Here is a 72089-nt window from a genome sequence, read left to right as displayed (position 1 = left end):
TGTGGGGCTGAAACAGCAGTGATAGATAAGTCAGAGCGACAAAGGGATTAAACCAATGTGAGACCGGGGGAGATGACTTATGTGCATCAATTATAAAGAATAGCAGTGCTACGCCCTGCGCTAAAGGTTGTCTAGAGCTTTCAAATCCTTTACGCTTTTTCATGTGTTCCTTCTTTGCTGCAACATGTGAACTGCCTTCTGCTAACACAAAATCTAAAAGTGGTACGCATTAGTACAGCTGTGTACGGTTAATAATGCCGTAAAATTATAGGAATATACATCTTTCGCTTGCTGATAAGGGGGCACACCGGTTAAAACAGGTGGCACCAGCATGGCGCAGCGCAAGTATCTTCCTCTTTTCAAGAAGAATATCGGTTATATTTTCTGCGTACGTTCTCAAGATGGCACGTTGCATGAAAGTAATGTTCTTATTACCACAGTTGCCGCCAAGTTTCCTAATTGTTATCATATCTTTTTATCACAGCGTGGCTTGACAGTGTAATCGAGTGGTTACATAGACATAATAGTGTTAAGGGCCTCCGCCTCAGAAAAGCCAGAGCCGTCGTCAGCGTAGTTGGATGTGAGTGAAAAATATATATAAAACAATCTCTAAGCAACCTAGGTGGGCACAAAGGAGGCAGATAGGCAACCTAGGTCATGTGACCTTGCGAAATCGTCGCAATGAGCTGACAGGTTTGTGTGAAAACCGCCTATTGTGACCGGTTGGAGTAAATTACTGACGAAGAGGAGGCGTTGCTCGGAAGAAGCAACCTGGGTCTCACAAGCCACATCGATGGCTGTACTTGAAGAAAAAGGAGGCACCTGCCGGGACGTATGGCTTCACCGCTTTCATCATCATCATCATCATAATCATCAGCCTTACTACACCCACTGCAGGGCAAAGGCCTCTCCCATGACTCTCCAATTAACCCTATTTCACCGCTTTACCAATGCGCTTTGATAGGTATGAGGACTCGGCGATCTGTGAATAGATAGTGATACATTCTGCACATATAGTGATTACCCCAAAAGGGGTATAGCATGACGCTGTTGGGGTGGAAAATATCCCCTGCGGCTTTTCACGAAAAGTAGCCAGCGGTCGTTCTTCCGCGGTAACGTTTGGTTCCTCACACTTAACTTTGTGTCAGCAGGTTCACTGTGATGTCATTCAATAAGTTAATACAATCTTGTTGATAGCGCGCAGATAATCCAAAAACTGCTTTAAACCTTAAGCAAGCAGTATAAATGGCAACAATGGTTGGTTTAATTTTCCGAGGCAAAATATGGGCTGGGAGGGACGCCGTATATAGGGCTCTGGACTCATACCTGAGGCTTTGGCGCCCCTAAATAACAATCTGGGCCATGTGCTGGCATCTCGCAGTGCACGCATGTTTCTCTTCTGGCAGGTGCAGCGGGTAGAGCTACGCATGTCTCTGGTCAGCACTCTGGAGGAGCTTATACGTAAGATGGTAATGAGCTGGCACAGAGAAATTTTCGATATTCAAAATTGAGGTCAGTGTGGTAATTATCTAGCTAGACATAGACTCTATTGTCGATGCTACATAGCGAGACAGGATGAATCAGTTGCATTTGTGGACTGCTAACTGAATTAGAACAACGATAAAACTTCGAAGAAAGTGACGCTGTTTGATAGACTCATAGCTATTGAATCTGCCTCCTCATGATTCATTTTGTTGGAGCCGCTTTGAAAGTATAGTTCGTAGAAATAGCATAAGCTGCTAATGAATGCAAAGCAAGTTACATAGACAACCCTGACGGTTAGAATCAAGCGCAAAAAAACCCCCTTTTTTTAGAATTGTATGGCAATTGTTTCCGCCCTCTAGCTTTGCTTATCAAGTTTGGGGAACATTAGTGAGCCTACTCAATGATCAGAAGGCTGACTATGCCATTTGATATCATAAATGCTCATCTCGCAAGCACATAATCAGAGAAATGGAAAAAAATGTCAGGTCCCCCCAAAACGGCGCCCCTCGCAGCGCATATGCCTATTTATGACTTACACGTGTATAATATGCTTGTGCCTTTTTTACGATACTCGGCACCTGTGGTAAGCGGAGAAGTTATTCTCACTGCTGTATATAGTTCATACCCATTCCTGATGACGTAATTCGTTAAGGGCAACCTGGAGGACAAACGTGAACCAGGATCGTATGCTGCATACTAAGGCAAGTCTGAGCGTTCGAAAGCATTCCCGTTTCCGCTCGTATCACGCAGCATTGGTTGAAGTGAGACTGCTTTGATCCCGCGGGTGGATACATCCTGCATAACAAGCCTGTATACAATGGAGCCAAAGATATCAACCTCTCGTAACGTATGTCCGTGGCCAGTAAGAGTTCAGTGGGCGTGGCCGCAATTTTGTGCACCAGGAGCAGCAAAAATGCATCCCTTTTCCGCGCTTGCTCTGCTTGTGCACAGAGTATTGCGTACCTACCCCCAAGCATTCACTGATCTCCGCTAAGAAAATTTGGAGTCTGGCCTCCGCCCGCAGCACCACTGCGTTTGCTGCCACGCTTGTGGCATTCTTAGGAGCTTCCATTTATTTTCGCCTAATAATAAACGAAAATTTTTCTTAAATGGTGCGTGTTTAAGTGAATTTGAAACGAGGCCTTATACTAATAACTTCCTTTCTTGCAGGCCAGACGTCCGGTAGCAGCGCGCGGCCGACTATGGCCGGTACGTCAAAACTTATTTCCCTGCCTTGTCAATTCACTGATGTCGCGCTAAAATACACTTCTCTTAATGGTGCAAAAGGGGACTGACCTGCAAAATTAGCTGAGGTACAGGCGGGAAATTTAGAGTGCATGTGGTCTGTCAGCTGTGGTGTTTAATTTTTTTGTGTTCACGGTTGCGGGGAGTGTTGCATTAGCTAACTCTAGAAAGATGCTAGCGCTAATGGGGAAAAAATTTCGTTTAAAACTCTGAGACAAAGGTTGTCCTAACGTACCCCGCTCAGAATATTTTTTTTTCTTTCTCCAAAGGTTATTTTACGAGCCTGTTTCAGGCATTTTTTAAAGTTTTTGCCTTTTGGCTTTGAATTATTGATGTGTTCGAAACCTACACATTAGGAACTGAAACCGTTCCCAAGCCTGCGATAGGTTGATCTGTTGTGTTTTCTAGATGCTAACAAGTGGCGTTCTCAAAGCTACCTGATTAGCACCAAAATTATTAAAGGCGTACTTTTTGCAGTATTTGCTCCTACCCTCGGATGCAGTCTTAAAGGAAAGCGGCGGGGTCGATAATTATTGACTGGTCCACAAACAAAAGTAACCTTGCGACTCGTGTCAAATAAGCATGAGCATATTGGATGGAGGTGTGAGACTTTCTTCGCCTAAACGATGGGCGCCTGTGTTTGATGCTCGCAGTCCGGGAAATATGTGTACTGCGTTTTCTGTGCTTTTTCACCAATTTATAGGAAACTCCAAGTTAAACGTATTTATTGAAGTAACGGTGGCATTGCTTTGTAAAGCAGTGGGGCAAGAATTTCTCTTTTCTGAGCATATGCAGCTTTCTTCGCTACATCCTGGGCTTATCATTGCTTCGCTAAATTATTAGGTTCTGTGGAAAATAGGATTACGTGTTTATGCTGGCTTCTACAAATCAGTATGCATAAGTACAAAACTATTTCACTAAAGGAACCGGACTGACGTCACTGGCCTATAACACACTGAAATACTAACGACGGCATTCATGTAGCCAGAATGCTTGGCAATCTCCACAGAAGACTACGGCAGAGGTCGAAAGCTTTTAGGGGTGATTTATCATCTGGTTTGCAGAATATCTTTTCTATTATTAACTACAGGCCTCAAGAACGCCAGTCAGGTTAGAAATTTCAATATTCAATACTGGTATTCTCTAAATTACCATGCTAGGAGCCATCAAATTTTTTTTAGAAGAAAATCTGCCTCTACAATTTCGAAGAAGGTGAGATTAGTACCAGGGACAAACTTCGTCAACAAAATGATGGAGCATGTGCTGCAATGATGTTTTGAAAAATATCTGCTGCGTTTGCTAGTCGCCAAAAAAACTACCAATTTCCAAAACATCGTTGTTAGCTTAGATGGGGCACACCCGAGAGAAAGCCACCTATTAGTAATGTATGCTTGTGTACCAAGGTCCTGAAAGGATCGATGTGCATGTTGGCTCCAAGCCATGTGAGCATTTCAGTGGCTTCTTATACTGCCCTATAATGACTAAAGTAATCTTGGCAGTCTTTTAAAGCTTTACCTGTTTGAGCCGTGTAGTCATTACTCACTGCTTGCTCTTCACAGCAAGTTTGACCGATGAGTGCAACCATAGGGGTCATGCAGGTTACACAAATTTGCGTTAGGACAAGAAGTCGTGACAACGCAGTTAGATGCTGTGGTGAATGTAAATAAAAAAACCTTCCTCTAGCTCTGTTTCCATCACATTCGGCTGCTTAGGGCAGGGGTGTTTCAGAATATTTGCTGTAACTTTTTCGAGTTATGATCGGGCAAAAAGAGTACCGTACTCCGCTTAATGGCGTGGTTTTGGATCTTATTTTCAAAATAGGCTCGCATTTTCTAAATTCCGACTTTGAAATTGATTAATAAGAACAAATCGATTAATAAAAACAAATCGTTATAAGACTGCTTAACTTAACTTTGCAGGCCCAACAACTGGGCTTGTGCGAACATCTAATCTCATCCTCCCATTAAACTTTATGCCACCCCTGCTACGCTCGCCTTCTCATGATATAATTTTCTACTCTATAGAGCAACCGGTTGTTTTCCTATGCTGAGAGTTTATTGTAGTTACTACTCGTGTGGTAATTGGATGCTAAACAAAACTTTATTTGAAATCTTACGTGTTGTGTTAAAAGGAAACACGTCGAATTTCGAATCAAGAGTTGTGTAGAAACGTTCATAAAGGGTGCATGTTGACTCCTAGAAAATGGGCGATTTGATTACCTGATTGAGTTGTGTATAATGATGAAATAAACTAGGGGAACGTTTACACCTCTTTATTGCCAGCTGCGTATTTTACTGTCACTGGCTGCTAGGTAGAACAAGTTCAAACGATGTCTGCAGGCGAGGGGACATCAAATAAAGCTCAAATCTATCGCCGTCTGATACTCTGGGCAGAGGGCAAAATGGATGGAATGGAATCCTCCTAGTGAACTGAGGCGTCATGGCGAAAGGATGACAATGCACAACTGAAACGTGGCTCCACGGGAAGAAGTTAGTGGCTGGCTACTGTGGCAGGAGGGCGTTACGACGGACCAGTGCACAACCTAGGTGTGGTCCTAGGACAGAATTGAAAAGTACCTGGCGAAACCAAAGCTACTGGAGCTTTAGCAGTTATACGTAACATTCTCTAGACATGAATTTCCATTAAATGCCATTGATGAACACCACGCAAAAAATAGATACCTTTTAAATGCCCCGTATGTTTCCTTACCCTGCTCTGCTCAGTGGCCTTCTCGTAATATGATAATAAAGGGTTTACCCTTTTAGGGTTTAAGTATGAAACCAATAAGATGCTTCTTGACATCGGTGATACTGAATGGAAATCATAGAAGCTATAAGGAACGAATACCAATATGAAAGAGGTATAAATAGCAAAGCGATTTTCATATAGTCGATCATATGATTTGAATATTCGTATTACTGTATACGAGCGGGTCATATAACCGGCTTCTGTGGAGACATCCCAGTTTTTGGCACATAATACACGTCGTTAATTCCTATGAAATAGAACGATTTCTCATCAGGAACAGTAAATGGCAGAATGCGGTGAATACAAAAGAAAATAGCCTTTTTGGTTACCTTTTGACTTCAGATGAGGAGGAGACGTAGGTAAAATATGTACAGTAAGTTATTTCTTGCATTAACCCCGGCATCAAAGCAACCTTGTAACTAAGCATCGCTTTACTGGCGCTGTTCACAGTGCTGTTACGTATGGTGCGATTCAAAACTTGTTATTGTAGGGCGCAAATGGCTTTGATTTTAAGAGGAGGTACTGAAAGCTGTGGTTCAGTGCTACCACATATAATCCCAGCCACCTATTTAGTATTGTGGCCCTCCGAGGCAACACGAGTGAACAATCTCAAGCATGGCTGCTGTGGATACATATGGCAGGTAGTTTTGTCGTAGGAGGAAAGGTTCTGAAAATTCTGTACAATGTGTACACCGCAACGTTTGAGATTTACATTGTAAACAGCTTGATAACTTCTCGTAATAACTTTAGTGTGTATCTCCAGCATTTCTGCTGTTTTGGTATAATTTTTACCCATTGTTTCACTCATTTGGGAATTAGCAATGAGAACGTGCGAATATGAAGAAATTTTTAAATTAGACGTCGAAACTGGTACTAGATATCGAAACTCATAAGTACATACACTGCATTTAGTGACCTCAGCTTGTATGTGAGACTTAGTCCCTTAGGTTAGCTGCCGAAGTAAGGGTAGTATTCTGCAAAAAAATTTTTGGTGTTTCGTTAGAGACAGAACGCTGGACGAAAAAGAATTTTTGTTGAGTACCTTATGGATGCTATAAGCTGAGAAAAGTAAAACGGCGATAAATCAAACTAGTGCGTAGATAAATTAGAAAGTCTTCTGGTAAAGGCTGGCCGAAGCTGGCATAGGACTGTGCTAGAAGTGGCCTAACAGTTGAGATGTGGCGCGCCCATGTCCAACATTCTTAGAGAAAAATGTTGAAGAAAATTGTAAGACACCATTAAGCAAATATTGAAGATAATGATCCATTTGTCGTCAAGACAGAAAACTCTTTTAAAGTGTTTCCATCGATAGGATCGAACAGTTGACTTCCTTCGGGTGATCTGCAAATATATTGATTGTTAGAATGAAATCTTCCAAAAGTTGCGTTCATAAACGGTTTTACGTTCAGGAATGATTTTATGCAGATTTGCTGGTTATGTTTAACTCTCAAAACAACTCATTAGTAAGTGCACATGCAATTGTGTTGTGGTGAGCATTGCGAGGCCGAGGTTATTGCCTGACTGGTCGGGGGCACTGACTGGGCTTTCAAATGTCTGGTGCCAGTCGGTGCTTATGCATATTTTTGCGCGCGCAGGAAAAACACCTTGCAAAGCGATTACAGCAGTGCCTGTTTGATCGGTTGCAATGCAGGGAAAAGAAGACGCTGAAGTGGCTTCTTCGATTTATTTGCATCCTCCTCCTTCTCCTCCTTATCTGCGTTATCCTGATATTCTGTCGTAAGCAGCTGCAAATATTCTTTAAAGTGTTATGTGTAAGAACACAGATTGGAAAGAGCTGCAGTCGGAGTGATCATTTTGAAGCGACAGCTTTACTACGAGACCTCGTGCTTTGATCGCCACGTGCTTTGATCTTGCATTGTAAGGTCGTCACGTGAGGTGTCAGTATCCCCGGTGGTTATCATGACATCGCTGAATTACTAGTGGCTCTGTTTTTAGCGTGATTGAGATTTTTAAAGTGGATTATACAAGTTTGTGTGCGTATATTCAAAATTGACAATTTCACAATAGGGAGACGACTGACATCGCTTGACTATGCACGACACCAAAATGCTAACAAATGATATTCATCGAGCTGTTGTGCTTTCCAATCCTCAAAGAAGAGACTACAAGGAAGTTTGAATGCTTACCGGTACCACTTACTTAATGCTTACTGGTACCACTGAGGCAGATTAGAAGCTTAGAAGTTGTCGTGTGAATTTGAAGGTGCACACGCCACTCGCAATTCGAAAAATTTGTACCTTGTAGATTTTTGTGCCTGAAATTGCGGTGGGCGTACATCAATGCTGTTTTAAATAATATTTGATGCATTCGCTAGCTGGCAAAAAAATTTGCCTATTTCCAAAATAATGGGTGTTATGCTACAAGGGGTGCACTCAAGAAAATGCTGCTCTTTTGGAATATACACTTGTGTATAAATGGCCTTAGAAGTTCAATGTGCATGTTGGCTCGGAGTGGTATGTGCACTTTAGTAGTTTCATAGAATGCTTTGTATTGAAGAAAAGTACCGACGGGAATGTTTGCATCTTTCTATTTTGAGCTGTATACATGACACTCACTGGTTGCGCTTCAGAACAATTGCGACCAATGTGTGCAGGCGCGGCGGTGGTGGTACACATAACTGAACTTGAACAGTTAGGCCAACGCAATTAAATGTTATGGTAAATCTATAAAGACTGTACTATAGCTCTGTTTCCAGCACGTTGGGCCGCTTAGGGCAGTGATGTTTTTAAAAAAATATTTGCTCGGACCTTTACGAGTTGTTTCGTGGGAGTGGTTTATGTGGCTTTGGTTGGAGCATCCTTCTTCGTATTTTCAACAACTAACAAGCGCATAATTTTTCTTAAACTTTCGTTTTACCCTCATTATTAACCATCATTATAAACATTATAACCATTATAACATTATAACCATCATTATCATTGTTATTATAAACCAACATTATTAACAAAAAACCTTTACTAAATTGGTTAACTTATTTCCTTGAAGGCTGTAACGCCGCTCTGGTGGACCTTTCTGAAGTTCAGCTTGCTATGTCATGTGGGTAAAAGTATGGCCCTGTCTGGCGAGTGATTTGCAGCAACTCTTTCTAGTTACCGCCGCAGTTAATGCTACTGAAAAGCAAGACGAGCTCCGGCATAGGCGGCTTATAGTGCAATGTGGTCGCTTTGGCAGGTAGTGTTGCATTAGTTGTCTGTGCATGAATATCAAGTTGTAAAAATAGTCCAAATAATTTTCGCAATAAAAATTTTTTGCTCAAAATATCTGTCCTTTAAGCCATAGGTTAGCCATTGTTTTTTACTCGTTGCATGTGTTTCAGGCAATCTTTTAAGTTACCGCTGTTTTTGGTAATGAAATTCAATGAGGGTTCTTTGCAAAACTTCACTGCGCACGGAAGCTGCTTGCATGCCTTTCACAGCGCGATTTCTGTCTGCGTGCGTACAATGCGTGCGGCAGGAAATACCTGTTTTTAAAACATTAATATGCGGAAATGTAAAGACGGTAGTTCGTGCCAAGAGAAAAAGGTTAGCACTAAGACATCATCAGTGTAAACGTCCTCGTCCGTTCTTAACACTTAGGCACCTCCTTTGCACTCCCATGTCCTCCGAGAACAGGCATCTTGTGTTGGAAAGGTTTATAAAATGGTAGCTATAACTGCGTCTTAAGCGCAGTTCGTCCTTTATTCAGAGCTGGTGCATTTGTCATCCAATGCATACGCATTTAATTGCGCATTACGTACGCATTTTATTACACATTTGACTGCATTTCATGCAGTGTTCGCACCTGCAGTGAGCCCGGTTATGTGACCGAGTCTGTGATAGCTTACGTGCACCTGAAGTGAGCAAAGGCATTCCTTCCCATCAAGCAAGAAGGTACGGTTTTAAAGTGACTCGCTCACAATGCTTGTTGAGAGAGCGAATAAAATGTGTTGAATTTTCAGCCTCTGTCTGGGGCTTCTCTGTACTGTGGCCATCTAGTAGGCCTTGCCAAAAACCTTACGGACGTGTTGGACGAACACCTGAAGAGTAGGAATGCAGGGTTTGGTTTGGGCAGCGAGCCAGTTATTGAGGGAGGTAGGATGAATGGTTGGGTGTATTGTGCAGGCTTATTTGTGTGGGATTCATTGAATATGGGGCATTCTGTCTGAATATGCGTGAAAGATGGGATGGCCTCGTAGTATGGAAAATTTAAGAAAAACTCGAGGGTGCAAAAAAGCGATATTAATGTTTAGTGCCCGTGAACTTTTAATCGTGCAATTAAATTGACGCCCACTGCAATTTTACTGGATGCATCGCATCCCAAAATCGAAGCGAGCTTTGGGGAATGCTTACCCAGAAATTCTGTATAAGCGCACTTTTCAATGTGAGGTGGATTATGAACGCAATTTTTCGACTAACGATCAATATATCTGCACATGTTTCCCATTGGCTTTTAATAAGTTTTAACTACTCGATACAATTGATGGACAAGGATTAAAATAGATTTTGCTAGCATCCGAAGTATGTACCATTAACTTAAAAATTTGCGCAATAAAAACGAGGACACTTTTTCACTCTAGCCTATCAAATAAAAATGTCTAAGGATCCCGGACTTCAGAAAATGGCGCGGAATCCTGCACGTCATATTTTCAGTACTGCGAAGCTCAAGTAACCTTACCTCCTGGATAAGGCGTAATTGATCAGGTGTTGCAATTAGTCATTAACATTTTACCTTTCAGAATAATTTAAGTCTGCCATTGTGAACAACGTGTTTTAGCAGCGGTCCACAGGTGTGCCAACACAATAGGCTACGACTTTTGGCATGGACGCACGCAAAATTTATTCCTTGCTCTAAAGCTTTATTCTTATTATCCAGGTATAGTATATGATGGACAGAAAATACCAAAGAAAATAGGTAGGAAACTATAGAGATGCGAACAGCGCTGTTGTGATAAAACATTCTGGGGCTCTTGTAGGAAACCGCAACAATTAATGGTGACCAGGTATGAAATGGGACTAGATATGGAATGCAAAGCCTTCATAATAATTCCTGCGAACCTCGGCACCACAGTCATCCGATGGTCATGAACAACGCCTTGTACATCATTGTTATAATGAGCCGTAATAGTTTGATTTAGGAATGGCACGTTATTATGAGCTGTACGGTCTCGTTTTGGCCAGTGTGTAGAGGCAAAACGTGAGATTTTAAACATTAAGATTTGCTATGTGCTTGTCTTCTCGTATTTGTGAGCATTATACTAGCATTCTGGGAAACAATTTAGCCTTTTTGGTAGTTGTGAATAATGAAATGGTGTCAATATGTAAACTTGTGCCACTTTTTGCCCCACCCCAATGTTTCCTTCATACTGCAATTGGAGTGGTGCAGCTTTTGTCCCTTCTTAAAAAAAACAAACCTGTACCCTGCGAGTAGCAGGGCTATTTTTATGGTGGGTGGCTTAAAAATTACTCCACATTGAGAAGCAAAGGGTATGAGTGGGAACGGGTGCGTCATTTTTATTTTGAAGCGTATGGCTTACATAAGATGCATATATAATCCACAATGCAGTGCTTTCAAATGTCTTCACGAACATGAATAACCGAACATGAATAATCCAATCTATGTTGCTCTTCGTGGCATTGCACAAGACCTGCACTTTACTGTCGTCCACTCTGCTACCCTCTGCCATCGTTACAATTTTTAATTTTTCCGGAAAGCTTGTCGTATGAGTTTTATCAGGAATAATTGCTCTTAAATTTCATCGTCAGGGAGCAATTGTTAGTATGAGCTCTTGTCAAGCTAATAATAGCTGGTGTGGCGAGCAGAGTGTTGTATGTGCATGTTGGTCCTGCTTCGAAGGTAAATGCAATGAACAATTTGTCTGTCCCTTTTCTATCTGTCTACCATCATTTCCCTGCCATGCTATATTGAGTCTTAGTGAACCTTGCAAGAACGCTCGCGGTGAACCTGTACAGTAGTCTCTCACGGTCCCCCCCCTGCAAACTGGCATTGGCAGAGCTACAGCGGAGATATCTGCCGCGCGGCACTGTGCGCCCACTGAATGCATCGTTGAACCGCACAAGCAAGAACCGGAGAATGTGTTTAGCTGGTGGCTCTCTGAGGGCAACACGCGTGCTATATTTTTCGGCAATCTCCTCTAGTAGTGCGCATGGAATCGAATAATACATGTCTTCAATAGTAAGGAAACACATTCGCACAGGGAGCTCTTCGCTCTAACAGGTACAGTGACAGTTAACATGCATCGCCGCTGTTTTCTGGCACGATGACACACGAGCAACAATGGAGTCCAGGATAGTTCTACGAAGCTTGGTTGATTCCTTCCTGTGCGCTGTTTAGCGGTCTAAAACGTCAGCTTGCGGGATCCGTGCATGAGCGAAGGCGCAAGTTGATGGGCTGAAATTTTATGCCGACGGGAGCCATATGTGACACCAGCCGGCTGGAAAACACATACTCCCAGTTTTTTAAGAAGCCTGACACTATGCGTATTCAGCAGGGTCGTATGATCATGTGTTCAGTTCTTTGGTTTACAGATTTGTCTTGTAAGAAGCGTCGACATTCCATTCCCGTGCAGTTCAAACATGTAGGCGTATACGTAGGAGGAAAATTGTAGCCTTTCTTTGTCGATAACAATAGCTCTCGCTTTCATGCGCGATCTTTGACGCAATGTCAAGTCCTTGCTACGTACGCTTGCTCAACGGTTGTATCTCGTAGAATCCGGCAGCCCATTCCACAAAGGGTCCGGCGAGCTTTTTCTTACGACCGCTTCTCTTGTGTTTTTCTTGCACGATACGGGGGCACAGTTCATCCCGTTTGAACAGCTCTCGAGACACCGTAAACTTTGTAATTGCCCGTGAACCTGTTGGGTTGTGCGAAACCTTTTATGTTATGGATAAAGCATCACCGCCAGTTTTTCGTTAGTTTCAGCCCTTTGTCGTGCTTCGCAGCAGTGTTTCGACCACTGCCTCCATGATCTCACAGGAGAAGCCGACATATATGAGACTGCACTGAGTAGTATTGCATCACTATTCAGTGCACTCGAAAATAGTTAAACGTGGTATTAGCACTCTGAGCCTTCGGTGTGCTGTCCTGATTTGTCTTCAAGATTACAGACATTTGGGATCGTGATGGCGGAGGCTGAAACAGCAACGATAAGTAAAAAGAGCGACAAAGAAATTAAACGAAAATGAAACTGGTTGTATTTGCCCTATGTGCATAAATTGTCACATAACTGGAAGAATGGTAAATACATAGAGGAATTCCTCAAAGATGACTAGATCTGTAAAAAAGGTGTGGGCCCGCCTATTTTTTACGAAGAAAGAAGCTGAGTGCTGCATTAGCAATGCTTGTTTTTGTGGTTTGCATGCGTGAGGGAGGAATCAATGCCATGTGTGCAAAATGGAACCTGTTTTGTTTGCCGCACGTGCTCTTTAATTTTTCCTCAAATTTTCATAATGAATTTACCTGAAATCAAATTGTCCTGTATCGTGTCTTTTGTACTTCTGCTGTCCTCAAATAGGGCCCAAACTGACTTCAAAACTTCGAAAGCAATCGCCACCATAAAAAAAACCAGACAGTTAGAATACTGATTGGTACCACTTACTTAATGCTTACTTCAGAATGCTTACTGGTACCACTGAGACAAGTTAGAAAGTGCAGTGTTCAGATACTAATATGTCTCAAATTAACACGGAAGTGGTCGTCAAATTTTTTTCGAAGGTGCACAGGCTAGTAGCAATTCGAAAAATTGTACCTTCTACATCTTTGTCCACGATTTTGCGGATGAGGTACTTCAATGCTGTCTTGAAGACTATTTGGTGCGTTTGCTAGCTCGAAAAAAATTGCTTATTTCCACAATCACGGTTGTTATGCTACATGGGGTGCACTTGAGAAAAAGCTGCTCTTTCGGAAAATACACTTGAGTACAAATAAGGATATTGACTCTGAGCAGTATGTGCACTTTAGTGGCTTCATAGAATGCTTTGTATTGAAGAAAAGAAGCTGAGGGCCCATTTTTACCTTTGTTTTTTGCTCGGGTTTTTTCGAGTTTGGTGAAAAAATGGTGTGTGTGGCCTTGGTTGGAGCAACCCTTCTTCATATTTTCAGCAACTAACAAATGCACATTTTTTCTTAAATTCTAGGTTTACCCTCATTAATAACAACAAATCCTTATTAAATTGATTAACTTATTTCCTTGCATGCCCAAGCACTGCACTAGTGGACTCTCCTGAAGCTGAACGCGGTTTGTCAATTTAGTAAAAGTTATGGCCCGGTCTGGTTAGGGATTTGCAGCACCTCTTTCTAGTTACTGCCATGGTGAATGTGGCTGAAAATCAAAATGAGCTCCGGAACAGGCGGCTACTTTGCAGTGCAACGTTGTCGCTTTGACAAGCAGTGCTGCATTAGTTGTGTGTGTGTGTGGATATCAGCTTGAAAAAACAATAAAATAATTTTCGGACTCAAACTTTCTTGCTCAAAATATCTCAGTCCTCTAAATCATAGGTTAGCTATGGTTTTTTGCCCGTTCCCTGTGTTACAGGCAATCTTTCCAGTTAACAGTTAACCACTGTTTTTGGTAAATAAATTCAATTAGGGCTCTTCTATGACAAACTTCATCGTGAACGGAAGCCGCTTGCATGCCTTTCACAGCGTGATTTCTGTCTGCGTAAGTCCAACGTATGTGGCAGCAATGACCTGTTGTTAAAACATGAATATGCGGAACTGTAAAGACGGAAGTGCGTGCCAAGAGGAAAAGGTGAGCACTTGGACATCATCTAGGTCCAAGCATTCAGATCAGGTCAGTGTCCTCATCAATGCTTAATAACAGTTAGGCACATCCTTTGCACTCTCATGTCCTGTTGAAAAGATTAATAGAACGGTAGCACTAACTGCGTCTTTAGCGCAGTTCTTCCTTCTTTCAGTGTTGGTGCATTGGTCATTCAATGCTTACGCATTTCTTGCAGTGCTCGAAACCTGGAGTCAGCCCGGATATGTGACCGAGTCTGCGGCAGCCCGCATAATCCGCAAGCATGCGACGGTATCCCTTGCCCGCAAGTAAGAAACTACAGTTTAAAGGTGACTCGCTCATCATTTTTATTGAGAGAGGGAATAAAACTGTAATGAACTCTGCCCTTGTCTGGGATTTCTCACTAGGCCTCGCCCAAAACCTTGCGGACCTGTTAGACGAACACCATGTTGGGCAGCGAGCCAGTTGTTGAGGGAGGTAGGATGAAGGGTTCGGTCTATTGTGCGTAGCTTATTTGTGCGGGATTCTTTGAATTCAATATGGGGCATTCTGGCGGAATGTGCATGAAAGATGGGATGGCCTCGCAGTGGGGACAGGTAGGGGAGTCTGGGGGCTTGCTTGACGAAGTGGTATACATCGTGAACGGGTCAATAAGTAATAGGCTTGTGCTCTCCTCAGTAATTAGGATTCGTGGGTGAAATCTCGGAGAGGTGTAGCTCTAGATATTTTGCTATCTTTGAGCTTTGGTTTAGCTCGGCTTTAGCATGCGTTTTTTGTGCCGTCCTCGTGTCCTCGAGTCTGGCTGTTGGAATGGGGTTTGCAGTAATTGCACTGGTGGGTGAGAATGTTCGCTCTGTCGGAACCCGGTACGTCTATGTGGCCAGGCATCTACGGAAGGAGGATGCGGTGATGTTGGCCTAATTGTTTACTACTAGCGCTTGCTGGAAGGACTGCAGTGCTCTTTGACTGTCCGGCTGGGCCAGGACATTGTTGTTTTTGTGTAATGATACAATACCGGCTCAAACAATTAGCTGCCATTTCGCCATCTGTAGTAGAGCGCACTTCCAGTTTTAAATATGTGTTGCGCCATGCATTTTATGGGTAGTGTTGCCATGAGAGTAAATTTCTCCTCTGTGACTGCCTTGCCTGTTATAGATAAAGGCGTCGGGTAGAGATTTTCAGTTTGCCGCAGTAGTAAGACTTTTACAGTTTAGAGTAGTAGTAAGCGGATTTATTAAAATGAGAATAAAAAGCAAATAAAAGGTTTTTGCTAGCCCCGGCATCTGCCATACATACTGAAGCACCTGAGCTGGGGCAGTGGAAATAAAGAATAGTAGGCAGAATGGAGAAATGAAATGAAAGAGATCAGGGGACAGAAAGAAATGATAGGGGGAGAGGTAATACGGTTTAGAGACTGAAGGGGGTTCTAGGGGAAACTGGAGCACAAGTCGAGGCATGCCCAAACTCGACATTTTGCTTAGGGTCGCTGAAATTTTAATCATGAAATTGTATGAACTTGACGACCTCTGCAATGTTACTGCAGGTGCACTGGATGGAACTTATTGAATGAGAGAAAGAAATCGATGTGAGCATTGAAAAATGCTTGCCAAGAAATTCTGCATAACCACATTTTTCAACACGAAGTGTATTATGAACACATTTTCTCGACTAACAATCAATGTATCTCCTCATCAGCCTCATCGGTTCTTAACGGCAGTCTTAACTACTCAATACAAATGGTGGACAAGGATAAAAAAAATTTTGTTACGCATCCGAAGTATGAACCATTACCTTAAACGAAATTAGGAAAATATTCCACTCTAGCGTAACAACGAAAAATATCTAAGAGTCCCGGACTTGAGAAAATGACGCGAAATTCTGCACGTCACATTTTCATTACTGCAAAGCTCTAGCCACCTCGCGTCTTAGATTAGGCGTAATTGTTCAGGCATGAAATTAGCCATTGATCTTTTATCTTTCAGAATAATTTCAGCTTCTCGTTGTGAAGAAATTATTTTAGCAGGGAGCTACAGGTGTGACAAAAGACTAGCCGGTGACTTTCTGCATGGACGCATAAAAAATTTATTCCGTGCTCTAAAGCTTTATTCTTATTTTCCAAATTTATAGGATAGACTGAAAGTACAAAAAAAATAGGAAGGAAACTCTGTAAAGACGCAAACAGCGCAGGTTTGATAAAACATTCGGCGGATAGTGTAGGAACCCACAACAATTAAAAGTGACCAGATATGAAATGCGACCAGATATGAAGTGCAAGACGTGCATAAAAATTCGCGCGAACCTCAGCACCACAGTCATTCAATGGTCATGAACTGCTTGTACAGCATTGTTATAATGAGCAAGCAAACTCTGTTCGCTCTGGCCTGAAATTACATTTAAAATCTCCTCTTCACGTGCTGTGCGTCATACCAATGCGCATGTCCATTAGCAGGGCTGAGGGAAACACCAGCAACTGTTGCACTAAAACAGAATCAAACAAATATCGTGTAGGCTGGTGGCGAGATATAGATTTGCCATTTATTGGGGCCATAGAACAAAATGGTTGCAGGTTCGCTGGGGGTTCAGTCTCTTGTATTCGAATAGGGTATTTAAGGTGGTCTATGTGCAGATGGAGCCAGCGTCGCATAAATCTATTTTAAGGAACAATAATATTTTGATTTTGGAATGGCATCTCATTATGAGCCATGCACTTTCATTTTGCCTTGCATGTAGAGGAAAAACGCGAGATTTTGAACATTTTTAAGATTTGCTGTGTGCTTGTGTTCTCGCATTTGGTGAGCGTTATACTAGCATTGTGGTAAAAACTTTAGCTTTTTTGGTAGTTGTGAGTAATGAAATTAAGTGGTCAAGTTGCAAACCTGTGTCACATTTTGCCCCACTCTTCGAATATTTCCTTCAGACTGTAGTTAGACTGGTTCTGCTTTTGTCCTTCCTTGAAAAAAAAGAACCTGTACCTTGTGGGAAGTGGGCCTGTTTTTATCGTTTGTGGCTCAAATACTGCTCTAGAGTGAGAAGCAAACTGTACGAGTCGGAACGGCCACAATGTTTTTACTCTTGAAAGAAGCGTACGATATGGATTGCATAGATGCCATACAATGCATTATACAGTAATTTAAGATGTGTTTTTTGAACATCAGTAATCCAATCTCACTGTTTCCGGAAATCTTCTCCCATGAGTTTCATCGGGAATAATTGCTCTTCAATTTCATCGTCAGGGACATCAGGTAGCAGTTGTATTAGCTGAAATGTCAAGCTAATAAAAGCTGGCATGGCGAGCAGAGTTTTGTATGTGCATGTTTGTCCTGCTTCGAGGTTGAATATAATGGACGACTTGTCAGTCCCTTTTCCATTTGTCTGCCATCCTTTCCTTGCCATGCTGCAATCACTTTTAGTGAGCTTCGCTGACACGCTCGTAGTGAACCTGTGCAGTACTCTATCTTGGTCCTCCTGCTCCCAATTGGTATTGGCAGAGGCACAGCCGAGACTTCTGCGGCGTGGCATTTTGCGCCCGCTGAATGAATTGATGAACAGCACAAGCAAGAACCGGAAAATGTGTTTAGCCGGCAGCCCTGTCAGAGCAACACGCGATCCTATATTTTTACGGCGATGTCCTGTAGTAGTGGATGTGGAATATAATACATCTCTAAGGAAACATCCTGTATAAGGAAACATCCTTGAACAAGGAGCTAACATGTACAGTGGCCGTAGACATGCGTAGCTGCTGTTTTCAAACACGATGCACTTGAGAGATAGTGGTGTCCACGACACTTCTATGAAGCTTGGTTGATTCCTTCCTGTGCGCTGTCTAGCAGACTAAACTGTTAGCTTGCGGGATCCGTGCATGAGCGAAGGTGCAAGTTGATGGGCTGAAATTTTATGGCGATGTGAGCCATATTTATGATACCAGCCTGCTGGAAAATACGGACTCGCTCTTTTCTAAGTAGCCTGACAGTATGCGCGCTCAGCAGGGCCACATGATCATGAGGTCAATTCCTTGCTTTCCCGATTTGCCTAGTATGAAGCGTCGACATTTCGTTCCCCACGCACTTCATTCATGTAGGCGTATATGTAGGTGGAAAATTGTAGTCTTTCTTCGTCGATAATGATAGCTCGCGCTCCCACGCGCGATCTTTGACGTAGTGTCTAGTCTCTGCTATGCACTTTGTCTCACAGGTTGTATCAAGTAGAATCCGGCAGCTCATTTCACAAAAGGTCTGGAGAGCTTTTCCTCACTACCGCTATTCTTGTGTTTTTCTTGCGTGATACGGGGGCACAGTTCATCCCGTTTGAACAGCACTCGAGACACCGTAAACTTTGTACTTGCCCGTGAACTTCGTAGGTTGTGCGACACCTATTATGAATACGGCATCAGCACCTGCTTTACTTTAGTTTCAGTCGTTTGTTGGTCTTTGCAGCAGTGTTTCAACCACTGCCTCCACGATAGTGCAAGAGAAGCCGACATATATCAGACTGCACTGTGAAGTAATACATCACTATTCCGTGCACTCAAAAGAAGTTGAACACAATATCAGGACTCTGAGCCTTCAATTTGCTGTCCTGACGATTTGTCTTCAAGATTATAGACCTTTGGGATCGTGGTGGTGGGGGCTGTAGCATCAGCGATAGGTAAAAGTGAAAGAGAGACAAAGAAAGTAAATGAAAATAAAGCCGGTTGTGATGCCTTCTTTTGCATAAATTGTCAATTAACTGGAAGAAAGGTAAATATTTAATGCAATTCCCCAAGGGGGAGTAGATTTGTTATAAGGGTAGCGGGCCCGCCTACTTGTCGGTCATGTCTGCAGAAAGCGTACCTTTACAAAGAAACAAGGTGACTGCTGCATTAGCAATGATTTTTGTTGATTTGCTAGCGTGGGTGAGCAATTGCTGCCTTGTGTGCAAAGTGGAACCTGTTGCTTTGCCGCGAGTGCCTTTATTCTCTTCCCTCAAATTTTCATAACGAACTTTCCTGAAATGAAATTGTCCTGCATCCTGCCTTTTGTACTTTTGCCCTCTTGAAATAGGACGCAAACTGACTTCAAAACTTCGAAAGCAATCGCCACAGTAGAAAAAAAACACCAGCAGTAATAAATGGAGGTACTGCTTGTCGTAAAGTATGAGGACGCAAGCAGGGCAATTGCGCGTGCATCGTCACCACTTTGGAAAGTAATTCCTGTGGCAAGAGTGCTTTGTTATCTTACCATGAAACCACTTGCATGGCTGGAACTTATCATCGTAAATGATGGAAGCTCCCACTCCATCACACTTATTCTCGAACTTCAAAATGCTGCTTACCAATCAGACTATTGTCAGAAAGCTATGGATGTCGCTACATCAAGTCACTACAATTTCCACTTTCCTGCCCAGTCCCGACAGAGGATTTTTCAAGCGAATCGTGATATTCATGCCACCCAGTTGGTAACTGTAGGAATTAATGCATTTGAAAGTGCAGGACACCATTCTGTTTGGAAGACATAGGAGACGACGTTCCAGCACTTCTTTAATTCAAGCTTAGCTCAACTCAAAGGAATCTGTCCAACCCCGCCATACAGCGCCTTATTTGAAGGTACTGAAATCATCTTGTCCTCAGTGCTTGCAGTCAGTCACCTATATCGTTTTCTGTTTCACCTCAAAAATTTTCAGTGAGTTATTGTGCCTTTATGAGCCCATTTGTTTGTAGTTTAATACTTAGTGTTCATCAAATCGCTTTTTAGGAATGGTAGTTTTCTTATAGTCCCTTTCTTAATCCATCCAGAAGATACTGCATTCTGAACAAAGGAAATGTGTATAAGTGCTAGCAGTTCATTTCCTGTTGCGAATATAGGCTTTAGCTGAGGCCACTTGATGGGGCTATACCCCACACCAACTGCTACTTTTGTCGGAAATGAAGCTTATCCTCCTCCTCTTATTGCGAATGTAGGCTGTAGTTCCCAACAAAATAAGAAAACGGGTAAGCTCAGTCAACCTGCTCATTTCTCTGACCAGAAAACCAGACTGCACTAGTTCTGTGACCTTCTTCAGGTTTTACAGTCTACATCAATGCCGAAGGCAGTTGGCAGCTGTAGAACTGTCTTATTGTCTGTCGATTTCACTCGACAAAGCTTGCCCTCACTCTGGTTTAAAACGAGAGTTACTGCCCTTCACTGATCTGATATTCAGCATTCATACTGGGTAACATTTGGACTTTTCTGCCAGTGTAGCCGACGTTAGAGGAAGCTTGTCTTCAACCCAAACCCCAGCCAGTTTTACTGTTTTTAAGACTGTCCCACTGATGAGAAATTTTGGTTCTAGCAAACTGAATCTTGCTGATGGCTGGATGATGGTGGAGGAGTCTTTATCACAGCTGCTGAGTTGTTCCTCTCAATTCAAACCTTGAGCATTGGTAATAACCTGCCGAGATATCGCTGTCAGACAAATTTTATCAATCTGCTACAAATTACCTCTATTTGTTGATCGATCAAATGTTGTCGGAAACATAATGAAGGCACAGCTCAGTTCCCAAGAACCCAATGCGTACCTGTAAATTAAAGCAGCGTCATCGTCAGTGGATTCGCCAGTGTTGTTCAATGTTGGAGTTTGTTTTCCTAGATTATGTCACAAAACTCTTAAGAAAGCTGCTAAGTTGCGAAGAGGTCCGACGGGCAAAATAAAAATGCTTATGGAAGAGAACGTGCACGGTAGGTGATCATCACCATCTTTACCTGCACACTCCACTGAAACAATTAGGCTGAAAGTGTCGTCTAATGTACAGGGATAACAATAGTGTATTGAACCGTATAACTCGGCTCAATGCTAGTGGGTATTGGAAGCGATGAACCATGGAAGGAATATACCCGGAGTAGACATGGATCGAGTAGGTGACAGCCCCACTCCCCTCTCCTTCCAGCCTCGATAATAAGCAGTAAGATCAATGCCGGAGCTTAGACAAAAGGCTTCATGCAAGCACCCACAACCCAGGTGGTCGATATTTTCGGTGCCCTTCACTGTGGCATTCCTCACAGCCTCAGTCTCTTTGAAACGTTAAAAGCACCCAAGCAGCGCAGGTAGACGGCCAAATATTGGAAAAGTATTAGAATATGCTGGTCCTAAGAAGGAGCAATGTGAAACCATTCCTTTCCAATATTGGGCCAATAATTGTCTGTGCTATTCGCATACGTGCTCCGTTAAAACTGTCTATCGCTTTCAAATTGTTCTTATTGGAAAATTTTCACTCGCCTTTTTCCAGGCGTTCCTTCCACCCTGTCGACCACTGGACCGCCGTCTGCGAGCGTTCAACCTGCTAGCGGTACGTGTTAGTACCACTGTGTATGGTGTTTCAAGCTGTAAAGTTAAATATACATATTTTTCACCTACTGGGAAGGTTGCACACCTGTTAAAACAAAGGGCACTGTCATGGAGCCACGCGAGTAGTGGCTGCATCCATATCCTGTTCTGCATCCAGATCTCCTGCGCAGGTTCTGAAGATAACACGTTACATGAAACTGACTTACATATAACCGCCACATGTTGCCAAGTTTCCTAATCATAATGATAACAATTGTTGACTGCGCGGAATGACAGTGGCTTCGAGAGGTTGCATTGTCATAACATCGTTAAGGGATTCCCGTCACTGAAAAGCCTGCATCGTACTCAGCGTGGTTGGATGTGAGCGAAAAATGTACAAAAAAATCCTGATAAGCAATCTAGTTTGGACGCATAAGAGTAGGGCCACCTACGTCACGTGACCTTGTGACGTCATCGCGACCTGCTTACAGGAATGTGTGCAAACCGCCTACAGTAACCAGTGGCAGTTAAAATACTGACTGGAAAAGGAGAGAAATTAACCGGGGTCTCACAAGCCCCACCTTAGCCTGTGCTTGAAGCAGCACCTGCCGGGGCAGAGGCACATGGCTTAACCACTTTACCACTGCGCTAGGATAGGTATGAGGACTACGCGATCTATGAATGCAAAGTAGATAGTGATATATCCTGCACATATGGGGATTACCGCAATAACCGTATTGCATCATGCTGCTGAGGCTGTAAGAATCCTCTGGAACTTTTCACCGAAAGTAGCTAGCGGTTGTTGCTCTGCATACTTTATGTAGTGTAAGCAGCTTCACTATTATGCCATTCGATAAAGTAATCTTGCTAATAGCACGAAGAGAACGAAGAAACTGAGTTTTAAAGCTAGAGGGCTCCGGACTCCTACCTGAAGCTTTGAGGCCCGTAAGGAACAACCTGGGCCATGTGCTGATATCTCGCAGTGGACACGTTTCTTTCTCTTCTGGCGGCTGCAGCGGGTAGAGCTACGCATTTATCTAATCTCGACAATCCTGAGGAGCTTATGCGTAAGATGATAGTGCGCTGGCGCCGAGAAATTATCTAGCTCGACGTTATGCGTAAGATTGTAGTGGGCTGGTGCCGAGAAATCTAGCTAGACGCACGCACTATTGTCGATGCTACCGTGTGAGACCAGACGCACATTTTGCATTTGTGGACTTCTGCCTGAATTAGCACAATGAGAAAAACTTCGAAGGAAATAAGTCTTTGAATAGGCTGATAGATTTTGAATCTACAACCTTGTAATTCATCTTGTTAGAGCCACTTTGAAAGTGTAGTTTTAGGAATAAAATAAACAGCTAATTAATGCAAAGCAAGTTACATAGACAATTCTGACGGTAAGAATCAAGTGTAAAACACCCTTTTTTAGAATCGTATGATAATGTTTTGCTCCCTCAAGCTTTGGTTATCAAGTTGGGTGAATGTTAGTGAGCCTAATCCATGATCAGGAGGTTAACTGCCATTTGATATCATGAGAAAAGTCCGCGATCAGTGAAATGAAAAAATAATCGTGTGGCCCCAACGTGGCGCCCCTCAAAGCACATATGTCTCTTTATGAGGTAGACGCATATAATGTGATCGTGCATTGAGATACTGGACACTTATGGTAAGCAGAGAAAAGTCACTTTCTCAGTGCTGTAGGTAGTACATACCCATACCTCTTTAGCAAATAGGCAAATGTGGCATCACCTAATTAGTTAAGGACTCTCTGCAGCACATAAGCAAACCAGGATGGTATGCTGCATACTAAGGCAATTCTCAGCGCTCCAAAACATTCCCATTTCTGCTCGTATCAAGCAGCACTGGTTGAAGTGCGACTGCTTTCATCCCGTGGGTGCATAACCAGCCTGCATGGAACGGAGCCAATGATAGCAACCTCTCGTAATGTGTCCGTGGCCAGTGATAGAGTAGTTGCGTATCTATTTATCAAGCCACATACCGAGCATTTAGTGATCTCCGCTAAGGAAGTCTGCAGTCTGGCTTCGCCCACTGCACCACCGCTTTCGCTCCCACACCTGTGGCATTGGTAGGGCTTTCAGCTTATTGTTAGTTATTTTCGCCTAATAATAGGCAAAAAATTTTATTGAATGCTCGGTGTTGAAGCGGGTTTAAAACGAGGCCTTATACTAACTTCCTTTCTTGCAGGCAAGGCATCCGTGACGAGCGGGCGGCCAACTATGGCCGGTACGTAAAAGCTTATTTCCCTGCCTGGTCAATTCATTGAAGTCGGGCGAAAATACACTTTTTTTACTGCCGTGGTAGGGGACTGACCAGCAAAATTAGCTCAGGCACAGGCGAGAACTTATGGAGTGCATATGGTTTGTCAGCTGTGGTGTTTAATTTCAATGTGTTCGCGTTGAAGGGGAATGTTGCATTTGCTAACTCTAGAGCAATGTTAGCTGTAATAAGGAAAAAAATGCGTTTCAAACTCTGTGTAAAAGGTTCTCGTAACTTACGCCGCTCAGAATATTGCTGCTTTCCTTTCCTTCTCTGAAGGTTATTTTAGGAGCCTGTTTCAGGCATTTTTCAAAGTTATCATCTTTTGGCTGTAAGTTCAATGATGTTTTCGAAATATACACATCGGCATCGGAAACCTTTCGCATGGCTCCCATAGCTTGATCTGTCATGTTTTCTAGTTGCTAACAAGTGGCGTTCGAAAAGCTGTTAATTAGCAGTGAAATAATTAAAAGCTGTACTTTTTTGCCAGTTTGCGCTTCTAAACCCCGGCTGCGATCTAAAAGGAAAGTGGCAGAGTCAATAATATTTACTGTGCCAGAAATTGAAAGCAACCTTGCGACTCGAGTCAAATAAGCATGAGCATAATGTTTGAAGGTGTGCGACTTTCTGTGCCCAAACGATGGGCGCCGGTGTTTTGTGCTCGTAATCCACACAATATAGTGTACTGCATTTTTTGAGCTTTTTCACGGATTTACAGGAAACTCTATGTTAAACGCATCTTATTTCGTAAAGTAATGGTGGTATTGCTTTGTAATGCAGCGGGTCAAGGAGTTTGCTTTTCTGAGCATATGCAGCTTTCTTCGCTATGTCCTGTGCTTATAATTGCATCGCTACATTATTAGGTCTTGTGGAAAATAGGATTGCAGGTTTATGCTCGGTTCTACAAATCAGTATGCATATGTACCAAATTGAGTATATCACAAAAAAGAACGGATGGACATCGGTTTGCTATAACACACTAAAATACTAATGATGGCATTCATGTAGCCGGAATGCTTGACAATCTCTACGGAAGACTACGGCAGAGGTCGGATGCTACTGCAGACCCCAAAACTCTTAATTGGCCAGTGCCTAGGCAGGCATCTGGGCCTAACTGTTTTAGGCGCCACTTATCATATGGTTTGCAGAATATATTGTCTATTATTAAATACAGGCCTGAGGAACGCCAGTCAGATTAGAAATTTCAATATTCAATACAAGTATTCCCGAAATTACCATGCTAGCTACAATTTCAACACTTTCATGCTACATGCTACAATTTCAGAAAATAAGAGATTTGTACTGAAGACAAACTTCATCAAAGATATGGCGGATGATGTGCTGCAACGATGTATTGAAAAGTATCTGCTCCATTTGCTAGTTGCCAAAAAAACTGCCTATTTCCAAAATTATGGTTGTTAGCTTAGGTGGGGCACACTCGAAAAAAAAGCCGCAAATTCGTAATGTAGGCTTGTTTACCGAGGTCCTCAGAGGATCGATGTGCATGTTGGCTCCAAGCCGTGTGTGCATTTCAGTGGCTTCTTAGACTGCCGTGTACTTTAAGCTGTGTAGTCAATACTCACTGCTTGCTCCTCAGAGGAAGTTTCTCAGATGAGTGCAACCATAGGGGTTGTGCAGAATACGCAAATTTGCATTAGGACAAGTAGTCGTGACAACACAGTTAGAGTCTGCGGTGACTATGAATAAAACATTCTTCTGATAGCTCTGTTGCCATCACATTCGGCTGCTTAGGGCAGGGATGTTTTAAAATATTTGCTGGAACTTTATCGATTTGTGATGGGGCAAGAAGTGTACCGTACTCCGCTTAATGGTGTGAATTTGATTGTGGAATTCCTTTTCTTCATACATTCAAAATAGTCACGATTTTTTTTTAATTCTGACATTGAAATTGATTAGTAAGAACAAATCATTATACGACTGCTTAACTTATTTCCTTGCAGGCCCAAGCGCTGGGCTTGTGGGAACATCTAATCTCATCCTCCCATCAAACTTTCGGCCACCCCCTGCTAAGCTTACCTTCTCTCGAAATAATTTCCTACTCTTAAGAGCCATCGGTTATTTTCCTTTGCATTACATGTCCTGCCCAAGCATAATTATTTCTCCTGATTTCGACTCGTATGTAATTATTCTATGTTTGTTCCTTGACCAACTCTTCCATCATCCTGTCTCTTAACATTACACCTGTCATTTTTCTTTCCCTAGCTCGCTGCATTGTCATTAAGTTTGGCATCCACGTTTATGCCCCGTAGGTATGGGCATCGCATACTAGTTAAGTAGAAAAAAATGCTATCTTTTCGGATTTTAAAGATAAGAGTTATAAGTAGACTAAGTATGGAGTGTGTCGGAACTAGTTTGAAGTGCATAAGCAAGCAGAACGATGCAGTACACCTGGTACTATGGGTACATATAAATATTAAAAATTAGCTCTGATCGATAAAACAATCTTGTAATGCTGAATTTCTGAGTAATATTTATGCAATTATCTTGCTTTGTTTTTGTATCAGCGTCCACCACCCCAGCCGTGACCATGGCAAGCGGTATGTGCAAAACATTTGCTTCAACGTGGAACAAAAAAAAAAAGACCGCGTAGAGCACTGCTGAAGTTTTCGTGAAAGGTAACCAGGCTAGCGAGACCACCGAAGATGAGCGCTGTTTGCTGAGCGGTGCGCTGCCCTTGTGTTCTCCCAATACATGAAACGCTGTAAGGAAAGTCTGGCTACGAGTGGGAAAGATGGTAGCTAGAATGGACCTTATCGGTAAACAGGCAGGCCTATCTCTGCCTTTTTTTTGACATGCCTGCCTGGGCTCGGGCACGGTAGTGTTCGAAACTAGGACTTTAATTTGCCATCCGCGTGACATCCACCTGTCTTTTTGCTATCTTTCTCTAGAAAGTGGTTTACTACTGAGCGTGAGATGCTGCAAGAGTACAACCCCGAGCTCGTCGCTGTTTTCCGCGAGATGCAAGGACTACAGAACATGTGCAATATAAAACTTGCACAGTCTTCAGTGCATGCGAATAGTGGTATTGCATTTAAGTATATAGTAGTATTGCACATGAGAGACAGGTAAAAAAACTACAAAAATAACTCCACTGATCTCGTCGAAGTCTAAACTTTCATTATTCGAAACTCGGTTTTGTTCGGAAGTTATGTGTGTGAAGATGTTCCCCTAATACGAATCTGCATGCATCAAAAAATATTTGGCACCTGTGGGTTATGAACGGAATAACAAAATATTAGCAAAGTTTTGAAAGGCAGTGTCTGCATGCAGATAGCGTGCATCTAAAGTACCACATCTCGCAGTAGGTGAAGCATGACCGTTGGCATTTTCACTTGTATTCTCAGCAGCGCCCATTCGCAACTGGCGTAAACTGTGGACATGGGAAGAGTGCGCAAGTAGGGCTGCCTACCTAATCTTTGTAAAAGGGCAGGACTGGCACCACGTGCACTAAACAACTCTTCCCTCCACGGCCACACTGGTGTTATCTTTTGTCAGTGCTGTTATAGTCATGTTATTCGGGTAATATTACCACATGTTTCTGCTCTTCTCGATTTCAGGAGCCGCAAAAAGGAGTAAGTCATTTTTGTACTCTCGATGCTAGTAAAAATTTATTTCGCTGTTTTTTGCGAGACTTTACCCTGTACAATGGTGAGAATGGATTCGAATCTTCAGCGCCGTACACGTCCAATATTCTTGGACAAGAATTTTGCATATTTGAAAACTGTAAGGTACTGGTTTTGAGATAATGTAATCACATGAATTGCATATTCCTATTCCGCTATATGAGTGGGTCTTATGAAGCGCTTCAGTGGGGATATCCCTTTTTTCGGCACCTTATTGACTTTGTTATTTCCCATAAAATTCAACGATTTCCCATCAGGAACAGTAAATGGCAGTATGCAGTGAGCACAAAAGAAAATAGCCCTTTTGGTTACCTTTTTACTACAGATGATGAGGAGATGTAAGTACAATATGTACAGAAAGCAACTGTGTAACTAAGCATCGCTTTACTGGCGCATTACGCAGTGCTGTTACGTATGGTGCGATTCAAAGCTTGGTAGGGCGAGAATGGTTTTACGTTTTTAAGTGGAGGTTATCAAAGCTCCGGTTCAGTGCTATCAAATATAATTTAGTATTGTGGCCTTCTGAAGCAACACGAGTGAAAAATCTCAAGCAGTGGGGCTGTGGATATATATGAAGCATATGTCGTAAGAGGAAAGGTTCCTTACTGTATGAAATTTATATTTTAAACAAATTGATAACTTCTCGTATTGATTTTAATGTGTATGTCCAGCATTTCTGCTGTTTCGGTATAATTTTTGACACATTGTTTCACTAATTTGCGAACTAGCAATGAGAACATATGAATAAGAAGAAACCTTTAAGCTAGATGTCGAAACTGGGAATAGATATCGAAACTCAGCTTAGACTTGACACAGAGCCCATTAATTTAGCCGCCAAAGTGTGGGTGTAATTCTCTAAAAAAATTGTTGCTGCCTCGCTAGAGGCAGAATTTTGGACGACAAAGAAAAGTTGTTGAGTACCTTATGGATGCTGTAAGCTGTGGAAAGGAATACAGCGATAAATCAAACTAGTGTGTATATAAATTAGGAAGTCTTCTTAGGCTAAAGCTAGCACAGGCTTGTGTTAGAAGTGGTCTAAAGGTGGAGATGTGGCGCGCCCAGGTTTAACATTCTTGGAGAAAAATGCTGAGAATTGGAGAATTGTATGACACGTTTGTGGAAATATTGAAGATAATGGTCCATTCGTTTCCTAGGTAGAAAACCCTTTTAAAGTGTTCCTATCGATTGGATCGAACAGTTGACTGCCGTCGGGTGATCTGCGAATATATTGATTGTTATAGTGAAATCTTGCAAAAATTGAGTTCATAAATGGTTTCACGATCAAAAAGCATTTTATCCAGATTTGCTGCTTATGTTAAACTCTCAGAACAACTCATTAGTAAGTGCATATGCAGCTGCGTTGTGGTGAGCATTGCGAGGCCGAGGTTATTGCCTGACTGGTCGGGGACGCCGGCTGGGCTTTCGAAAGTCCGGCGCCAGTCGGTGCTTATGCATATTTTTGCGCGCGCAGGAAAAACAGCTTGCAAAGCAATTACAGCAGTCCCTGTTTGATCGGTTGCAATGCAGGGAGAGGATGACACTTAAGTGGATTCTTCGGATAATATGCCTGATCCTCCTCCTCCTCATATGGCTGATCCTAATATTGTGCCGTAAGCAGCTGCATATTTTCTTTAAAGCGCTGTGTGTAAGAACACAGATTGGAAAGAGCTGCTATCGAAGAGGGACCCTTCTCTCGCATGACAGGAAACAGTCAGCCAGTCTATAGCGCTCCCTATAATTGTTCTTTAAATAAGGCTGCAGACCGCGCGACTTTTCCCCCAAACTTGTAGTGGCCATGCTTAGAGGACCATCAGCTCTAAGTTAGACAGGTTCAAGAGGCTGTACACAGTCTTCTGTTTGTTGTCCACTTGTTGGCGTGCCGGAGCCACCACAAGCAGTAATAAGTCCGACTCCGGAGAGCAAGATACGAACACGTTTTACTGGAACGCCATGTTGTTCTCTTCCCCCCTGTGCCCCTACATCAGTTGCCAGACGAGTTTTCTACGTCGGCCAACACTCCCCCACACTTAGTTTCAGAATCACACCACTGACACTCACATCACAAATTCAGTCGGTTTGGCGGTCGCCGGATACGAGTGGGCCGTCCGGGTTGACCTTCGGCTGCAGGGGTTGGTGCTGAACTTGACTGTTGTTCATGTAGGTCCCACCATTCACTCTGCTCAGTAGGGCTACCGTTATCACAACGACGAACCCAGTCGAAATGTCGGGTAACGGGTCCTCCGGCTGTGTTGAGCTTGAGCATCCTGTTTCCCAAGACATGTTGAACCGTTCCCTTCATCCAACGCTGGCCAAGACCGGAGTTGCGGAACAAGACAGTCTTGCCACGGACCCATTTCCCTTTTGTTAGCGTGTGCCTTTCAACGTTCGGCTCTTGTGGTTTCTGCAGAAGCAGGTCCAGGCATCCTTTGGGTCGATAGCTCAGGAGCATTTCAGCTGGGGATTTGTCCCTACTTCCGGATGGTGTGCGTCTGTGGTCATGCAGCCACCGGTTTAAGCGAGCTGAGTGTTCCACGTGTGAGTCTCTTGAGACAGTCTTTGACTGCCCTCACCGCTCTTTCTGCAAGCCCATTAGATTGAGGGTGGAAGGGCGCTGTACGAATGTGCCGTATGGCATTCTTCGTGATGAATTCTTGGAATTCGGCACTGACGAAGGCACTGTCATTATCAGACACCAGACAATTGGGCAGACCAAATCGTGCAAATATGCTCCTTAAGATCTCAATGGTTGCTGTAGTCGTTGCACTATTTGTTGCGACTGCTTCGATCCAGCCTGAATAGCTGTCCACAACAACCAACACCATCTTGTTTTCAATTGGACCAGCATAGTCTATGTGAACACGTGTCCACGGCTGGGTTGTTGCGGGCCATGCCGCTGCCTTCTTGGAGGGTGGCATTGATGCCGTCTGTTGGCGGATAGGACAGGAGCTGTTCTATGTCTTGATCAATTCCTGGCCACCACACAAGTTTCCTTGCCAAAGCTTTTGTGGTACTGAGTCCGGAATGTGATTCGTGCAGTTCCAACAGGAATGCTCTTCTAGCTGCCTCAGGGATCACTAGTCGGTCTCCCATGAAGATGAGTTGTCCATCTGCAGTGAGGAAATTCCTACGTCTCCAGAATGGTAGTACTTGGGCATGGTTAGACTGGGAGTTTCTTAGGCCATCCTCCCAGTATGTATTCATGAAGGCATTGCATGAGTTGTTCCTTCCCAGCAACGTCTTCGAGTTGCTTCCTTGAGACCGGTGCCACTTCCAAGATGCTGGTTACTAGTGGACTGTCTTGTTGGTCAGGGTCTTGCATCTGCAGTTCAGTCTCACTGGCTGGCACAGGTAGTCGACTCAGTGCGTCTGCATTTTGGTTGCGGAATCCGGGCTTATACTTTATGATGTATTTGTAGGCACCAAGGGTAATTGCCCACCTTTGAATGCGTGATGCTGCAGTAGTAGGAATTGGTCTATTTTCCTTGAAGAGTCCAACCAGTGATTTGTGATCAGTCTTCAACGTGAACTCCCTACACAACAAGTAGTCACGGAACATTACCACTGCAAACACCAGAGCCAGGGGTCCCTTTCCAACTGAGAATAGTTCTTCTCTGTCTTTGTGAGGGTGCGGGACCTGAACGCTATTGGCCTTTCAATGCCATCGATCACATGAGATAGCACTGCACCAATTCCCTCTTGTGAGGCATCACATTCTAGCACTAGTTCCTTCGTGGGGTCAAAGTGCACGAGCATATTAGAGTGAATCAGAGAGTTCTTCACAGCTTTCAAATGCTCTCTTCTCTTCAGATGCCCACTTCCATTTGCTCTCTTTCTGTAGCAAACGGTACAGAGGTGCAAGGAGACTTGACATGTTGGGTAGAAAACTGCGGTAATAGGTGATCAGGCCCAGGAAGGATCCGAGTTCTTGGACATTTCTGGGCGCTGGTGCTCTCACGATAGTGTCCAGTTTCTTTTCCGTTGGATGCCAGCCGTGTCAGTCAATTTTGTGTCCCAGGTAGGTCACTTCCTGTGCTCCGAACACACACTTGTCTTTCCGCAACCGGATACCATTTTCTCGAAAGATTTCCAGTACCTTGTTCACAGTCTTCCCATAGCTATTCTTATCCTCTGCAATCAGAACATCATCTAAAAAGACTTGCGTGCCCGGCATATTTTTCAGAATTTCTTCCATCTTCCTTTGGAATATGGCAGGGGCTGATGCAATGCCATATGGTAGCCTATTGTAAGCAAATAGACCTTTGTGAGTGTTCAGTACAGCAACTTGCCTTGCTTGATCGTCCAGTGGTATGTGGCAGTAGGCTTCACGTAGGTCCAATTTTGAAAACCAATAGCCACCCTTGAGAGAGGCGAAAATGTCTCCCATTTTTGGGAGTGGGTACTGGTCGACATCCCACTCTGGGTTGACAGTGACCTTGAAATCCCCACAAATTCTCAAGGTTCCATCTGCTTTTACCACTGGAACGATTGGCGTTGCCCAGCAGCTGTGGCTGACTGGAGACAAGATCCCTTGCTGACACATTCCGTCCAGTTCCATTCCTTCTTTTTCGCACAATGCATAAGGTAGTGAACGGGCTTTCAGGAATCTTGGAGTTGCATCTTTTTTCATGGCAATGCTGGCAGGAGGTCCCTTCATCAGTCGTGTGCCCAGCTCGAAGAGGTCTTTGAACTTTTCTTTCAGTTGTTCTGTGACACTTGAGATTTCACAGTCTGGAGTCAGGATTGTGCCTACCTCTTGGTCGGGCAGCACATGAAGTTTTTGGATCACATCTCTACCACACAGTGAAGGTCCTGGGCATTGCACCACATACAGTTCAGCAGTTGCATTGCAGTTCTGGTGCTGCACTGTCATATGAAGCACCCCGTTGATACGTAGCTTCCCCAAGTAGCAATGGAGCATATTTCTTCAGGAATTATGCAGACTGGCGAACCCGTATCCACCTGCATGTCGAGATTCACTGGTCCCCACTTCACCGTCTTGTAGACCGGCTCGACCGCAGTACCTTCGCTGGTAACCGTGTAAATATCAAGGACTGGAGTGCAGCTACTGTCGCCAGCTTCGGCACTTACCGCATTGGCCTGAAATTTCGTCGGCCTTTTCGCTTTTACCCCACCGAAACACCTTGTAGCTAAGTGCCCTTGCTTGTGGCACTTATAGCAAGTCGACGTCTTATGCGGACAGTTGGGAGCATCGTGTGAGCAGTCGCCACAACGAATGCACGGGCGCGGCGTCTTTGCCTTGGTGTGTCGGTATTGCGGATTCGTTTTCTTCTTAAACGCTGTGGCGTTGACTTCGTTCGCCGATTCCGCGGTGCTCGCGTGGGGTAGGCGCTCAACATTTTGTATCGCCAATTCCGCCGACGTGGCGATATCTACTGCTTCTTGGAGAGTAAGAGACTTTGGCTTAGCCAGAAGTACTCGTTGGACCATCTTTTCTCGCAGCCCGATGACAAATCTGTCACGCAGGTTTCGTTCCAACGCGCTCCCGAAGCCACAGTTGTCTGCGATCTTCCGAAGTTCTGCCAGGTATTAGCCTACCTTCTCGCCGGTTTTCTGTACGCGGGTTTGAAACCGGTACGTTTCGTAAATTTCCGACGGTGCCGGGTTCAGGTGCTGCTTGAGAAGTGCAATGATGGCTTCATAAGGTTCGTCCCGCGGCTTTTTCGGCGCCAGTAGGCTTCGGAGACGACCATATACCTCCGGGTTGAGACATGTTATGAGAATCGCGCGCTTGCGAGCGTCGTTGGTGATTTCGTTAGCATCGAAGTAAGACTCTAGCCGCTCGGAGTAGTTGGTCCATGTTTCCGCATTCGAATCGAACTGCTGAGCGCCAAGTGCTTGCGCCATGCCACCTACTTGTCGCGCCGTTTCTTGCGTCTCACGTAGAGTCGTCGGCTTGCCTTGGTGGGTGTCGTACGTTCATTCCGTCTTCATCCCATCCTCGTCGCCACTTGTTGTCCACTTGTTGGCGTGCCGGAGCCACCACAAGCAGTAATAAGTCCGACTCCGGAGAGCAAGATACGAACACGTCTTACTGGAACGCCATGTTGTTTTCTTCCCCCCTGTGCCCCTACATCAGTTGCCAGACGAGTTTTCTACGTCGGCCAACACTGCTCAAGCCTAAAAGAAGCGTGTATGCTGTCTCATGGAAGCATGAGCTTTTGTATTCAAAGCTAACGTGCCGTGAACGAAATTATGCAGGGCAGCCCTGCAGTTGGAGTGATCATTTTGAAGCGACAGCTTCACTACGGGACCTCGTGCTACAACCGCCGTTTGCCTACTTTTCATCTTCGCACGAGTTAGAGGTCAAAACACCAAAAAAAGAGAAATTTAATCAATATCCATGACCGGCGGTCGAACCCGCGGCTGCGCGAACAAATATCTCTAGGCTATCGCCGCACCCAACACACCTCGTGTCAAACTGCACCACACACTCGCGCTTTGCATTGGAGAGCGTCGTCTTCATCAAGTTCCATCTGCTCCGTCCTGCGGCACTGCCCGCTCACCGCGTCGTCTTCTACGTAGCACAAATCCATGCTTTCTCTCCGATTCGAATATAGTAAACATTCTCGGTAGTTTTTCGTTAATGGCATCCAGAATTTGGTCGATTTCTCTGGACGATTAAGTTTCTGTGCAGCGGAGTTGTAGGTTGATATTATGCACAGATATTATTCATAGAAGTAAGACATGCTTATTAGGAGGCAGTTTGTCTAATAGTGAGTAGTTGTTTTTAAAATTCCTGTTAGCCTCCTTAAATTTTTAGTCGCGTAGTACCCACAGTAAAAATCTATCTTCAGAATTTTGAAAAAGGTATTATCCTCGGTGCCGTGGCTCAAAATATTTCGGCTAGATCGTGCAAAATACATGCCCTTTCGAGAAACTTGCACCTAGAGCAACCTCACACTGCACGCATCTTGTCGAAAAAGCCAAAGCTTGTGTGGCCCCAGTGCTGAAGCCAACCTCTTTTTCTAAATTCTCAAGTCTTATGGATATAGCTTAGAGCGGGATACTTGCTCTCGATAATTAAGGAGCCTGTAAGAAAATGACTATTCAGGACTGCCGCACACCGCTGGTGGCTAGAATGCTGGTCTCGGTTGAAGCTGCTGCCTCCGGCTGGCTGTCGCGTCCTGCTGCTTCCTGACTGCTACCTGCATTGGTCTCCGCGACTCTTCAGTAAATGCCCTCTTCAAGCCTAGCCTGAAGTGTTTAGGGTCTTGCATTCCACTAAGGCATCATTACGTACTTCGCACGCTGGCTCTACAAGTCCTGTGACGCTATCTACCAGCACGGCGTGTTATTACTAGCTCCGGTCGCGCGAGTCGCCCTCACGCAATTTTCTTGGTTGGTGTTGCACCTCGTCAGAATGGGCTTGCACACTGCAGTTTCACAAAGATTTAGATGAAATGCCGTAGTGTGGTTCGACGCGGGGGAGCGTCTTGCGTGGTCTCGTTGCTCTGTGCTTACCCAGTAGGTTGGCCATGCCATCACGTCGTCTAAATGGGCTCGGGCGCTGGAAGGCCACTACTAAGGAGTGTTTACTCATCTTAATTCTTGCTGGGCATCATTCTTTCGTGGCGAGAGCCAGGCCTGAATATTTTTCTTAGAGTAGAATACTCGTGTTTAGAGTATTTTTTCCTTGATGCTCATCGAGTCCGCTTCCACGTACATCATCGATTCTTGTCCTCACTTTGGAAGTTGTCGTCGCAAAATTCTTTGGGCAGTAGCGTCTTAGTGGAATAGACCAACTTCTCATAGCGCGTTCTTCGCTCTCCCAAGCCGTTCTTATTCGTAGTCCTTGAAAACAAGTGGTCATGAAACAACCCCCAGCAGCTTGGTTTGCCTACACAAGCGGACGCTTAGGGCACCACCGCCTATCAAAGCGGAGAGCACTAGACCGCATAGAAGTCTTATTGAGTGGCTGTGCCAGAAAATTTGTGGAGGACCTGTTTTTGCTTTAGATTTGTTAGTATAGACCACTTGACACTTATGTGGAGAAGCACTGCCTTCAGATCCCTTTTCTGCTGCCGTCCTAATCAACGTAAATTATACCTACCTTTCACTCATCGGTTAACATGTATTGAAACCACTTAAGTTTTAATAACAGTACTTTTGAAATATCGGCCTATAAGTACCTTCTGTATCTTCTGAAAAGAAAGTTAGAGTTCTCAAATTTGAATCCCAGTGTATGTAGGAGAGTCATTAGGAAGTGGTTTAGTTTGCCTAGCCGCATTTGATCCTGGCGCCAATTTCAAGCCTATCATTACAGAAGGCACCGTATGCTTGAGAGCGGCTTTCAGAGTTTCTTGTTCAGGTCTTGGCTACTTGCGCTTACTTACTTCATTTCTGGTTTGACTCGGCTGCAAAGCATTGACTGACAACGTGCCACATGCGACGACGGCGAGCTCTTTCTGCCATTATAAAAAAATGGTATCATCATACATAAACCGAGCAAATCAGTGCTCACAATCTAGACAAATGACTCCCTAGCACATCCAGTAAAATGAATCGCAGGGATGATACCGTGCGTTTTTAACGTCCCTTACTAAAACGTCGCCCAATTTAATTTATTAATCTTCACTGCTAAGTGGCATTCTTGCATGGAATAATTGGAGTCTACACCAGGCTAATGACTGTGCAGCTTCGTAAGAGTTCATTTGGCCAATGAACGAGTATCACTTGTCACCTGATACTTAGCCTTAGTTGTGCAATTGCTTGTGCTGAATTTCGTTATATGCCTGGTAGGCACAAAAAGCTATAAATTAGTCTCATTTTGTTTTGAATGCAGGGGCGCCATCACCACCAACCGACATACACACGACTATGACACAAGGTAAGCACATATTGTGTCTCGGTATATGAGTTATCGAAGTGAATAACCTTTTTGCTCTGAAGTCTAGCAAGAAAAATTACATAACCGCACAAGATATTCATCACTCATATTAATGTGGGTACCATCTCTTCTCTGTTGTAATACGGTAGTTACCACGCGCGTATCAGTGCAGCTTAAGTAGCGAATAGTTGGCGACTTGAGAATTATCAATACAAGCAGTAAATATGTTTAAGTATACGTCTAGACATGCCAGTTTTATGTATAGGGGATTAGAATTAATGAAAACAATGACATTTGTTGTCATTTTCTTTTATAGGTGCTAATTACTTTTTGGGCCATGATCCATTGCTTGCCATGCAACGGGGGCCTCTGTCAGCGATTAGAAGGCGGGAAAACTACGGCATTGAAGCAGTGTCTCAGGTCTGTAAGTGTCAGTGGGCTCAATATTGTAGTTGCCTAAGGATGTGCGATCCAGGACGTGGTAGTGGCCATATTATTTTTAAAGAAGATTCTTGTAGAGGCCGGGAGCACTGGAGGAGATCCACGGCCAGACGAGTGACCCGGACGGGAAAGCCGTGTCAAGCTGACCTTCGTCATGGCGGTGTTTTTGGCGCCCTTGAGTGTCGGTCATGAGCGACCGTGCAATCTGCAGGGAAGAACTGTGTCAATAGGAGGGGATGCATTCCAGCCATAAGTAAAGAAAAATGGCGAAAAACCGGTCATGGATTGTGTAGCAGTGTTGTGCTGGTAGTGGGGAGCGGGATAAGGAGTCGGCACCCCGTTGCTTGCGGTCGGACCGGTAGGCGACACGTATGTTATATTCTTGTAGACAAACAGCCCATACAGCTATACGACCGGAGAGAATTTTAAGAAGAAAGCAAACACAGGGCATAGAGGTCCGTGACCACAGGAAAAGGACGGCAAAAGAAATAAGGTCGAAACTTGCCAAGGACCCAGACAATGGCCAAGCACTCTATCACGCTGTAGTTGGATTCGGATTTCATGAAGACGTAAGAAACTACATATTCATGTAATCCATACTTGCCCTGAGAGAGCACAGCTGCTAGGCCGATCCTGCTGGCATTAGTATATACTTCGGTTGGGGCTTGAGGGACGAAGTGGCGCAATATTGGCAGTGACATGCGGAGACTGCGAAAGGTGTTGTAGGTGTCGTCGCATGCAGGTGACTAACTCAGGATATCGACGTTGCTGCCGAGAAGCTGAGTTAAAAAACGTTAGGATTAGGAACAGAGGCCTCGGAGGCTGCACAGTTCATTTACAGGTGATTTGGAAACGCAAGTCACAGCAAGAAGTTTGGTAGTCTCAAGGACACCCTCCTTTGACGCAACGTGGCCTAAAATGGTCAGTTCACGAGCAGCACAGCTGCAATTTTTTAAATTTAGCTGAAAGCCGGCGTGATAAGGACAGATAAGACGTGCTTCATCTGGTACAGAAGAGTTTCAAAGTCGAGTGAAAGATCACGACGTACGGATAACAGGCACAACGTTTACTTCAGACCGCGCAGAATGGTGTCGATCATGAGCTCGAAAGCAACCAGCACATTACAGAAGCCGAAAGGCATGACGTTAACATTACAGGCCACCAGGGGTCAGAATTGCGGTTCAGTGCAATCTTCAGCTGCTATTGAGACCAAGTACCCAGAGTGTAGATTAAGAAAGAGAAGAGTTGCGCTCATTGTAGGTAGTCCGCAGCATCATCAATAGTTCGAAAAGGCTAAACTTCCTCCACGTGATCGTTTTGAAGCGGCGGCAATCAACGCAGAAAAGAATAGTGAGTTTTATTCACGAGTATCGCATGTTAAGGCCATCAAGTGAGATGCCTGAATCACGCCGCTACGTAGCTCTGTCGAGGTGTTCTCGAATAACCTGGCACCCAAAGGCCGACACACGATACGGGCACTTGCGCAGAGGGACATTGACACCGGCGTCGATGTGGTAGCGACCCTCGACGTATAGCTCCAAGCGTGGTTGGCGTGAATCCAAACGAGGAACGAAATAAGTAAAGCAGAGCGAGAAGTTAGACTGCGTTGAGGTGCAGAGAGATAGGCGTCGAAGGAGGGAAAGAAAACTTCCGTAGGCGAAGCGTCGAGTGCAGGAATCGGCGTTCTGAAGGCATCTACGCCGAGAGACGACGAATTGTCATTTTTATCGTGATAGAGAGTGAAATCAATGAGCTGGACAGCACCGAGGCACAAATCGCGACGTTCTTGTGAAGCACATGTAAACGGACTGGCCACGAACAATGCGGTAAGTCCAGCCGGATTGGTGACTACATCGTAAGATAGGGGCAGGTACTTGCAGCGCATAAAGAGGGGCGATGGGGAAAATAGAACTTTACCTTCACGAACAAAATCAGAAGCGATGAGCATAATTAAAGACAGCACGCAGGCAGGTCAGTGTTCGGTAACGACGGATATGGCAGAAGCACCAGAAGGGGCATAGCACAATCGATGACTGCACTATGGATTGACAGTTAGCCCCAACCCAAGATGTCATGAGAACTGGTTTGATAAAATGGATTCAATTACTTGGACAATCAACTGATTGAGTAAATTGCAGGGCTTGTGTGCTCATAATGCACAGATGATGGAACGAGCAAAACTGATGTAGGACAACAGGGAGGCACAAACACAACACTGCTGGACTTGCAACTCCAGCAGGGCTGTTGTCGTGCGAACCCTGACAGACCAGGGTCCACAGGATCCCGCTCTGTGCGATGGCAGTGCGGCTAGGCTAACGCCGTTCTTCTTGTTCCGAGTCATTTCAATGAGTGCACATGTATCCACACTGCTGATAAAATCCACGTACCACACCGGTCTTCAAATACTCTGCCTCGAACTTGTTGGCTTACACCGCTTAATTTTTCACTGAAGGCAGTGGACAAAGAAAAGGGCCGACGTTATGCAGTCCCTTATGGGACTGCCAACGATGTGGACTAGCAATTGCTACCGAAGGGTTTGGTTTTTACTTTCACCAATCGAAATCAATAAATCCTGTTGACACTCATGGGATCAGTTTCGTGCCAGTTGTGACTGCTTTGTTACAGCTTTTGTGCACCTCTAGTCGATTCATTCTAAAATTCTGACTTTTTGAAAGGTAATTTGTTTTACTATTTATGGATCTCAGAGCCTGAATACTGTATTTTTTTGCAGGCCCAATGATACACACAACAACTGATGGTACGGTTTTCCTTGTGTACTAAAAATTTCGTTGTTCCAATGCTGCAGCGCTTTGAATGTCATATATTATTATCATCCCAGCACTGTAAAGAAAGAGGGTAATACCTACGAGCTATATTGATAAGCATGATTTCGCTTGTGACCAGTGTTGTTGTTACTACGACGGTAAAAAGTGTTGACCTGTGCAAAGTCAATACGAACTGAACAGAGATTAAACAGCGAGGTACACGGGGAAGGTCCCGCATGCTGTACTGTGACACATGTGCTCATGCTCATCCTGTTATACCACTTGAAGAAAGGAGTGACATGAAGGATACTGCCGTTTGCTCAAAACGGCATAGCGAGAACAGAAAATAACCAGTATCGAAATAGCCTGAGAAGCAAAAAAAAAGGGCGGCCGCGAGAAAGTCCGGCACCAAGCTCACATTTCAAAGAACTACAGGGACATGACACTTTTTAGTGAAAACTCTTCCCGTTCCGCTCGTGACAGCCGGAAGGAAAATGCACGAACGGACCTGTAAACTGTGCAGACCGTGCAAGCCGCATATGCGCGTGTCCATCACTCGCCACTGCCAAACTGCCGAGAGCGGATGGCGTGTCCAGCTATCGTCGATGTTAGAAGCAGCGCACTGTTGCTGGAACAACTTGGCGGCCGATGCGTACAGGTGTCAAAGAGAAACGACTCTTTTAACCAAGTTTTACAGTCCACGCAGACGGGAGTATATTCCCAGGCCAAACCAAGGTGACAGCCGGAAGGAAAATGCACGAACGGACCTGTAAAATGGGCAGACCGTGCAAGCCGCATATGCGCGTGTCCATCACACGCCACTGCCAAATTGCCGAGAGCGGGTGGCGTGTCCAGCTATCGTCGATGTTAGAAGCAGCGCACTTTAGCTGGAACAACTTTGTCACACCACAGCTACAGAACATCTAATTAGGTCACTGTCTTTGGAGCCATTTTTGGAGGTTTTGATAAAGACAAGAAAAAATAAATGTCTGAACTACTCGTTGTCGTGTAGCTGGCGCCGAGAACTGCCTCCAGAAGCAGAGTTCTTCATGAACGGCACGTATGTTTCTGACGTTAAGACTTTTACTGTATGCCCGACCTGGTTGCAGAGCATTTACATATGGTTCCCTGCGTAACACTGTTTCATGGATAACCGCGTAGAGACAGCCAGTACGCTTGTGCGAGCATGCTGCAGGGGCTTTAATCAGTCGCTGGGTTGTGACTGTGATCTTTCTTTACGTGGTGAAGACCTGCAAGACAAGTAAAAATTGCCTTGCCCATGTCACTTATCGCAGAACAGGCCTGGAGGTGCTGAAAGCAGTTAGGTGGATTTTTGTGTCAAAATACACGCCTGCGATTTTTGTTTTGAGCTTCAAATCATCCAGATGATGCCGTAATGTACGTCTAATGTATATATATGTCTCACCGCTGCAGAACTGTCATTCAATGCTTCAGTCTAATATGTATTCTGCTTATCCTGGGAACTTCCGTTCTTTAGTGATATAGCTATAACCGGCCCGTTCACTGTGCAATTCTTTTATGCTCTTCAGCAAGCATTTTAAAAGAAAGTGTAGATGTCATGTTCACACCTAATATGACTCGAAGTGATCATAAGATCAGATCTGGCAGCCTTTGCAATCTGAGCTTTCATGGTATTTCGACACTTTCTTATGCTTCGCTTTTAGAATTTATCTTACTATTACAGCTAAGAATGTGCATCACCATTTTTACTCTTCCTCCTTTTTTCGTAGATTTGACAGTCTGTTCTTTCTCTTTCTCTAGTAATTTCTCTTGTACTTTTTGTTGTGCGCTAGTTCCGAATGGTCTTTCGCGTAGGCCGAAAATCTCAACAACCATGTTTAGACGTCTGTAAACCCTAAATATACATCTGAAATATTTTTCAAAACATTGTACAAAAATATTACTTAATCCTCTGAAAGGTCACCTTTTGGTTTTTGCCTCAGAATTAACAACACTCAAAGCGCATGGAAACGTATTTTTGCGCAGACAGAAACAACGTGTGAAAAAAGATTATCAGGAAGTTCTTATTGTGACTGTCAAAAAGTTGCTGTATTCTTCTATATTGTTACCACAGTAATTTTTTCTCTCTTTCTTTACAGAAGACGAATTAACTACCAAGGACACTAAAAGTAAGCTGTTAAATGATCTAAACACTTAAGTATGGCAGATAATTCTGAAAAGCAAGAAATATATGTGCATGTTACATAGCATGATTGCATGCAACAGAATGAATCACTGAACTGGGTCTAGTGACTCCATCTTACTCTCAGGACACTTCTTTTCACCTCGAGCGCTTTTCGCCGAAAAATAGTCTATCGTCCTAATTTGTTGCAGAGCTGTCAACTCATGACAATTAAGCGTCATTTGTTCCGTAGTTTGAAGTTCTCTCCAAGGCCCAGGAGCTTTCCTAGGATGCTTTTCACCACACTTGGCCCTGGAACAAGCAAAACTACAAAAAACAAGCTGACGCAGACACATATATGCACCCTGCATGAAAGCTATAGGCATTTTTCTTGCGACTTTTCTGCATCACAGGTAATTTTAGCGAAGCAGATGTGGCAACAAAACCAATGCAGGCACATTTTGCATTAAAGGCACAGGCTATGTTTAAGTGATAAATATAGATACGATGATTCACGAACACCTGACGTCATAAACATGTTTCCATAAAATATTTTCTCAGGTTCATCAACAAAACAAGCAGGTAGTTTGTCATTAAAGGATAAAATCAGCAGGGAGCAAGGTCACAGGTGGCGCTTTGTTATATTAGTGAACAAATTGTTAGCTCCACTACAGGGGCCATTTTTGTCTTTCTTTCGAAACCCACAGCTCACAGGTGTATTGTAGTGTAGTTGATTTTTCGCCACGAATGACATATACTGATGTGTGGGACGTAGACTGACATTAGCGAGTCTACTGTTAGACGCTGCTTCAAAAAAGAAATAGGGTGGCTACAGAGCACCCGCCGTCGTAAGCTCTCATTTACATGATTGCAGCATGTTTACTCCTCCTTACCGCACACTGGGAAAGGCACCTATGAACCCCGTATAAGAGACCTCCTTACCTACCAATCGGAACATTCAAAGTCGTTGATGCAAAGCATAGACAGCTTGAGTTTTTCCTACGCTCCCAAAAAATCTTGGCCACTCAGTATGCATACCAGTCTTGAAAACCAATGTAATGGCTTGTCAGAAGCGCTCTACCCTTCATGACATCTGCTTTCAGTCGCCCAAAAGCTGCAAAGCAGATAGATTAAAATCAAAGTAAATCAGAATGATGTCACTAGATTCCATATTGCCACACTCTATCAGGCAATCTTAAAAACATGTGCTCTGCCAAAGTTCAATTGAAAGGAAAAGTTTGCAGAACGAAGCATCAAAAGCAATTTGTTCCATGGGAAAATGAAGGGGCAGAAAAACCAATGCAGATCAGTCTTGCATCAAAAGCACCGGCTATCTAAATAACTAGTTTACATTAGCGCAAATATGACATCAAGCATGGTGTTAAAGGCAACCTAGCCTCTCTTTGCAAAACCTGTCACATGTCTCATCCAGATTTGGTGTACTGTGATGTCTTAGGTTCGCATGCTTAACAACATGCGTACTAGAGAAGCTATTGAGGCCTACTGACACAGCAAATTCTTGTCCACTACACGTGGATGTCTATTTTGAACACAAGACTACGTATTGAAGCGGCTTTGATCATGTTGTCCTTGCAGAGAACTTGCATGAGTTTTCCTGTTTAAAACTACTGCGTGGATGAAGTCGTACAGACCACCGGTGCGATTCTAAAAAATAGAGAGCACCAGCTTCATTTGACCGCTCACTTGGAACTGCTTTTCTATCAAGCCCTCGTTAATGAAGTGTTGCTTTACTATATGTCCTATTACAGCTTTTGCTAAAAATATCGCCCTTTGTATTCATTTTTTGAATTATTCCTCTTTTCTTTGCAGATTTGCCAAAACAAAAGTAGTTGTACAAGTTCATGCAGTGTCTCTGTCTTCTGTGCAAATTTCGCGTTGCCCTCTTTCACGTAGCCGAGACTTCTGAATCTAAATTCACGGCACCCCTAGCGCATTTAAGCAGGTATTTTTTTGAAATAGATAAAAATGAAATCCATAGCAGCTACTTTGAAAGATGATGCAAAATAATTAATATTTGCTGCTGTACTGATCTCTGAGTAATTTTCTCCGCTCTTATTTACCAGCAACACAGATAACCACGAAGACCACTGAAGGTAAGCGGTTGTGAAGTGTGGAAGTGCGCTCAGTGACAGAGGGAAATTAATGTGAAGATATATAGTGCTGAAGTACGTAAATAGAAATGGTGCTAATGATTTCCCCAGATTTAGGGTTGCTGAATGCACAGAACGGGGCGAATAGAAAAACGTAGCTTGGGTATGCAGTCTTCACGACACTGCATTCCAATGGAAGAGCACGTTTCCCATTAAAGGCACTGGCTATCTTTTGTTGAGGTGAATGTACGTGAGTGAGCAGGAAGACGTGAGGTTTAAAACTCGCTTCATTGTCCGATGATAAGTATCCAGAGCACTTCAGGTTCATCCCGAGAGCCCACCATCATAATCGCCCACCGGCACCGTAAGCAGCTAGGCCGGCAGCAGTGCACCTGGTATTGTGAGCCGCCGCAAAATCTCCGTGCCGCATGATCTGGGAACCTATGTCGAGAGCGCCGCGCCACTAATAGCTGCTCAAACTACTCGCTAGACGCCATATGGGCCGGCGTTCTTCCGTGGAAACACCCCTGTTTGCCCATTACCCGCCCTTGACAGGGCCCACCCACTCCCTGCAGAGCAGCCAACCTCTTGATCCTTCCTTTGGCAGCCATCGTCCACTTGAGCACTTCTCCACTGACTATAATAACCTGCAAAGCCAGTGAAGAACCAGCAATCTCCACCCTCTTTCCTCTCGTGCTTCCTCTTCCCCCTCTCCCTTAAATGTAGAGGGGGTTTCGCTGGAATCAGACTCATTAAGAAAGCACGTTGCGTATGTTCAAGTAAACTAATTTATCATGTAATTTAGGTCTTCCGACTGACGCCGTACAGTCAACTATAGAAATCAGGGCTACATTGCCTGAACGAAGGTTCACAATTTTGGCTGCAAAAAAAGGAACCCTGCGTTGAGCCAGGAACACAGATGCAGAGTTCTACACGCGACAGAATAGAGCCTCTCGCCTACTAATAACCAGTACACGTCGCTACTGCGGTGGAGGGAAACATGAAACATTTTGCGGAAATTACCAAATGCAAACTTTTCACCCCGAGGGAGACAACAAAGCACCTATAAAGGAAGTCGCAGTGGAGTTGCAGTTTACAATGATCACAAGCAATAGTTCCTAACACGTCCGCAAGGCGAAATTGTCTACCTATTTACAATGCTTACTGAATGGTAGTACTGAGTAGTACTGAATAGTAACAGTAGTAGAAATCATCCTGGGAAGGTCCCACGGCTAAAATCTGTTGGAACTGCTTTTAACCGTGGGACGTACATGAACGACGAGTTCGACTTGCGTGCGGAGAAGCGTTGTCCTTGGGAGAACTGACTTCGCCGAAAGTAACAAGCGCGTGCACCAGGCACTATTGAGGCAGCAGGTCTTTGTCCAGAGGAAGTGAATACTAATTTTGAAATGCAAGCTGTCTGATTAGGCTAAGTAAGTCATAAAACAATTTATATCTCGTACGGCCACTGCTTAAGGTTAGAAATGGGAATACAGAAGTCATTTAGGGATACATTAGCAACGACTGGGAATGATTTTGTTCTCTTAATGCGTTCGTTCAATAAATCAGACCTTATTTGGGACGAGTATACTTTGAGGTGAACATCAACAACGGGAGTTGGAGGCGCAACAGGAAACAATGTCGCCATGCTTCCACTTTTTTGCAACAGGTGTCATGAAGCGTTCGTCACCCCTAAGTGCATTTTACTGTGGAGACCATCCAGCACTCGTAGCACCGATTTTGTGAATTTAGAAACAAAACTGATGTATTTTACTTAAGGTAAATTACAAGATGACGCCTAATATAACTCAAGAAGCCAGACTTGAGAGTTCATGACTACGCTGAAGCTGAGAATGAATGTCGCACCTCGAAAACACGCATATTGTCGCCTAGTGGTCTTTCTATAGTGGAGCTGCCGCAGTCTCCCAGATGTTATGGCGCTCGGCTGGTAGTCGTAGTTTACGGAGCCCTTCACTACGGCGTCCTCCACAGCCTGAGTCACTTTGGTACGTAAACCTCCCGTGATCTTTCACTCTCTACTTTATTCCTTCCTTTATGGGCTAGTTCAGGTGTCCGCTGAGATGTGACACAGATACTGTGCTATATCTTTTCCCCAACAACCAATTTAATTTAATAAGCTTTTGAATCTAATCAGTGCTCTCTTAACAATTGACGGAACCCGAGACAAGCGCTTGTTGTCTCCACGGCTGCCGCCTCATGGCAGATGGCTTTGAATGTTCAAAAATAGCCCGTGGACCTCATCCAAAACTTAAGGATGGAATAATTCTCTATCCACCCTAAAATTCCTATCCCTTCACATCTGAGGTTCTAGGTTTCTTGTTTAGTCTGGATTCTTGCAAACGTTACGTACGATTTATACAAGGAAGGTAGTTACTGCACTTCTCATCAGGTCGGGCATGAAATATGACCTGTAGGAAATTGTATGCCCAGCCTAAGTTGCATTTTTTCATTACGACTATTTGATATTACATAGCACCCATATATACAATATTTCAGAAAACCACAAATGGTTTAAAAGAAGTAACTGCACCACCCAGCTATAATTGCTTCCTAGAATAATATGCGGTATCGGGTTGTAGGTAAGTTAGTGTATATTTCGAGTCTACCCTAAGAGCTATTAAATTCTGTCTTTCTAGATCACGACTCCACCCTTAGAACATCAAGAGATTTTGAGAAAGGTGAGGGTATGTTGACTTCTTCATGAGCATGCCGTGGGAATGTGTCTATACGTATGGGAATTCATTTATGGAATACAGTAAAGCAATCAAATGTAGTGTCATTATAATTCAGCACAACCGATTGTCCTTCCCGTAGCTACCACCATGTTGCGCAAGGCTTTGAACACTCCACTATAACGCGTGAAGATTATCCACGACACGAGTTGCTTGAGAACGGAACGTGACAGGACAACAGTCCCTAATTCTTGATGGTATAGAAAGCTTTACAGCGTCAAGACTGTGTACTGCGTGTTAGGAGGTAACTGACCTTTGATGTTCAAGACTGTAACTGCAATGTCGCCTGTAATTACAGTTAAAAAAAAATGGTGTCATAAGAAATGCATAAGACTTCATGTGCCACCTCCGAAGTGGGGTCAGTCCGCGCTTTTCTGAATTTATATCCATTATTTGAGATGAAAGTTTATCACCTAAGTTTATCACATCTACGTACCTCACCGTATCTGGGCATTGAAACACGTAAGGCTTTCAAACACGTACGTAATTCAATTTTTATAAACAAATGAATACCGAACTGCATATGGTAAAATTTATCCTCAGTGACAGGTAGTGGTCTTGACACCAGGAACGTTTATCTCTTAAGTCGCTTTCTCATTGGACATATGCATCTTACATACTTAATACGTATGAAGCAAATAACGCTTTTTTGATCTATGGAGTATAGCGGCCACAGAAATAATTATTAAAAGCTAGAGAAAAAAAAGCCCAGTAAACCCTGCCAACAATATTTGTAGGCTGAAGAAGGCTGTCCTCGATATAGAGGCTGCGATATTCTGCATGCCGTTTCAAAACTTTAAATATTAATACACAAAAAAAGGTATTAAGAAAAACTGGCACTCAGTTTACAGAATTTCGAAAATGCGGTCACCCTCGGCACTGGGGCTTAACAAAATTTTGCTATTACGACGAGTTGCATGCACTGGAGAGGTTGCTTTGCCTGCAAGCTTCTCTAAAACGCATGTATTTTGGTGCGACGCAGGCAATTCTTATTCGGCCGCAGCACCGAGGGAAACCGCGTTTTGGAAATTCTAAAAACTGATAAGGATATTACTTGGGTGGGCTGCACGCCTCTGAATAAAGAAGCCAAACTGTAATATTTGGACAGTGAACTATTTCATATCAGTTAACCAGCTTGCTACTTCATAAGAGTTCCGATGTACTACGGCAGTGGCAATGCTATATTCAAAAAAGCGCTGTTCTAACTCAATGCCTATCTTATTTTCTTAAGAGAATTACCTCCTGAACGACGAGATAGCGTGTGTTCTATTAATTGCGCAGCTCGTTAAAGTTAGTCAACATTGACTGTTTTCATTGTTTTTATAGGTGATATTACCGAACTTCCTACCTCAACTACAGGTGAGCCTTATTTTAGCAATATACACAGGATGTGACACGGTGTCAAAATTTCCAGATGAACATCAATTTCAATTGCTTTATTTAGTAAGCGTTCGGGAACCACGCATAATATTCATGTGGGGTATTTACAAACAATACACTCGAGCTATCTTAAGTTACTACCTACAGATCATAGGAATGCAGTGCTGCGTTTTTTTCTCAAACAAGGCACTGTCAGTGTCCCAGCTTGCTGGCCATTCTGTTGCCATTTTAATGAGGAAACTTCTAGAATAGAGTGTCATTGTCTGTCGTTCCACAGTTTTGTCTTAGAAATTGCAGCTTACCGGTTGGTTGTTTAGTTAACAAGCGGGAATCCTTGGTAGCATTAGGTGTTAACATTTGGTTACAGGTTTAAGGCCAAATGATAGATCGCGGAATTTGGTGCCATTGACATTGCAGGAGAACGCGGTTAACACAATTGGTAAATCAAAGCTGTCGTTCAGATTACAACTCGCGCATAGGTCGTTCCGATACTAGAACAGACTCGTGACATGGGCCGGAAGTGGTATAGCCCCACTTAAGGCTGGGGACTGCTGTTCAAAGAAATAGGGTGAAGTAATTGTCTTACTTCTTCGTGCACACCTCAATCAGGCTGTGATGAAAGTTAAGGAGAGAAAGGTGTTCCGTAACGGAGGTCTTCATAAGTTTTCAATCAAATGGGAGTCTTGCACAGGCATTGCGCAGCACACAGCTGCCCTATGCATGTCGCCACCCTCAAAAAGTGCTTAAAGTGTACGCCTATATCAAACTGGGGAATACTATCATAATATATTATCAAAGGCAGTAACTGCTGCTAGTCGCACTACTTATTTCCGTCACAAGTATTCTCCGCTGCGGTGCACTGCGTCAACCTCGTCGTTTACTCCGATACGCAGGTGAATCTCTTAGCGTCGCGGCTATGCGCTCGGAAAATCGCTCGCTTCCTTAGGAAGGTTTACTTTTAATTTGGGCGCCGATCCGCCAGCGATGGCTCAGTGGTCAGCGCGCATGGTTAATGAGCCTGAGAACCGGCGTTCTTGTGTGACGCAATGGACGAATTTCGACGGAGGCGAACCATGAAAGTCAGCCACGTGGCGTGGGAATGAATGCATGGTAAAGAAACCTTGTGGGTAGAAATAATTTAGAAGCCAACCACTACGGCAACTTTATCTCATTCGCATTTCGAACTTTTTTAAAGTGGCTTTGCTTGTGATGTAGGATCCGTTAGCCTTTTCACCATCACCATGCCACAAAATCCACTTGTAGAAGGAACATTCTCACATATTTAAAATTTTAAAGCAAAAATCTCTACATTCAAGCAGGTATATTTTTGAAAGGGATAAAAATAAAATCCATTGCAGTTCGTTTGAAAGACGATGCAAAATACTTGATAATTGCTGCTCTACTGATCTCTGAGTAATTTTCTCCACTCTTATTTACCAGCAACCAGATAACCACGAAGACCACTGAAGGTAAGCGGTTGTGAAGTGTGGAAGTGCGCGTAGTGACAGCGGGAAATTGATGTGAAGTTATATAGTGCTGAAGTATGTAAATAGAAATAGTGCTAATGATTTCTGCAGATTCATGGTAGCTGAATGCACACAACGGGCGTACAGAGAAACGCAGCTAGGAGATGCAATCTTCACGACATTGTATTCCAACGGAAGAGCACCTTTCCCATTAAAGGCACTGGCTATCTTTTGTTGAGGTGAATGCACGTGAGTGAGGAGGAAGATGTGACGTTAAAAACTCTTCCATGTCCAATGATAAGTATCCAGAGCGCTTCAGGTTCATCCCGAGAACCCACCATCGTAAGCGCCCACCGGCACCGTAAGCAGCTAGGTTGGCAGCAGTGCGCCTGGTATTGTGAGCTGCCGCAAAATCTCCGTGCCGCATGATGTGGGAACCTTTGTTGAGAGCGCCGCGCCGCTAATAGCTGCTCAAACTACTCGCTGGACGACTTCTGTTACATTTGTCGGTGTCTGTACTGCAGCGGCTTTGCGTACAGAAGCGATGTTTAACCTTATCATGCAGCCATTATCAAATGGTTGCATGCAGCAGCCATTTTGATAATGTTGTCATTCGAGCTTGAAAAGCCATCCTAGGACGCAAAAAAAATGGTTTGTGAAATGAGAGGTTTGCTGTGACAGATTAGAAGGAAGCCAACCGATATCACAGGAAGGAGCATTGGGGAAAGTTTTCATATCTTATTTTGGTCCACCAATTAATGAAATGCCGGCTGTAGGATAGTGCCCCAGAGCCACTGTCTAGCAGCAAGTGAACTACTACAAATGGTGCGCTTAACGTAACTTGAGTTTCCCAGTGTTGCCCTCGTCCGCAACGGCTATGTTGTACGTGCTGCAAATCTTGTAGTACCACAAGGGCGCAAGCGGTGCATGGACCTCCTTGTGCTATCTAAGGCATCAAAAGCTGAATGCTCTCAAGATTAGGTTGCAGGCAGCATAAATACTTTCAAAATACCGCCATAGCTTCGTTGGTAGAGCATCGCACGGGAAATCTGGAGGCCGTAGGTTCAAATCGCACCGACGGCATGTTTTTCATACTACTTGATACACACTTGTCTTTTGGAAATCAAATTAACAATTTTTTCATTAATAATACAAATAACACAACAAACATACCTGCATGCTGCGGCGCGGTTTGGGTGACCGCCGATATGCGAGACGATACTGCGCCATTTCCAGAGTGCCAGAGCTCTGTTCCCGCTTTCTCAGTCATTAAATCGTTCACTTCTTTGTGTTATCAGATCTGGTGTGATTATCCAAGGTTGCAGCTGGCCTGTTGTGGTGCCATATTTGTATCTCGAACACGTGGACTCCTCCACCTTAGCCTTACGTCAACACAGAAAGGGCGCCAGCATCTCCCATTCCTAGTCTAAAATGTCGGGACACACCAGTGTAAAGTTTGTTCGCTATCGCTGCTCAGCATCATTCCACAGTCCTGGTGGCTTCCTAGTTTGACAGATGTTTGAAAGTAGTCTGTTGGCCAGATGAGAAAACAATTTCCTTAGACCATCTGGACAGTTGCTATAAAGCTCAAATCCTTCGCACGGTTTTTAAGAGGCGTATGACACTCTCGAGCGTTGCTTGTCAAGTTGGGGCGACCATTAATGAGCCCATTGTACGATCAGGAAGATGCCTAGGCTTTTTAATACCATGAAATGTTCAGTGCACGAGCACGAGGTGTGAATATTAGGCACGGTGGTCGCGTTTCAATGGAGGGAGAATTCAATACGCACGTACCTCGAAATATCAGTTCATTACAAGATGCCCAAGTGGGAGAAATAATCGGAGCCACCCAAATAGGCCTCCTTCACATCACATGTGCTGCTTTGGAGCTTAAACCCTTACATTATACTGGTAGCATACTTAGCGCTAGAGGTGCTAAGCAGGCTCGATACATAATCAGACCGTTTCCGCATATACGCAAATGGGGGATGAACCATTTGGTAAGGGCATTCCGAAGCGCCTTCTGAACCAGGATGGTATGGCGTTCTCTTATGGAAGTCTTAGCGGAGCCCCCCCCCGCTTTTCCTCCATAAGCCTTCGGCATTGCTGGAGGCTTCCGCTTATTGTCCTTATAGTCGCCTAATAAAAACATAAAATTTTTCTGCTCAGTGTGGAAGCGGGCTTAAAGCGAGGTGTTATACTTATCTTCCTTTCACTTTGACTGTGACTTCACAAAGTGACTTCGATTTCCTACCACTCTCTTTTCTCATTCATTTTTTTTATCCTCTCACCCCTTTCCCCCCGTGCAGGGTAGCAAGCCGGTTATTGTTCCGGTTAACCTCCCTGCCTTTCCTCCTCCTCTTCCTCCTTGCAGGCAAGGCCTCCATCTCCTACTCCTGGCCGTCCCTGTCCGGTACGTAAAAGCACGTTCGGTGTATAATCAGACAGGCCGCATACAGCAGACAGGCTCAGTGGGTATGGCGCTCGACCGCTGACCTTAAAGACGCACGTTCGATCCCAGCCGCGGCGGTCGAATTTAGGTTTTTAGCTGGGTTCTAGAAATCTGTGTCGGTATCTTCGAAATTTCACACAAGGTAGGCGATTATCTTCGTTGGGCTCAACACCGAAATATTAGCAAACAATATTCATAGAGCCGGAGTGCTTTGGAATGTGCACAGAATTGACTACAACAATGTTAGAGGGGAACGACTTCAAAATGCTATTCCTGGAGAAAATATTCATCTGGGATCATTTAGTTCGAGTCAAAGTGGTTTAAGGAACAATTTTCCACTTCAACTGGTCAGTTACAATTGGTCCCTGTAGAAATGGAAACTTGTTTCTTAAACCAGTTGGCTATAGGTCCCAGTGCAACTGGAAACTTGTTCCTTAAACCAGTTGGTGACTGGTCCCAGTTGAGCTGGAAATTCGTTGTTATTAAAACTGGCCACTGGTGGCTCTTCAGGAAGCACGTTGTGTACGTACAGGCAGTTTTGTTCAGGAAAGCCAGAGAACATTATTGCACTTTTAAATTCATGCCTGATGTTCCCAGCATTAAATCGGCTACTCTGCCTGCAGGTTCACAATTACTGATGCCACTGTTTCTGCAGGCATTTAGGCTTAACCCTTATGGGCACCGGTTATTATCTGGATCACAGAATATCTCTTTAGAACACGAGGCAGATTAGAAGCTGCAATATTCAGATACTAATACTTCTGAGATTAATGCACTAGTGTTCGTCATAAATTATGTTTTTTGAAAATGCACACGCCAAGAGAAATATATGAAAAACTGCACCATGGCCAAATTTTTATTAGTGGAATTGCAGATTACATGCTTCAGCGCTATTTTCTGCGTTCGCTAGCTGGCAAAGAAAATGGCTGGTTTCCAAAATAATGAATGTTATGCTACATGAGGTACACCCGACAAAAAGGGTCAATGTGCGTGTTGGCTCTGAGTGGTATGTGCATTTTATTTGCTTCATAGACTGCTATCTATTGAAGAAATGAAGTTAAGGGCACTTTTGCAGCTTTAAATGTTTCAGCTCTATACATGGCACTTACAGCTTCAACTTCAGAACAATGGGCGACCGGTGTAAGGAGGCGCGGTGGCGGTGCAAAGTACACATCTTGCACAGTTAGGCCAATGCAGTTAGACGGTAAGGTAAATCTAAGATTCTTTACGATAGCTGTTGGACAGATTAGGGCAGTGATGTTTAAAAAATTATTTGCTCAGACTTTTCTGAATTGTTCTTGGCGAAAGAGTGCAGTACTAAGCTAAGTTGTGTGTGTGTGGCTCTTGTTAGTGCATCCCTTCATATTTTCTGCAGCTAAGAAGCGCTTATTTTTCTTTAATTCTTGATTTAACCTCACTAATAACAACAAACCCCTTATCACATTGGTTAACTTATTTCCTTGCAGGCCCAAGGCACTGAGCTGGGCGCGCTATGTCATGTGAATTAAAGTTACGGCCCTGCCTTGCCAATGATACGCAGCAACCCTTTGTAGTTACTGATGTTGTGAATGCGACTAAAAAGCTAAATGAGCTCCGGTACAGGCGGTTACTTTACAGTGCAAAGTTGTCGCTTTGACAGGCATTGTTGCATTAATTGTCTGTGTATGAACATTAGTTTGAAAAAATACTAAAAAATTTTCGGAATGAAACTTCATTGCACACAATATCTCTGTCCATCGAATTATAGGTTAGCTATGGTTTTTTCCTCGTAGTTCGTGCTATACAGGCAATCTTTCCAGTTATTGTCGTGTTTAATCAGGAAATAGAATGAGGGGTCTTCTAAACAAATTTTCATTGCGATCGCTAGCCGCTTGCATGCCTGCCACCAGCATGCTCTCAGTTGGTTATCATTTGGATCGTAGAATTACTTGTCCGCATGTGTCGTCGGTGTGTGGCAGGAATGATCCGACTTTTTCAAAACTTTATATGCTGAAATGTAAAGAGGGCAGTTCTCACCATGAGCAAAAGCTGAGCACTTGGACATCATGCACTTCTAAGCATTCAGATCAGGTCAGAGTCCTCTGCCACGCTTAATCACACTTAGGCACATCCTTTGCGCTCTCATGTCCTCTGAGAACAGGCATCTTGTGTTGAAAAGGCTTAAAAAATGGCGATGATAACGTCTTTAGTGCAGTGCTGCCTTCTTTCAGTGCTGGTGCACTGGTCATCCAATGCGTACACATTTCTTGCAGTGCCCACATCCTGGAGTAAGCCCGGATTTGTGACCGAGTCTGCGGCAGCCCACTTGCCTTCCAAGCCTGCGACGGCATCCCTTGCCGACAAGTAAGAAATTATGGTTAAAGGTGACTTGCTTATCATCCTTATTGAGAGAGAGAACAAAACTGTAATGAACTCTCAGCCCCTGTCTGGGGTTTCTCAATAACATGTACTAGGTCTCGCGCAACACCTTACAGGCGTTTTAGATGAACACCTGAAGAATAGCGATGCAGGGTGTGGCTTGGGCAGCGAGCCAGTTGTTGAGGGAGGTAGGATGAAGGGTTGTGTGTATTGTGCCTAGCTTATTCTATAATAATCAATATATTCGCAGATCTTTCGTTTGAGTGCTTGCTTTTTTTGTTAATCTTTGCTACCGTCAAAAATGCGCCTATTGGTCCTTAATGGCACTCGTTACTCGATGCGCATGATGGACAAGCAGTAAAAGAACGACTTTGCTACACATCTGAAGAATGGAGCATTAGCTTACAAAATTTGCATAACAGAAAGCAGGGCAACATCCCACACTTGCCTCACACCCAAAATTGATGCCTAAGAATCCTGGACTTGGAGAATATTACGCAAAATTCTGTCATACCACATTTGCAGTACTCTGAAGGCCAAGTGACCTTGCTTCGTAGATTAGGCGTAATTGTTTTTTTTGTTACAATTAGTCAGCGCTTTTTTGTTTAGCAGAATAATTTTAGGCTTGTGATGAGTATTTTAGCAGCGGCCTACAGTTGTGCCAGAACGTTAACCTGTGACTGTTTGCATGGTCTCATGAGAGATATGTTTGCCAGCTGTAAAGTTCTATCCGTTTTCGTGTTCCATAGGATACGACGAGGTACAAGCGGAGAAGAGGTAGAAGACTCTAAAGAGTTGTGAACAGCGCCGGGGTCATGAAATAAATAACTTACATTGAGTGCATATGAAGCGGCCGGACTAGGTGAGGGAACAAGCATATTTTCGGGGTTTATGAATGCAATTTTTTGACTAAAACAATCAGTATGCTGCAGATATTTCATGTGCGGGCTTGTATTGTTTTGCTATTTAGTTCTTTGCTTTTAAAAATATGCCCCATTGCATCTTAATGGCAGGCTTAACTATTCGATGCGCATGATGGACAAGCAGTAAAAGAATTATTCCGCTAAGCAGGTTAATAACTTTCTAGTCGAAATCAAGAGAAAGAAATGGGATTAGACAGGGTATGCAATTCGAAGGCATGATAACCACTGGTCCTGAACGGTAACACATTGAACTCCAAGACAAGGCAAGCGTACGAGAGGGCGGCAGAAGGTTAGGTGGGCGGATGAGATAAAGGAGTTTGCAAGCATTGGGTGGGTTAATTGGAGAGACGTGGGAGAGGCCTTTGACATGCAGTGGGCATAGTGAGGCGGGTTGATGATCAAAGGAAAGACCTGCATAAAATTTTATTTGAACCTCGTTGCCACAGTCGCCTGATGGTTATGAAGAACTATTAGTACAGCGCATTCTTATAATGATCAAACTCTCTTCGCTTGGCCTGAAATCACATAAAAAACCTCCTGTTGACGCATTTTGAGTCGTACCACGGTGCATGTTCACTAACCGGGCTGAGCGAAACACAAAGAACTGTTGAAATAAGGGAAGAGATGTTGCGATGATAATAATGGAAAAAATACTGCATAATCCGGTGACTGGCTATAGAAACGCCATGACTATAGTGGGCCATAGAGCAAAGCGGCGGTGAGTTCTTTTTGGGTTCAGTCTCTCATTCGAATAGGCTTGTTAAGGGGGTCTAAATGGATGTCCATGGAGCCACCGTCACATGCATTCATTTTAAGGAGCCGTAACAGTTCGACTTTGGAATGGCGTCTCAGTGTGGCACCTCCGCTCTCATTCTGCCCCGTGTGTTAAGGCAAAATGTGAGATTTCGAACATTTCCTTCAGTTTTTCTGTGTTTCAGCTGGTCTCATCAAATTTAACGAACGTTATGCTAGGATAGAGGGTAATACTTTAACATTTCTGTAGCTGTGAAAAAAAATGAAGGGGTCAATTTGCAAATTTGCATTACATATTGCTCCGCTCTTCCAACGTTTCCATAAGACTGGAATCAGACTGCTTCGGCTTTTGTCCCTTCTTTGAAAAAAAAAAACTGCACCCTCTGGGCAGTAAGGCAGTTTTTTATGGTTGGTGCCTTACATAATGCTCCAGATATAGAATCAAACTGTGTGAGAAGGAACGGATGCGCTGTTTTTAATCTTGAAAAGCGTAGATTTTGCATAAGATGCCATATAGCGCATAATGCAGTGATTGCAAATGTGTGGCTCTTCGAGCATGAGAAATCCAATCTCAGTGGTCCTTCAGGGGAAGCTTTTAGTGAATGGAAGGCACTTTTTCTAAGCCCCAGCACCTTCTGGCTATGCGGCAAGCCATAGTAAATAATGGCTCTCAGTAAAATTTGCCCCCTTTTAGCCTGTGTGGAGCAAAACTTGTTTTTGATGTTTGAGCATTTATCAAAGCATCAGGCTCACATGATCGATATTTGATATCTCGATTTGTCTCATCGGAGGTGCGCAATCTGTTCAGAATGTCACATGATTTGATATTTCAGGGTAATGAGGTTCTACAGTGCTTGGCCACTTATGTGATACATGCACATTCCTGATGTTTGCCTCGTACTTTAGTTATGCTCGCCAAAGTAATCACTTCTTCATCGAGTGTTAAAATTTTGCTTTGGGACAATGATGTGGGAGCGGAGCTTAAACCACGTATTGAGACTGCTCCGCTTAATATGAGTTTGGGTCTGCTCCTATTATGTCAAAAATATTGATGTGTAAACACGCAGTTTTTAAATGGTAAGCACTTGCTGCCATTCAAACCTCACCGTCAGGATTTGTTCTGACTGCTGTGCTGATGTGTGACTTGATCCGAGGACAGTGTGTAGTGCGATTGGTGCATCTTGCACCACATGCTGACGTCATTGTCCATTGGGCTGCAGGGAAAGACCGCCCACACGTCCCGCTTCCAAGCTACGTTTTCCGTCCCGAACATAAGCCCAATGGCGGCAGAGGAGAAAGGCCCACCGAGGTGAGTGCTTCTGCATCACTGCCGGTTCCCGTGTCAGACGGTAAGAATCCACAATACACTGTTGCATAAACTCGGGTCTAAGTTTTGTAAGGATTTCAAGATTCCGAGGTTCGACTGTGTGGGGCCACTTGCGTGACATCTTCACATTACTGGAGTTTGCTTAATATTTTCGTTACAGCATGATAGCAAGGTTAACACTTGCAGAAGTTGCTACAGTCTCTGTTACAATTGTTACAGTAGTGTTGGGCCACTTACGTGACAACTTCACATTGCTGTAGTTTACCTCACTCCCCACTCTGGTAGCGAGAAAAATGAAGCATCGTGTATTCAGTGTAGTGTTAACTGCAATGATTGCCTTGAATTTCATGTGTCGAGCATCTCTGGAGCAGCTAATTCGTGATTGATGGCGTTTGCGATAGGCAAGAATAGCCCACGCATAACAGAAGTTTTTATCGTTTTCAATACTGCCTGCTGTTAAGAAAAAATGTGAAGACTCTGCTTTGTCTCTGTAGTGTGGTTCCTAGCCTGTCCGTGCGAAACTATAAAACTGAGCCACTTTAGAAGCCTTTACATTGAATAAAACGGTCAGGAAGACAGCCAGCGGGCAGTGAAGTTGAACCCGACTAGCATTAATTGACGACTTCGCGAGTGAGCTCTTTCATCTTTGAGAAATCCGTGTGCCGTGCAATGGTCGCTCAGAGAAAAAAAATCTTTTATGTAAGAGTAGAATGCGATATTCTTCAGAACTTCTTACCCGGCGATATCTAGCAACAGAGTTCTGAATGTTCATTGAGAAATTAACGTCATATATACACTGGTATAATATATGATGTATTATATATAAAAAGTACTAAATATAAACATAAGTATGAGAAAAAGACGAAGTGTTAGGCTAGATAAACCAACTGAGCGGATCGCACGACCTAGGTTGGTGGCAGGTATAAGGGGCCAATGCGGAAGTTTTAGGTCGGCTTGAACAGCTGGACACATAATTGGCAACTAGGGTACCGTTTACTTAATCTGTCTAGCCAGCTTTAAAACAACCCATGAAGAAAAGAGCTATCACGTGACACTGGTGCTATTTGAGCATGCGAGGACGCGTCTGCAGGAGCAGATTACGCTTTTCTGTCGAGGGCTACCCCCGTCGGTGTTTAGATTGTGCACTGGGTGACAAAGATGCATCAGGATTTGTATTGTGCCATGGTAGTTTTCTTGTTTTGAAAGAGTTTCTTTAATGTGAATAAACTTAGTTGCGTAAATGGCAGCTTGGTTTAAATATTTTAGACAAAATGTTTTCAAGACTGTCTACAACTCGTGAATTGAATCTATATCTGAAGCCAATATTTTAAATAGTCAGCTAATTAATAATTGTTTAAGCGAAACGAAAAAAATACCATTCACTAGAATATGCGACTCTGAACAACGCTGTGTTAGAATCACTCAGCTAGGACTCCCTATTTATATTCAGCTGCCACACCCATGTGGCCTCCTTGGACGCAAGGTTGCTCCCCAGTTGCCGGTGGCCCATGCCACACCACGCGCGAGTTGCGTGCCCACCTTGCACTGCGCCCATCATCAAGCCTGGTGCTGAGTCCATGTTAGGCCAAACACGTATGTGCCCGTTAGATGAAGAGAGATTTAAGTGCGCATGGGTCTTAAGGCGTGCGGTCCGCGTAGCGATCAAACTGCTCTCATGCGTTTTATGCTTTGTGAGCTGTTGTATTGCCCAGTTGTCAGGGTTCTTCAGGAGCCAGTACCCTGCTCCATAGGCTTTGTCGCAACCATGCAGTGCTTGCGTCCGGAGTGGGCACGGATGAGTCATCGAGTCCGCTTCACGAAAGTGGTTGCTGTGGGCCTGAGGGGACCTCCATGGCGACAGCATTTACGATTGTAAGAAAGCAATCACTTGAATTTCCTAGGCAGCTATCTCCGCACTGCAATTGCTTATGTGTGCTATGCGGATAGGCTTTCATTGTCAGCCACTGACTAGAAGATAGGTGTGCCTCTATCCTCTAATTTGGAAATAACTCCTATAGTTCAAGTGTTTCCAGTGATTTTCTTATGCATTCACGGGAGTGCGTTGAAGTGCGCACCAGTGCAGGACTGAACTGAAAACTGCGTTGAATTGCATGACATGAAAATCTAAGAACTGAAAGGAATCTGGTAGGCCTGGGCCAGGATACGTGGGCCTGGGTTTCTAGAGAAATAGTTGCCGAAGCTCTGTTGAAGCAATGCTTACGAGAGTGTTGTTGCGGGCTAGTTGGTATAAGATTGCTGAAAAAGGGAACAGCGCAAACACAAGACAAAGAGAGGAACGAAAAACAAGGAAGGCGGATTCATCATTGCAGCCAATGAGACGTACTCCCAAAAGGCTAAACAGGCACTAGGAGTGAATTTTGAACAGATCATAGGAAGAGCCCTAAATAAGGAAAAAGCAGAAGCTGATGCACTATGCCAGAAAGGAGGCTTGGAAAAGTTGGCATCAAATATAAAGAATTGTAAAGGGCTGACTTCGAATGCCTTCTTCACTTCAAAAACCCACAAATAAGCTGCTTCTTTGCGTGTAATTGTCTCTGAGTGACGAACCTGGCAGCAAATGATAGGCACTTATTTGGAGAAATTGCTGTCGGCACTAGCAAAAAAAAAGAAAAACGGCGCCTGTGTTGGATGTTTCTCTCTTTGTCCTGTGTTTGTGCTGTTCCCTTTTTTTTAAGCAATGCTTCGTGGGACGTTGTGGATGCTGTGTAGTCACTCGTGTTTCAAACGCCGCATTCGTCGCGGAGAAATTATTTTGGCTAGCAATAACAAAAATATTGAGAGGTTTCATGCTTGTTGCATGACGTATGCACGCTCTGTCAATTTGGAGCTCTTTTTATTGCAAAAGCATATGTCCCCATAAGCACCAAAGCCGGCGTCCGCGTCGTGACTCATGTCCTATTCTTCTACGTAACATGACTCCGCACTTAATAAGTAACCTAATGTAAGTTGTGCATAGTTTGTACAAAGTATGCATAGAAAGAAAAAGGAAGGAAATAATCGGAAAATGGCAATTTTCACACACACACACATGCACGGACGCAGACACACACACCCACTGATGGCTCGCCGTCATAGTCATAACTCAGTTATCTTGCAGCGCAACATGACCCGGCACTTCAATGTTTTGGAATTCTTATGCGTATGGAGTCGGAAGTGTGCATGCGGAAATTTTTGTGTTAGACGGCTGTCACAGGGTGATAAAGGTTGGAGTGTCATTGAATGGCCCATATGCAGCGAAACTTGCTCGGTAGGGGGTGCATCTAATCCATTGTACTACAGTCAAGCGATGTAGCGACAAGTAGGAATTCATTCCTAAATATTCACGGCAGCTGAGTTATTCAGTAACTGTAGCTGAGCTTGTTAGTTCAAGCTTCAGGAAAAAATGCATGCGCAAACTGGAGACATGGACGCATTGTGAGGCTGGGACTAGTGATGAAATTAACAAGAACATAGTCTTTGGAAAGGGTTAACTGGAGGCCAATGGGCGAGGTGTGTGTCCTGCAGTGAATGCAGTCTTAAGGCGCTCATGATTATTCAGATGATTTGTGAGGATCGAGATATGTACTACGTTTTCTCTCAAGCCCATTATTCATGCCTGGAAGTATTCTGGCAAAACGCCGGCACTGGGAACGCTAGGAAACAAACGGGGCCTAACGAATGAGGTTTGCGATTCAACGTTTGCTGCGGCTGCGGCGATCCGTCCGAAAGCACTTTCGCAGTTAAGAGAAAGCTGTGGCCAGGAGGCGACGGCTTCTAAAAGCTTGGTGCTCACACATACACTTTGAAGATAAACGTCCAGCGCAAAAGCCATCGCCTCGCACTTGGAGCTTTCGATGCCCTGATAGCAGGCACAGACGACTGTGGATACGACTTTGTAAATACCGTCTCGGGTGGGCTTATCGTTGGAAGTGATGCAGTATTATTGCAACTACTGCCACAGGTCCGGCTTCCGATCTGTGGCAGGTCTTCCGGCAATCGGGACCTGTATATCTGTTACAGCCCCCCTCCCCACATGAGGGGTGTAGGCAGGAAAGCCTTTTTGAAGGGTGCTTTACGCATTCTCAGGAAGCAAGTATATCAGAAATTTTGATGAGAGAAGGGTGGGAGGTGTTTATGCAGTAGCACAGCCGCCTTGATGCACATTAAGACTGTCGGTGGTGGAAATTTCTCGGAGCCATCAACTATGGAACCTATATAACGACATGCCACGCCATGCCATGTTATGCCATAATACTGTACAGTTGTGATCCCTTGAGAGGGCCCCGGGAAAGGCATGGTGTCTGGCAAGCAGATTGTTCGCCGGGGACCTGATGGCGCATCCGCGTCGACAGTATGTCGCCTGAAATGGAAAGGTAGCAACTCACTCGTTTTGGTGAGCAGCCTTCGTTTGCCAATGCTCAGTGCGCGGTGGGGACTGCTGTTTTTTTTTTCTCACTTCTGGAACTTCATAGAAGACGGGCATGATTCTAGCCTGTTTGTGCAATAACGCCTGTAGCACGTAGTTTGCATGAAACAGTGCAAAAAATTCCGAAGGATGGAAGGGCATGACGACCGGAGCAAGCAATTGTTGGAGAGAAGCGAAAATGGGGGAGTCTGTGCTCAATATTGAGCTGCCTAATTGGTTTTTGGAGGGACGAGTACAACTAATGTATGGTGGGATAGCTTAGAAAATAGGCACTCACTCATTACGGTTGGAGAGCCATGCCGAAAACAATCAACGTGGGGAAGCGTGGGCTAGTACGGAAGTGGACAGGGTTGCGGTTACTAGAGGTTGTCGTGGAAGCATGCCTTGTTCCCGTTGGATGTTCTGATGTCTATAGGACACGCTTGGTTAACAAAGAATTGTCATAAGTAGGTGTTTTCGTCCGACTTGGTTTGAAGCCATATAGGCGCAAGCTTTGAAAAAAAACACGAAATATAGAAAGCTTTAGCTCGAAGTGGCTATCTGGTTGCTTGGGTAGATTTCCATTAACATGGAACGTGGGTGGAAATCCTGCAAGAGGGCCTCCCTGAATCTTCGTGTATATATTTTTCATGGGGTTTAAGGTCCCAAAGCGACTCAGGCTATGAGAGACGCCGTAGTGAAGGGCTGCGGAAATTTCGACCACCTGGGGTTCTTTAACGTGCACTGACATCGCACAGTACATGGGCCTCTAGAATTTCGCCTCCATCAAAATTCGACAACCGTGGCCGGGACCGAACCAGCATCTTTAGGGCCAGCAGCCGAGCGCCGTAACCACTCAGACACCGCGGCGGCTGCAGTTGGGAAAGGACTGTAGCCTCGAAAACAAAGGCTGCCTAGTATACTACGCTTTACGCGCACTCTGTTCTTGTTCCTTCAACCTTTTCTCAGGAAAGAAGTTATACGCGAGGCTTCTAGAATATGGTCCTAACAAAGAACTAAAAACCGTTGCATCGCGCCTACAGCTTCCGATACATGGTTAGCAAGCTGAGAAGAGGAAAGATACGCCAGTCTTTGTGTGACCTTAGTGAAGATCAATGTGGTTCATTTATTGACACCTTAGGGTCCTGCACGTAGGGTAACATTTTTGCTCGGAGAGCTTGAGGTATGACAACTTTGCTGCCTTTAAAGAGTGTGCCACCTGTCACTGACACTTCTACGGCAAAGGGCTTGAACTGTCCAGTTAGAGGCTGATGGTACATAAGAGCTTTCATGACCTTTGAGAGAACTAGGCCATTTACTGTCTCTTCAGCCAGTTTCTTCCTTGTGTTCTCACTCACCATGCTGGAGCAGACCTAGATGGCATGAACCTCGACATCATTGTCATCTGCTGGAACCCCCTTATCCTGGATGTCAGGTGCATGAGACAGGCTGCCTGCCAAAACAATAAGCTAGCCAGGGACATAACACAATTCGTATTTGTATGTCGTAAGCCTATGAAAGAGGCATTGCAATCTTGGTCTCTGATCTTGTGGTCGCTGCCCAGGTCTTGTGTATTGCACCAGATAGCCCCGACTCCCTCAACAACAAAGATTAGATCCGCTGAAGTGTCTGCCGAAACACTGGTCCCTTTCCTCGTTGTGAGGGCGGGGTCTGTGAGGAGGACAAGCCTGTGCAATTGTATGTCTTCCCAAAGCTTTCTGCCCTTAGTCCCATGCCGTATGATGCGCTTTGAAGTCCCCCGGGACTACCAGCGGGTTTCCTTTAGCCTTCCTATGAGCACGCGCATGAATAGATCTCCGAAGTCGCTTTGCTTCTTCCTCTGAGAGCGGTCATGTGGCAGCAGTAAAACGGTGTCTTTTGGCAAGATCTGACTGTGATCCTACCTCACATTTCTCTCATTGTAAACCATTCGTTTATCCTAAGCACTTGCCACAAAGCTGTTATTGGTCGGCGTGGTGGAAGGTTTAGCTGCCATTACCACTCGGCGGCGCTAAAATATTGTGCTTTCGCCGTACTGACAGGGATTTTCTTAACTTCCGCGATGCATCAGTGCTCATGGTACTCGGCTGCTGACCGAAAAGACGCCGGATTGATTCCGGCCGTGACGGTCGCAGTTCGAAGGAGACGAAATGCTAGAGGCCTATGTACTATGCATAGTAGAACTTTCTCCGGCTAACTAGTTAATTTGGTACATTTCAATATTATAGCGTGCGCTAACAGGACGAACACTGGAAACCTGGAGAAGACAAAAGAAGCGCTTCTTTCGTCTTCTCCAAGTTTCCTGTGTTCGTCCTTTTAGCGCACGCTATACAAATGTGCTTTGCGATGTCAGTGAACATAAAGAAAACCAGGGGGTAGAAATTATCTGGAGCCTTCCACTACGGCGTTTGAGTTGCTTAGGGACATTGACCATCATAAACCTACCTAATGAGACTGAATTTATGATCTCGCTAGAGAACGACTGTTCTAATTTTATATGATGATGACAATAACAAGCTGAAAACAACAAGTTGACAATAACAAGCTGAAAGATATTGCGCAATAGAAGTAGGTGACCAGCTATCCAGACAAAATGCTGGCAAACTCTCTCAGGAAACAAGCGCTAGGGCATGAAAGCCTCTAACTGCATAGATTGAATTGACAGAACTGTCAAAGTTGAGCGCAGCGTAAACGACAATATTATTTATATCATCGAGAAGTGTGAAGAAATGATTAAGAGTGTAGACGAGCCTTAAAAAACACAGCAGTTCCACGATTAGCACAGTCCTCGCATGAAAAGAGATAAAATCCCATTAAGGAAGGGTGTCAGGCAGGAATACTAGAGATATCCACGAGTATGCACCGCGTGTTCAGAAGTATTTATGTTAGGGAACTGGAGAGGGAAGAGTTAGAGATAAAAGTTTATTGACAACTTAGGACTAGTGATATTTCTCGTTGGCAACTCAGGGGACGATTTCGAATGGCGATCAAGGACCTCTGGAGGGAAAGCAGAAAAGTGGATGAAGAGAAATATTGTCCCGAAATAACTATTGTTCGTCAAGAGGACAATTGCTATTAACAATGTAGGAGCAAGCAGTATTATTGGAAGTGGTAAGACAGCCACTTGATGAGGGCAGTGACCACAGATCCATGCACGACACTGAAATATATAGGACTATAACGGGGGCAGTACATTTTGCAGGTACTCAGGTACTCAAGGAATAAAAATATCGATATGCCTCTAAAGAGCCCCGCTATAAAATGTGGCGGAAATTTCTCCAGAGCCTTCGACAAGCTCTACCGTGCCACATGCAATGATATACTGTGCTAACTCAGTGTGTTCATATCTTGCAGTGTGGCGGGTTTCCTGGACAAGTCATCGAGTCTGAAGTGAGACGTACTCACGGAGGCCTTTTGGGGTGGCCGGGTTGACAACGTGCTACCCTAAACTGATGCTTTCTGTGTGGTGCCCTTCCTGGACAAGTCATCGAGTCTGGTCAGAGGCTTGCTACCAGAGGACCTCTGGGGAGGCCGAGACGACAATGTGTTACCCTAGTAGTGACGCTTGTGGTGCGATGCACTTCCAGGACAAATCATCGAGTCTGAAGTGAGACATATTCACGGAGGCCTTTTGGGGTGGCAGAGTTGACAACGTGTTACCCTAGACTGATGCTTGCAGTGTGGTGCCTTTCCTGGACAAGTCATCGAGTCTGTTGTGGAGCGTACTCACGGAGGTGTTTGGGGTGGCTTGGTTGACAACGTGTTACCCTAGCACACTGACACTTGCAGTGCGGCACCCTACCTGGACAAGCCATGGAGTCTGCAGTCTGCTGTGAAGAGCACTCACGGAGGCCTGCTGGGGAGGCAGGGTTGAGAACGTGTTACACCCTAGTAGAACGACGCTTTCAGTGCGGCACCCTTTCTGGACAAGTCATCAAGTCTGCTCTGAAGCGTACTCACGGAGGCCCTCTAGGGAGGCCTGGGTGACAACGTGTTTCCGTTTTAGGCTGACACTATGTAAGATAAAGCTTCACTGTGACACTTGCGGGGCTGGTAATGTGAGCGCTGTCTTAGTCCTTAACGGCAATAAACCCATCGGAACTGAGCTAAGCAGGTTGTGAGCAGTGTTTTATTGCTGAAAGAAGCCACATGTATGGGTCTTTTTTCCTTGAGCTGTGATCATTGGCTTCGGCACAGAATCGGTGTAAGGGAAAAGCTTTGTTTGTTTGGTTGCGTAGTAGGTCTCGCTGCGCAGGCTTGTCTGTAGACTGTGCAGACGAAACCTGCGCACATGGCTGCTGCTCGGAAGAAAACTTTGCGCGTGCTAAAGCGAGGCGATACTTTTCATTCTTCGATCGATTTTTACCATTTCTGTAAATGCTTGTGAATTATTTTGCTCTTCCAATATCGGTAGTGGCAGCTTGTGACGGAAGGGCCACTAAAGTCATTCGCCAGGCTCCTTTTCTGCTTTCCTTATGGCTGTGGCCTGCGTCAGAGTGAAGTTCTCTTCACTAAAGAACTTTATGTGTAGTTATCTCTGTGTTGAATTCGTAGCTGGTTTACAGGAGTTTGTGGCTCACTGGAGAGGTTGAGTCGCTAAGTTCAGTTTTCGCGTTTATGGTTTTGTGGTAGTGTTTGATGGGCCGATCTTTTGCTGCCACCCCTTTTTTCTGAGTATGAGGGGAGCATGTAGAGAAACACTGCTCAGACACAAAAGCATCTCCTGGGATGAACTGGCTGTCGCAGTATAACCCTGCGAGTTATACCCGCCGTAAAAACTGCAGCGACCAACGCTCCCCAGTGGCACAGCAGTGGTGTTACAAGAACGCACTAAGCTGCCGAGCAACCTACGTACTCGTAAGTACTCTAAGAAACTCTCAGCGTGGTCTGCTGCTTAGTAAAGCTTAGCCCAAGCTCCATGTATGAAACCTTTATCTCTGATTGATGTCGTGTTTTCGTCTGTGTAAAATATAACTACTCTCTAGAGATCTCGGGATTACTTATGATCGGGGATATCGAGCTGGCTCTTTCAATGCCTGTATCAACGTGCCAAGCTTGCAGCTGTAGCCGCGCCCTGGATTGAAGGAACGACGACTGCATTAAAAGAGGAACTCAATCAGGAGCTCAAGAGGCGATAAGATTCAATAAAGCTCTCTCTCTCTCTCTTAAAGCCACGTATCCTATCCACGGCACATTAAGGATGCTAGCGCTTTTCGTTGCAGTGGTTATGCACTTTGGCACACGCAAATGGAAATTGTTCTTTCATGACCCGATCCTCCTAAGCGCTATGGAGACGTGAAAAACAATTCGGCCGCTGTGGTGGTTGAGTGGTTATGGCTCTCGGCTGCTGACCGGAAAGACACTGGTTCAATCCTGGACGCGGCGGTAGAATTTCGATGGCGGCGAAATTCTAGAGACTCGTGTACAGTGCGATATTAGTGCTCCTTGAAGAACCTCAGGTGGCCGAAATTTCAGGAACCCTTCACTACCGCGTCCCTCATAGCCTGATTCAATTTGGGATGTTAAAACCCCCATAAAGCGCGCTAAACTAAATCAATCTGCCTGGTCGGGCTCAATGATCGGGCGAGGGATCGAGTGTATACCGCGGCGGCCACGTGGGAGGGAACAATTTGGGAGAGTGCGATTTCTTATCGCCACTTTCAAGGAACACTATGGACAAATTGAAAGTGGCCTGCAAGGAATCGCCAGCACCGGCAGTTTGCACATCCCACTACGCTTCTGTTAACTTGTGACAATTATCGCGCAGTGTCTCTGTGCTTTTATGTTGCGAATATTAACCTAGTAACGGGAAGAGAATGTTTCATTGCGAAATGAAATATTTTGATCAAAAGAGGCAAATAAATATTGCTAAAAACAACTCGTATGGAGTTGTAAAGTTGTGGAATTGTTCACTTCACATTTCATGGCCTGGTTTGCACTGGCAATCGCCTACCGGGCTTCATCAGTATGCGGTGACGAAGCCGCTGTCATTGGTGTGGGCAAGAAGAGTGCTTTTTTAAATATGACCGACGTCCTGACCAGCCATAAATCAATCCAGAGCCTCACCAATCAGTCATGCCGCTTTTGTGTTCAGAAAGATAATAACGAACATATGATCTGGGCATGCAAAGTCCTTAAGCTTCCCGCTGAACTCTTGCCTGATCCCTACAAAGAAGCATGGGATACGCTAAGGCCCAGCGACGACCCTGACATTCAGTCTAAGGCTGTGGAATAGGCTGGCGTCGGCCAATCTCTCCACGGCCTGCGGCACGCTAGATAACTTGTCTTAATTTCCTGAGCTTATGTGCAATAATGTTTTGTCAGCCTCAGCCGCTTGTGTGCATTGCTGTTAAAACTTTATTCGCTTTGCTCACAGTTACCTGCGAGTGAAAAATCATTTGCTACGTGGTTTAACACTGCAGTGATGCGGTTTACCTAATCTACAACACCCATGTGTCGCGGATCCACGAGGTTCGGAGTTTGATATGAACAAGGTGTACACGTTGAGCTCCTCAGGAAATATTTATGGCGCTTATGAAAATGCATGCACCCCTGCTAGTGAGCTGAAAGAACAAAATTGAGCGCAAATTTGTGGCTGCAGGTCAGGCTGAATGCACTCTTCGTGCGTTCAGTTAGAACTGTTGCCGGAAGAATGAAGTTTGCACTGCCTGGGCCCCTGACAGGGTGAAATGTGTAATATATAGACGGAGACAAAGCACTTAACAGGCACTGGATGCTGCCTGCCAGTAAAGCCTGTGCTGGCAGAGTCTTCTGTCAGCGGAGAAACGAAGCTGACCCGGCAGAAAGAACATGAACTCTCATTTTCCAAAGAAACTGGATGTTTCCATAGGGCGCTTGTTTCTTCTTGCCTGGCCAGTGTTCAAGCTACTACGCCCTATATATATATGCGGTGAGGGTTTCTTCATTTTTTTTCTTGGGGGGGGGGGAGGGGGCAGTAATAAACTTCGGATACGCTGGAGGCTGTGTTTTTGTAGCGTTACTGTACGTGTACAGCTAAGCGTACAGTTCGGCGTGCCGTGCTTTGGCCGCCCCGACAGTTCGTTTTCAAGAAACGTCAAGGACCCAGAAATCTTTAGTTTAAACGAGGTGAAATCTGCCATATAAGCAACGAGAATTCCGATATAGGTTTATTTACAAGAAGTAAGCCGATGCTGTCTAGAGTCCATCACAGGCCAGAGAACTATCGAGTACGAGAGAGGAAACGAAAACCTTTGTCCTCTCTGTCTCTGCTCTCGTCCCCGTCTTCTCTATCTTTGAACCTCTCTAGACACTCGACTGCAAGCCCGTTTTGCTCAGCCATGTCAGGCCGTTCTCAGCAAAGCTCACAACACAAGCGATGAGTCCGTGAATATGCCCTTCGTTGTCTGCGGTTGCCCGGCCGTAGACGTCCGCTGGCGCACGGTAGGAACCTAGGCCAGTTTCCTAAATAAAATTTCGGCCCAGAGAGCTAGGCTGGCACCAGGTCAGGGCAAATCTTGTACTCACTTGTAAAGCGGGGGTTACTCGGCGGCGCTGGACATCAAATCTATTTCGAAATAGTATGGTGCCTCAAAGTTTAGCGTTCGATTTTAATACTATAATTTACAGTGACAGCTGATAGGAGAAAGTTTTTCGGTTCTGCGACGTCGCTGGCGCAACACGAAGAACAGGGATTTAGAAGGACAAAGGGAGTGGCGCCTTCTGCATGCAAAAGCGTGAACTGATATTAGCTCCACGTGGGTCTGCGCGCAGAAGGCGCCCGGCTCGGCGAACTGCACATTCACCACAGGTAACAGTTGTCGCTGAATCTCGCTTTAAAAAGTCTTAACTTAAACTGCATCCATCGTAGTACCGGCTCACTCGACAACCAGGTTGGCCAGAAATGTGGCAATCTGCCTCGGAATGAGCTTCACCAAAACGTCGCCGGTTGCAGGTTCCGTGCGCATCTCCGGAGTGGTCATGCGTATTCTGCTCGTGCGCAGCGGCAGTTGGTTGTGCCTCGTCGGCCATTGCTGTCGAGTGGCTTGCGGAAGGAACTGGTTGGCTGCCAGAGTGACCCGCTGCACGTTTTCCAGCCGGCAGCATTTGAGAAGCCACTGCAAATAACGACAAATCAATAACTATCGCTAATATTTCAGATTTGCAGTTCCTCCGGCTGACAATCTTCCAGCTACCAATCTTTAACCGGCCACTGATTTTTTTTGTTCGTAACAATGACAGAGGGAACTGAGGACAGTGATTTCTCAAATAACGGGCACCTGTACCAAATCTAATCGTTTGGACTTTTTACTTGAAACGGAGATCCAAGAGCTTCGTTTACAGCAGTCGGCGAAATTTGCATCGAAAAGAGGTAGAGTTGTTGTATGGTACGGTGTGGTATGTTACGAGATGGGACTAGATGGGATGGCATGGGATAGTATGGTATTATTATGTGTGGTTTAGCGTCCATATTACGTACATGAGATCTGACGATTGTCTAGGGTACAGCTCCAGATTGAATCGGACCAGCTGTGTTTCTTTCACGTTCGCTGGGCATCGCACAGCACTGACCTGATTTTGCATGTTGTTTCCAAATTCTCCACGGCTGGGATTCTGTGCGATGGCATTGGGCTCGGCAGCCGACCACCAAAGGACTGCAACTGCCTTGAGTGTTTAAAAAAAATAGGCATGAAGAAAGCTTGGCTTATGCAGCGCTGCAGGCTGTGCAGTATTGGGATTGCCCACATTCACACCATATTAGCAACTCCTTTTCTTGCTTTCTTTCCAAACTGGCCCGGAGCTTGAGGGGCTTCGTCGCTCGATACTAAGTTCGACACCCTATAGGATCGAATCCCGCCACATTTCAGTGGTGGCGAAAAGCTGAAGCGCTATTGTGCTGTCCACATTAACAAATCCTAGGGGGTCGAAAATAAGTTTGAGGCCTGCACTATGGCACCTCTAATAGACCTCTGCCTTGCGTGACATTAAAGCCCACCAAGATGCCACCACCTGTCTTCTTTCCTGGAAAAGTTCTCCGATAATGACCAGTAAAGTTTTGTAAAGCTACGGTGCAAAGCGCGTACTTCGTACCCCCTTCCCGCGTGTAGGGAAACACATTGGGCGTCACTTAGACAACCTTCCTGCCTCTACGTTCATCATTCTTTCTCTCTCTCTCGCACCTCTTTGGCGGGGGCACCGGCTAATAGGGGCATATTGTTTTATTATTATTGACCTATGAGGAGGGAGGGATTGGAGGAGTGCCGCATCGTAATTTGAAGAAACTGTAAACGAAGGTTGAAAAAAAACACTCGAATATATGCCATTGCTGATTAGTTTCGGCTTGCCACAATTTAATTTTGAACGTAATGCTTTATCAGTAGCAAGCAGTTACAGAAATTGTTTTTTGTTATAGTCTAAAAAGCTTGAACTGCTAGGCTCGCTATTTTGCACGCATGAAGTAATGGGGAGAAAACTTTGTATTAGTGTTGTCACTACATAACAATGGCCGGTTAACCCATAAGCAACGCTTTGGATCAAGTGACCGTGGTTAACACTGAACCAATTTTACACTTCACCGTGTGCATATATGTGGCTGCCTAACTATCGCCCACATCGTTCCAACGTCGTTGGAATGCTTTTACTCTGAATCAAATTTATATTGTGCACTTCAGGTTTCCAGATTTCTGCCTGCGCGCATTTTGGGTCCAGATGACCAGTTACTAACTGGCCGCTGCCACGTTAGAGTAGGCATAGCTCACTGAACGAGGAAACAGCACAGGAAAAAGCTGCATACCGAAGAAAATCTTTACTCCGAAGCAATTTCATGACGCCTGGTATTTTGAACGCCGCCCTTTGCGGAAGAAGATCCCTGGCGCCCAGTCGCATAATTCATTGCCTCAGACAGACAATGTACCTTAACTTTTGCTTACGTCGAGAGCTCGCACCGTATTAACACTGCAATATGGAGTATTTCCACTGCTGTTCATTGGCGAACAGTGAACGATTTGAGGAGTTAGAGGAAGTTTTTCCGTCGAGTCAAAGCCTCACCCTTGTCTGCAAAGCGTTTTTTCTCGAAAGTCCACTGTTCCGGAACAGATCTACAAAAAATTTCTAGGACACTTAAGACTGCTTATGTGCTTTGAATGCGAAAGCATTTCGTTTTTTATATCTATATTCTTTTATTTTAACTTTTTTCTCTTCCTTTCTAACGACACACCTATTCATTAGCATGCAGTTGTAACAAAACGTACATGCTAGGTTCCCTTTCGCTAAGGAGCAACGCCATTTTTTCTCCCATGGGTTGCGTGCTCGCCTCGCAGCCTATAAGTCCGGGGTTCAATTCCCATACACTTTCGGAAGATTTTTGATGCCACGGTTACGCCATCTGGGAGTTTTGGTACCACTGCTGGTGGTCAGCGCCGACGGCGAGTTTTGTTGCCAGTGAAGCATATAATGCTTGTGCATTGAGACACGAATGGCAGCCCGCCCCTCCAACTCCACCGCCCCCCGCCCCCCGCAAAGGGCACAAAACACTGTCATTTAACGAGAGA

At 44.5% G+C, this 72089-nt stretch overlaps 1 protein-coding gene and 1 long non-coding RNA gene across 2 annotated transcripts; both read left to right on the top strand.

Annotated features, from left to right (window-relative positions):
- The first annotated feature begins 14458 nt into the window (after nt 1-14458).
- On the top strand, nt 14459-41921 carry LOC144123833 (uncharacterized). Its single transcript, XM_077656572.1, has 8 exons — nt 14459-14544; nt 21477-21536; nt 23720-23758; nt 26317-26349; nt 27370-27384; nt 36239-36283; nt 36600-36703; nt 41886-41921. Exons 1-8 carry the CDS (start codon nt 14520-14522, stop codon nt 41919-41921), a joined length of 357 nt encoding a protein of 118 aa, XP_077512698.1. The 5' UTR covers nt 14459-14519.
- A 1795-nt stretch (nt 41922-43716) lies between these two features.
- On the top strand, nt 43717-59027 carry LOC144123066 (uncharacterized). Its single transcript, XR_013312994.1, has 8 exons — nt 43717-43746; nt 46401-46442; nt 47823-47855; nt 49317-49345; nt 51652-51755; nt 54047-54137; nt 57049-57137; nt 58927-59027. It is a non-coding gene; the product is annotated as an uncharacterized LOC144123066 (long non-coding RNA).
- Nucleotides 59028-72089: the final 13062 nt, after the last annotated feature.

Source organism: Amblyomma americanum, chromosome 3 (genome assembly GCF_052857255.1).
Source record: "Amblyomma americanum isolate KBUSLIRL-KWMA chromosome 3, ASM5285725v1, whole genome shotgun sequence".
Taxonomy (NCBI): Eukaryota; Metazoa; Arthropoda; class Arachnida; order Ixodida; family Ixodidae; genus Amblyomma; species Amblyomma americanum.
The sequence above is the reverse complement of the archived record's forward strand: the minus strand, read 5'-3'. Positions and strand labels throughout refer to the sequence as shown.

What these genes read in the sequence shown, in the direction of transcription:
- LOC144123833 (XM_077656572.1), top strand. Translation starts at nt 14,520, where the DNA reads ATGCGACGGTATCCCTTGCCCGCAA. An exon ending in ACACACGACTATGACACAAG is followed by an intron (nt 36,284 to 36,599) that starts GTAAGCACATAT and finishes TTTCTTTTATAG; the next exon opens with GTGCTAATTACTTTTTGGGC. An exon ending in GCATTGAAGCAGTGTCTCAG is followed by an intron (nt 36,704 to 41,885) that starts GTCTGTAAGTGT and finishes TTTGTTCCGTAG; the next exon opens with TTTGAAGTTCTCTCCAAGGC.